The sequence below is a fragment of the Notamacropus eugenii genome, chromosome 4, assembly GCF_028372415.1.
Source record: "Notamacropus eugenii isolate mMacEug1 chromosome 4, mMacEug1.pri_v2, whole genome shotgun sequence".
In the NCBI taxonomy this organism is placed as follows: domain Eukaryota; kingdom Metazoa; phylum Chordata; class Mammalia; order Diprotodontia; family Macropodidae; genus Notamacropus; species Notamacropus eugenii.
In genome coordinates this window covers 409,239,257-409,311,345 of record NC_092875.1, presented here as the reverse complement: position 1 = coordinate 409,311,345, position 72,089 = coordinate 409,239,257, and the positions used below count along the sequence as shown (strand labels likewise).

The 72,089-nt window shown below is 37.9% G+C and overlaps 1 protein-coding gene across 2 annotated transcripts; it reads left to right on the top strand.

Moving 5' to 3' along the window:
- Positions 1-46,191: 46,191 nt before the first annotated feature.
- Positions 46,192-53,344, top strand: FST (follistatin). 2 transcript variants are annotated; one of them, XM_072605654.1, is made up of 6 exons: positions 46,192-46,677; positions 48,687-48,878; positions 49,346-49,564; positions 50,019-50,243; positions 51,064-51,294; positions 52,171-53,344. In XM_072605654.1, the coding sequence occupies exons 1-6, from the start codon at positions 46,596-46,598 to the stop codon at positions 52,251-52,253; spliced, it is 1,032 nt and encodes a 343-aa protein (XP_072461755.1). In that variant the 5' UTR covers positions 46,192-46,595; the 3' UTR covers positions 52,254-53,344. The 2 variants fall into 2 exon arrangements, with proteins under 2 accessions (XP_072461755.1, XP_072461756.1); XM_072605655.1 differs by lacking the exon at positions 52,171-53,344 and adding an exon at positions 51,907-52,002 and having other exon boundaries at positions 46,196-46,677.
- Positions 53,345-72,089: the final 18,745 nt, after the last annotated feature.

Here is a 72,089-nt window from a genome sequence, read left to right as displayed (position 1 = left end):
CACCTCCAGGGGCAGAGTTTTGCCATGAATGAAGTGTAAAACCCTCCAGGCCTAGTCTGCAGAATCAAGAAACAAGTCCTGGAGGCAGCTAGGTTGAGAGGCAGCCTCAGCCTCAGCAACTTTCATCTCCCAGACAGTGCATGGCGGGGGGTGGAGTCTGATGGTTGAATAACAGAAGATTGAAGGACCTTTCATGGTGGAGGGATGCCAAGCACAGCTACGCTAACCAGTCATATCCAGGGCTGTGGCTGTGGGGAGAAGGAGCTGGCACACTCCTGGTAAGTGGAATAACAATGGACAAGGACCCTGTTGGCTGTGGGCACTTGCAGGAGAGCAGAGTTCTTGGTATCAGTCCTGGGGAAGAGGGGAAAGCCATAGTTTGCACCCACCCAAGGCACTGCAGGAAGCAAGATCTTTTGCAGGAAAGTGGGACTGGGAGCCCTAGCTATGGCTTAGGAATAGAGAGAAGAGCCCCAAGTTGGGTCCTGAAACAGACCTGAGAAATAACAGTAAGAAGGACCTGAGTCTTGGGGCATCATTCCCCATATGTAGGAACTTCAACTTGATTACACTAATAACTGCTAAAAATAAAATAAAACAAAACAAACAATAAATAAATAAAAAATGAGTAAGCAAAGGAGAAAGAACCCAACCATAGGTAGTTACTATGGGGATAGAGAATATCTGGGTTCATATTCAGAGGAAGATAATGGAACTTAAAAAGCCACTCCTTTTTCAATGAGAAGCATCAAATGGTCTCAAGCACAAAAAGAGTTCTTGGAAAAACTTTGTAAGGACTTTAAAAATCAAATAAAAGAGACTGAGGAGAAATTAGAAAAAAAATGAGCAATCCAAGAAAATTATGAAAAGAAAGTCAACCAACTGGAAACAGAGAATCAAAAACTTAAGGAAGAAAATAATTCCTTGAAACCTGTAACTGGACAAGGGGAAGCTAATGACATTCTAAGACATTAAGATATCATAAAACAAAGTCAAAATGATGAAAAATTAGAAGAGAGAGTGAAACATCTCATCACAAATGAAGGAGAAATAATAGTTGGAAAGAAAGTCATGGCCTGAGCTAAGTTTGATGGGGGTGAAGCTAAAAAAAGAAAATTGTGTCGGTAGAGCTAATTATAACTTAGAATGTGAACGGGATGAGTTTGCCCATAAAACAGAAACAGATAGCAGATTAAAAAATCTAAATTTAACAATATGTTGCTTTCAGGAAACATTATAAAAATGAGAGACACACACAAAGATAAAATAAAGGGCAGGAGTAGAATTTAGTATGTCAAAAAAACAGGGATAGTAATCGCGATCTCAAAGTTAAAGTTAAAATAGATTTAATCAAAAGTGAAAAATATAGAAATTACTTATGTGACAGCAATATTATTCAATAGTTTTAGACCTTTCAAAGTACCTAGACAGTACAAAATATCTGAGCATATACCTACCAAAACAGACATAGGACATGAACATAAACATAACATACTTTTTATACAAGTAAACTCAGATCTAAATAATTGAAGTAATATTTATTGTTCATGGGTAGACAAAGCCAACACAGTTCTAAAAATGACAATCTTATCTAATTTATTTATCCAATGTGACCCCAATTAAATTACTAAATATTATTTTATTGAATTAGAAAAAAACAATTACAAAGTTCATTTGGAAGAACTAAAGGTGAGGAACTTCAAAGAAACCGGGGGGAAAGTGGTAAAAGAAGTAGAATCAACAGTATTAGACCCTAAGCTATATTATAATGTGAGAGCATCATCGAAGTGTAAAAAGGACAATTTCGATTGTTTTAAATTAAAATATTCATATATAAATAAAACCTATATAGCCAAGAATAGAAGGAAGGCAGAAGATTGAGGGAAGGGGGAACTTTCATAGCTAATCTCTCAGAGAAGATGTGCTTAGGTTGGAATATTGCTGGGGTATAGGAAATGATGAGCTAGTTGCTTTAGAAAGGGGAGGTTGTATTCCTTATGAAGGAAGTTGCTCTCCATCTTCAGAGAAACAGATGATAGGAGGAATTAAGCACAGTGTCGTCTTACATATATGTGTATGTGTATATGTATATGTGTGTATATAAATGTATGTTTATAGATAACTATGTACATATATACATATATTTAGATATGAACATATCTATCTATCTATATATATGGATATATATATATGTGGATATATATATCCATGCTTAATTGTAACCTTTGTTAGGGTGGGGGGGGAAGGGAGAATTTAAACTATTCTTATCTTTGACAGGGTGTACTCAGATCCTCTCATATTCGATAACATGGTGGGCATGGAGATGAGTATCATCAGACCACCAAGGGAGTATCGTAAGATTTCTCTACCTTTCTTGGTAATGCCGTAGTCAATCACTGATATAGCTGCGTTCCCAGTTCCACTGTCCCTTGTGATGCCAGCGTTGATATATTATGGCTGTCTAAATGGACATTAGGGCAGCGAAGGAACCTGTCTCTCCCACACCAATATGGGGATATTCTCTAAAGGGGCACAGGATTGAAGAGATGACTTCTATTATACATATTTCAGTACTCACTTGATTTGAGGCTATGAGAATCATAAGATCACATATTTTAGAACTTAAAATGTCTAAGAAGTTGCCTAGTTCTACCCTCTAAATTGAGATATAAATGAGGTCAAGAGATATCTAAGTGGCATAGTGGATAGAGGGGCCAGACCTAGAGTCAAGAAGACTGATCTTCCTGAGTTCAAATTTGGCCTCAGACAGCTATGACCTTGGGCAAGTCAGATAACAGATAACTCTGTTTGCCTCAGTTTCCTCATCTATCAAATGAGCTGGAGAAGGAAATGGCAAATCACCCCAGTATCTTTGCTAAGAAAACCCCAAATGGAGTCACAGAGAGTTAAGAGAGATATAACCAAACAACAACAAACTGAGATCAAAAGAATTTAAGTGACTGGCCCAAGGTCACACAGGTAATAAGTGATGAACCAATATTTTAATCAATCTTTCTTCACTTCATAGAATCAAATTCCCAAAGTTCTAAACTGACTTCTTCCTGACAGAGCTTTTAATGTAGCTTGATATTGCCTCATCCTCAGACACAAATTTGAGAGATGTCATATGACTGAAAATGTGATCTACTTTGACTGGCACTAGTAGTTTGGACTTCTATATTTTGGCTCATAGTCTTTCCTTCCGTTTTGATCTCCTGCCTGCCATAGCGACCACAAGAACCTTAAGGTTTCCCTCAACTCTGCTCCTTCATTACTGGGGACAAGGGTCAAGGCTTTGTATAAGTACTCCTCTCCTTTGCCTATGGGAAGCTAAGAAAACAAGAGTCTTGTGGTTCTGGTACAATTTTTCTTTTCTCTTCTGAAAGAAGAGAGTAGCTTTTTGGTCTGTACTCAGAAGACTTTTCCTTTCCCTCAGCCATTAGAGAGTAGCAGGGCTGGTCTAACTCACACTTGGTCTTTTACTTTCCAATTGTGGAAGGAGCTGGGGCCTGGGTTAGTCTTGACTCCCCCTTTTTCTCCCTTTCTGGTAGCCCAGAAGAACTGTAGAATTCCACCTGTCCCAACATTTCTTGCTGCCATGGATCTGCCCTTACTTTGAACTGAGCCAAGAAGGGAAACATGCTTTGCAACCTTTTATCTTCTTGTTTTCTGACTCTCTGTCTTTGTCTGTGTGTGTGTGTGTGTGTGTGTGTGTGTGTGTGTGTGTGTTCTGACACTCTCTTTTTCTCCCCTTGCAAAGTCCAAGTGATTACAGATTACCCATAAAAACAATTCAGTAAATTTAGTAAAACTAATGACAGTGATCTCATCAGAAAGTATATGCAATATTACACATCTGTAGCACTCCTCCAACCTCTCTATTTTTTAATATAAAAAGTTATTTTCTCTCCCTCTCACCCTCCCCACTGAAGAAAAAAGAGAAAGAAAAAAAACAAATTGCTTGTAAAAAAAAAATATGTATAATCAAACAAAACAAATTCCTTCATTGGCCACATATAAAAATATGTCTTATTTGATACTTTAAATCTACTACCTATCTGTCTGGAGATGAATTCAAGGTTTTATCTTCTCTTTTGGAATCATGGATGATCATTGCATTGATCAGAGTTCCTACAACTTTCAGAGTTTGTCTTCATCACGTTGCCATCCTTCTTGTTCTGCCTACTTTACTTTGAACCAGTTCATTTAAGTTTCTCTGAAATCATTTGTTTCCTTATTTCTTATATTATAATAGAATTCCATAACATTCATATACCATGATTTATTCAGTCATTCCTCAATTGGTGGAAATCTTTTTGGTTGCTCTTTTTGTCAGTACAAAAAAGCTGTTATAAATATTTTTTTTATATCTAGGATATTTTTTTCCTTTTCTTAAAAAATTTCCTTTAGGGCTGAGCCTGGTAGTGGCATAGTTAGGCTAAAAGGAATGCGTGGTTAGTAACTTTTTTTATAATTCCAAATTGTTTTCCAAAATAGTTGTACCCATTCACAGGTCCACCAATAATGCATCAATGTGCCTATTTCTCCACAGTCCCACCAATATTTGGCATTTTCATTTTTTGGTCATCTTTGCCAATATGATGAGTATGAAGTAAAATGTCAGAATTATTTGAATTTGAAATTTTCTGATTAAAAACAAATCTGAGGTATCACCTCACACCTGTCAGAGTGCTAATATGACAAAAAAGAAAAATGTTGAAGTTTGGAAAACTGGGACACTAATGCACTGTTGGTGGAATTGTGAAGTGATCCAACCATTCGGGAGAACAATTTGGAACTATACCCAAAGGGCTATAAAACTATGCATACCCTAAAGGCTAGATCTATATCTCAAAGATATCCCCCCCAAAAGGAAAAAAGCTTATTCCTGCAAAAGTATTTATAGGAGCTCTTTTTTGTGGTGGCTAAGAATTGGAAATCAAAATGATGCCCATCAAGAGAGGAATGGCTAAACAAGCTGTGGTATATGATTATAATGGAATATTATTGTGCTATGAGAAATAAAAAGGAGGGTGATTTAAAAAAAAACTGGAAAGACTTACATGAACTGATACATAGTGAAGCAAACAGAACCAAGAGAGTATTGAACAGAATACTAGCAATATTGTTCAGCAAAGAACTGTGAATGACTTAGCTGTACAGTGATCCAAGACAGCTCCAAAGGACTAATGATGAAGCATACTATCTGCCTCCAGAGAAAGAACTATTTTTCATGCATTTTTCACTTTATTTCTCTTATTTTTTTCTTTTATTCAAGTCTTCTTATACAAAATTATTAATATGGACATGTTTTACATAATCGCACATGTATAACGTATATCTGTTTACCATCTCACAGAAGGGGGAGGGGTAGAAGGGAAGGAGGCATAGAATTCAGGACTCAATATTTTAAATAAAAAATGTTAAAATTCTCTAATTATTATGATTTGGAACTTTTTTTTTATTTGACTATAGATAGCCTGGGTTTCTTGAGAATTGTTTACTTATATACTTAGACCATTTCTCAATTGGAGAATGATGCTTATTTTTGTAAATTTGAATTATTTCCTTATATAGCTTGGAAATGAGACCTTATCAAAGAAATTTGCTGCAAAGGTTTTTTTTTCTCAGTTGCTTCCTTTGCTGAATTTGTTTATACAAAAAAATTTAAATTTTATGCAATCAAAATTATCTATTTTATTTTCTATGATCCTCTCTAGCCCTTGTCTCATCAGTAATTTTCTCCTAGCTAGAGACATTCCTCTAATTTGCTTATGATGTGACCTTTTATATATGTCTCATTTCCATTTGGAGCTTATCTAGAAATAAGCTGTGAGGTGTTGGTCAAACTCTAATTTCTTTTATACTGATATCCAATTTTCTTAGCAGTTTTTATCAAGTAGTGAGTCCTTATCACAGTAGCTGGGGTAAAATACCTCTCTCTCTCTCTCCCTAGAGCATAACTATATATTTTATATGTTCCCCTTGGTTGTCATACTAAAATCAAGGCCAAAAGGTTTCAGGAATCCTGGCAGCCCAATAGATTTTGGTAGATTGAACTTCAGTTGCTGGGAGTTGGGAAAGTATTCCCTCAATCATCTTCCTACTAGTTCACTTAAGAGATCTAAAATAATCTACGAAGAAAATAAAATAACTTTAAATTGCATCTTGTCTCCTTACTCAGAAGTGGTAACAGGAATTTTGGAGAATAGAATTAGAATCTGTAGGATCACAGATCCAGAGCTCTGTGAAGGTTTCCAAAGCCATTCAGACCACAACCTTTTGTCCCCTTGGTACTTACTTGTCAAAAACTATTTTACGGGGCAGTTAAGTGGCACAGTGATCACTGGCCCTGCAGTCAGCAGGATTTGAGTTCAAATCTGACCTCAGACACTTACTAGCTATGTGACCCTGGGCAAGTCACTCAATCTTGATTACCTCCCCCTTAAAATTAAATTAAATTTTAAAAATTATTTCACTATTCATAACTGGACAACATCTCTCATCAATGGCCAAGGGTATCAATGGGTACACAGAGGGACTCTACATACTGTCCAATTGGTTTGAGAACAAGTTCTTTGCCACCTTAATAGATGGCAGCTCAAATTTTTATAAAATATAATAATCATATTTTATTAAATATAATAAGTTTTCCTTGTCTACACTTTAAAAAAATAATGAAAACTTTGAGGTCGGGAATAAAAGAAAATATCTTTTGGATATGGCCTGACTGCAAGCTGTGCATCTGAGTTAAGGATGCTAATGCAGAGTTCACCCACCAAGATCAAAAATTCTACAAAACTCTTCCAGCTGTAGTATTTATGGCTCCAGCTTTTATTTCAAAAGGAGGGAAATGTGTTCCACTATTGGGATCTTACTTGCATTTCTTGCGTCTTGCAAGTATTGGCATAGTCTGGTCCATGAATCCTATAAGATATGTTCAGTTGGCATTTTTTTCCACAACCATGGAAACACCTGCTTTCAAATTAATTTACAACTTATCCTACACCTATGGCTATAAGCCACATAATAGTTAATTTTTTTCAAAGACATTTTAGTAAAGCACATAAGAAAGGCTTTATGCTGTCTGCTTCTTCTCTTTATGACATAATTTTGGCTTTTCAACATTTGATTTTACGTCCAGCTTTGTAAGATGTTAATAATATCTAAAGATATGTGATATGTTAGATTACATATAAAATTCTTTCTCAGTCATTCAAAGTATTTTCCAACACAGATGCTGTATGCTACACATTTTCCTTGAATCTTGGTCCTCATTTAACTTTTTCTTTGGTCAAACTGAATAATGTAATAATGTCTTTGGGGTTCCATTAACAAAGAGAGAAATTTAAGTATGCCTGAGATTTCACTAAACTCAATTGTGATTGATTCACTTTTATGATATATATATATGTACATATATATACAATTTGTATATGTAAATACATAAATACATTTCTCTTTGGATTTTAATGGTAGGAGTTAGAAAAAAAGGTGTTTAATATATTCCAGATGATCTTCTAGAAAGATTATGAAAATAAAACCACCTACTGTTTTATTGACTTTGTCTTTGTCCCATTCATCAGGTCCAGGGGAACTGAATTTCATGGTTCATACAATGTCCAAACTGATTAAATATTGTTCTGAGATTAGTAGTGCATCTGACAAATATTAGACTATTTTTTCTACACATTTATTACTTTAATAATCATTTAGTAAACACAAAACAGAGCTATTTTCATAACATGGAAATCTCTGGTCTATCAGACAACAAACAGGCAGTTAGAAGCAATGACAACATATGGTTCACAAACTTCCATGCTTACAGAGATATAGATGATTACTGGAGAAATATATGACTGGAGAAATACATATACGTATGTATTCATATACATACGTATATGTGTGTATTAAAGGTTTAAAAAAAAGTGCATTTACCCCATTTGTCCTAGAACTTGAAAGAGAAAAATGGAAAAGTTTCTTATAATGAAACCACAGCCCAAAGTCAGAGTAGTATTTGTGTTACTAATTCCTAAAGGTTCAAAAGGCAAGTGAAATTTGAGGGTGTTAACATTAGGTTTAAGAAAAGTTGCTTAGTTCCTCCCACTACCAAAAGATAGTACTATTCAAAGCGTGAATGGTAGCATTTTGTCTGTTGAATCTAGGAAATATAAGTGCTGTCGTTGTAGATGTACTGGAGTTCAAATCTCAATTCTGCTGATGACTAGCTGAATAATAATGGGCAAGACATTTGATTTTTCCAGATCTGAGTTCCCTCATCTGTATTGTAAGGGGGTTAGACTAGATAATTTCTAAATTGCTTTCAGATCTAAATCCTCAATCCTATGATCCTAGGTAAGAAAGAATTGTAGATCAAATTTAAACTGTCCTCTGCAGTGAGTAGCAGTGAATTCTACCTCACTAAGTACCTGGGCATTTTTAACCAACATTAACTTTTATATGATTCTCCTCTCCTCCATTAAGTTACCCTACACTTGATCTGGTAATGATTGAGCACAAGTTTGCTATTACAGACGTACCTTGTTTTATTATACTTTGTTTTGTTGTACTTCAAACATATTATATTTTTACCAATTGAAAGTTTGTGCAACCCTGTATGAGCAAATCTGTTGATTGGTGCCATTTTTCCAACAATACATGCTCACATTGTGTCTCTGTGTTACATTTTGGTAATTCTCACAATATTTCAGAGTTTTTCATTATTATATCTGTTATGGTAATCTGTTACTATTGTCATTGTTTTAGGGCATCACAAGCTGCACCCATGTAAGATGGCAAAATTAATCTAAAAATGTGTGTGTGTTGTGTCTACTCCACTGCACAAACAGCTGTCTCCGTCTCTCTCTCCCTCTCCTCCTCTCTCTCCCACTCCTCTGGCCTCCCTATTCCCTGAGACACAACAATATTGAAATTAGGCCATTTAATAACCCTACAACGACCTCTAAATGTTAAAGTGAAAGGTAGAGTCAATCAGTGGGGCAAACTTCATTATTGTCTTATTTCAAGAAATTGACTCAGCACCCCAACCTCTAGCAAAAAAAATTACAATTCTCTGAAGGCTCAGATGATGTTTAGTATTTTTTCACAATAAAATACTTTTAAATTAAGGCATGTACATTTTTTCTAGACATAATACTTTCACACATTTAATAGACTACAGCAAACATAACTTTTGGGAAAGCAAAAAATTCATGTGACTTACTTTATTCCAATATTCCCTTTATTGTGGTGGTCTGGAACTGAATCCACAATTTAGTCACCATCTAGTTTAATCTGGGACTCATAATAACTTTACATTGTTTCATGATAACAGCCTAATGAGGATGTCCACAAGTTCTAGAGGATCTTAGGCTTTATTAAAGGAGGCACAAGGTCTAAAAAAAAGAATGATGGTCTCTTTGCACTTCTTTTACCTGTCTAGATCACATCTGGAGTTCTGGGTACCATATTTTAGTAAGGATATTAAAACACTAGATGGTGTGTAAGTGAGGGTCACAAGTATGTGAAAGGGTGTCATTGCCATGGGGACATTTACCCCAGAGAAGAGAAAACTCAGGGGCCATAATAGATGTCTTCAAATATTTCAATGACTGTCCTGTAGAAGACTTAGTCTGATCTTTAAAGGCTCTTGAATAACACACAGAAGAAATTATTTCTAAGTTGCTTGGTCCCAGAGAGCAGAACTAGGATCAGTGGGTAGAAGCTGCCAGCAGAGAGCCAAATTTAGGCTTAATTTAAGGGAAAATTCCCCCATGGAGTCATCTAAAAGTAGAACAGATTGCCTTGGAAAGTGGTAGTTCCTCCCTCAATAAAGGTCTTCAAACAAAGGCTGAATGATCAGTTCTTGGGGATCTGAATAAAGACTTCCCAGTTAGGTGTGGGTTGGACTAATCCTTTCCAACTCTGATATTCTGTGTTTCTATAATAGAGAAACAGAAACCAAGTGGTTTTCCCAAAGGCACACATAATAAGTCATCTGTAGAACAAAGCCTAGAATCCAAATTGTCTGAATTCCAGGCCCAACTGGGAAACGAGTTTATCTGAGAGTACTAACTTTAGAAATTTAAAAGCCTTTCTCCATTAAAAAAGGGAACAACCTGGTAATATCGAGAAGGGGCAACATTAATTACATCTACTCAGATCATCCTAAATCCCATTACAAACAAAATCCTAAATAGCCTAACAATTGTCATGTCTCCATGTATGTCAATAAAAAGTATAATAAATTCAGTAAAAGGCTGCTTTATATGTCAACATCTGCAATAGGGGTCTGGCACATGCACAGACCCCATTAGCTTTTTCCATTGATGCAACCTTTCCACATGAGGAACTCCAGAGAGATGATGATGATGATGACGATGACGATGACAACGATGATGACGACGATGACAACGACGATGATGATGATGATGATGATGATGATGATGATGATGATGATGATGATGATGATGATGATGATGGGATAATCATGATGATCTTAAGGGAAGTGCCTTGTTGTTTTGCTTGTCCTTTGTTCTCCAAGAGGACCATGACATCAGGGAGGGGATGCCATGACATGAAGGTAAATTGGATTTAAGTGAGGGAGGGCTGTGCAAAGTCACCAACCTCACTTTCTTCTCTGGAGCCATCTGAGTCCAGTGGTCAGATATAGATCAGGACAACTGAAGGTGGTTCAGGATGCTTAGACATTCAGTAACTGGTTTTGATTAGTTAACCAGGTAATTGGGGAAAGATTTTTTTTGTTTTGTTGTAGGGTTTGGGGTTTTTGTTTATTGTTGTTTTTTTCAAACTAGCTTTATAGACAAAATGCTACACAAGGGCCTGAGTCAAACACAATGGCCTCTCTCTCTCCTTGATTCAGTGTCTCCTATGCTCACAGTACCTGAGGAGAGATCACATTATTTCTCCAAGAAGGACCTTGACGTCTTCTCTCTAAGGATACACAGCCCCAAGGGTTGCTCCCTGGAACGCTGAGGGTCAGATACAGCAAGCTTGGCTATATTTTCATAATAAGTTTTTAGAAGGTTTGCCTTGAGCTTAGATTACATCTTTTCCCCCTTGATAACATGTAATTATTAAGAGGTAAGCATCATAAGAACATAAGATCATGATTCACATTATTATTGATTTGACTTACATAATAAAAGAGGCACAATATAGAATGTACAAACTATTCTATAGAGAACTATTCCCCAAATAACAAATGGTCAAAGGATATGAAGAAACATTAAAAAAAAAAACAGCAAGCCAAGTTATTAAGAACCATATGAAAAACTTATCTATATTATTAATAATTAGAAAAATGAAAATTAAAACAATTCTGAGATTCCCATCCACCAGACTGGCAAAATTGATCCAAAAAAGGAAAAATGACAAGTGCTAAAGTGGCTGTGGGAAAAAGAAGTACATTAATGCAATGTTGGTGAAACTGTGAACCACTCCTGTCAGTCTGGAAAGCAATTTGAAATATGTCCCCAAAGTTACTAAATTGTACTTATTTTTTCTCAGCGTAGCAGGAGAAGGAAACAAGGAGGATTTTCATTCATTGGGGAAAAGTAAAATGTAATAGAAAAATAAACAAAAAATGTAGAACTTTGTAAGGGTTTTCATTTTAAGGAAATAAAATGGACAAAAAATTCTCTATAAAATTATCTTTTCTTCTTGATATAAACTGAGTCCCAAAACCCATTGCTATGGGGTTTTTTCTTCATTGTTGGAGAGAGGAGACCACCAGTCTCTTCATTTTGGGGGCGAGGTGTTCTGTAGTCTTCTCAAATTTGCTGTTTCCAGAGAAAAGACAAAAAAGTCAGTCCCAATTAAAGCTGCTGAAGGAAGACTCTAGAATGAAGCCTACATGTGAGGAGCAGGCAGTTTCCATCATGACCCAATCCCCAGCTTACTGCATTAGAAACTTCAGAAAATTTCACCTTGGATGAGATCTAGGATTCTCTCTTGGTTGAGCTGAGTTAGGGATGCAGTCCCTTTGAGTATTAAAAATAAGAGACCATATGGAAGGAATAGTACAGTAATATTCAGTACTTCTGAATAGACATAACCCTAGACTCTTTAGGTGATATTTCTCCAGGGATTGCCATTACTAAGACATTTTAAATTTGACTTTGATACCAGAATAGGCCATATGAGTTGGTCAAAGTAGTAACAGGATTATGATAGGGTCTAGGGGAGACAGTAACTTCAGGACCCTATCACATCACTGCTATCTAGAGAGGCTCATCTAGGTTAAGCAGAAGTCACCAGAACCATAGGAGAAGAATCAGAAAGGACCAACCATGATGACACAGTCAACCAATAGCTATTTTCCAGAAGAATCAGAGAAACTTGGAAGCTTCCTTCAGTCTCCTTACCCTAGATCCTGTGATCCCCTTCTCCCACTGGTGAATTCCTCCCAGAACCTCAATGTTGAGGGAAAGCCCAGGATAGCCCTCTCTCAGAACTGCTTTTGGCTCTGGATTTCACCACCATTCTCCTCCAACCTCAGCTGTTTACTCTTGCCTTCTCTATCAGAATAGCAGCTTCTTAAGGCAAGAGTTACCTTTCTTTTTGCTTGAGTTCCAGAACTCAGCACAGTGACTGACTCATAGCAAATACTTTGTAAAGGCTTGTTGATTTTATTTCACCTTTTCAATAGCACTACAAGTCCTATATTGCCAATCTGCCATGAATGACAGAGGTATTTCCTCCCTCACACTACCCTTAGAGATAAGATTTTATAAATGCACCAGATCTCCTAACTTCTACTCCTATGTTTTGAAGCAACAGGAGAGTGATAAGACATGTGGATTTTACAACCCTGGACTCCACCCTATGAGGTGAGAGCAGTAGAGAACTTTGAATATGGGAAGTGTGATGTCTGCTTTAATTTTGGCTATTTATGCTTGCTGAATTTTATGCAACCTATGTCCTATGCTTGACATTACCATGCTTTTCTTAATCCAATTAAATTGTTTTGCTTCTGTTAAACTATTAAATTATTTCAGATATATGCATGTATGCATGTATACAGATACATATATAAACACATATATGTGTATGCATATACATGTATATACAAATATATTTTTGCAATTACATGTAAAAATAATTTAACATTCATTTTTTTTTGAAATTTTGTTTCAAATTCTTTCCCTCAGTCCCTTCTATCCCTCCCTCCCCTCTCTCAGTCAAAAGGCAAGCAATTGTATATGTTATATGTATAGCCTTGCAAAACATATTTCCATATTAGTTATGTTGTGAAAGAAAACACAGACCAAAACAACAAACCCACCAAAAAATTAAGTAAAAATGTATGTCTGGATCTTTATTCAGATTCCATCAGCTCTTTCTCTGGAGATGGATAGCATTTTGCATCATAAGTCCTTCAGAATTGTCTTGGATCTTTGTATTGCTGAGAATGACCTATTCACAGCTGAACATTGTACGCTTTTGATGTTACTTTGCATGCTGTTTTCTTGGCTCTGCTCACTTCACTTTTCAACAGTTCATAGAAGTCTTTTCAGGTTTTCCTGAATGAAAACCTGCTCATCATTTTTTATATCACAATAGTATTCCATCACAATCATTGCTACAACTTGTTCAGTCATTTCCAAATGGATAGGCATCCCCTCAATTTCCAATTCTTGTCCACCACAAAAACTTCTGATATAAATTTTTTGTACATATTTTGTCCTTTTCCCTTTTTTTATCTCTTGAGATACTGACCTAGTAGTGGCATTTCAGCTTTATGGCCCATTAAACAGTTCCAAATTGCTCTCCAGAATGGTTGGATCAATTCACAATTCTAGCAACAATTCATTAGTGTCCCAGTTTTTCCACATTCCCTCCAACATTTGTCATTTTCCTTTTCCATCATACTAGCCAATCTGTGTGGTATTTCAGAGTTGTTTAAATTTGTGTTTCTCTAACCAATAGTGATTTGTTCATATGACTATAAAGAACTTTGTTTTCTTTGTCTGAAAACTGCCTGTTCATATCAATTGGGGAATGACTTGTGTTCTTATAAATTTAATTTCATTCTCCATATAGTTGAGAAATGAAGTCTTTACCTGAGAAACCTGCTGTAAAATTTTTTCCAAATTATATTATAATTCTATGTAATTCTAATTATATTGGCTCTGCAGACTTATGAACAATTAATATTTTTCCAACTGTTTAGGTCTGACTTTATTTGTGTGAAAAATGTTTTGCCGTTGTTTTCATGTAGCTCCTGAGTTTGTCTTGGCAGGTAGACACCCAAGTATTTTATACTGTCTACAGTTATTTTAAATGGAATTTCTCTTTCTATCCCTTGCTGCTGGACTTTGACAGTAATATATAAAAATTCTGATGATTAATGTGGGTTTATTTTACATCTTGCAACTTGGCTAAAGTTGTAAATTATTTTAACTAGCTTTTTTAGTTGATTTGCTAAGTACACCATCATGTCATCTGCACAGAGCAACAGTTTTGTTTCCTCATTACCTGTTCTGATTCCTTCTTCTTCTCTCATTGCTATTGATAGCATTTCTAGTACAATATTGAATAATAGTGGTGAAATAGACATACTTGCTTCACAACTCCTCCCCCCTGCCCCAAGCTTATAGGAAAGGCTTCTAGTTTACCCCCCTTACAGATAATACTTGCTGATGATTTTAGATGGATACTATTTGTCATTTTAAGGAAGACTCCTTTTATTCCTATGCTCTTTGATGTTTTTTAATAGGAATGGGTGTTGTATTTTGTCAAAAGCTTTTTCTGCATCTTTGAAATAATCATATGATTTTCTATTGGTTTTTTTAATAACATGATCAATTATGTTGATAGATTTCCTCACAATTTCTGGTACAAATCCCACTTGGTTATAATGTACCATCCTTGTGATATATTGATGTAATCTCCATGCTAGTATTTTATTTAAAATGTTTACATCAATATACATTAGGAAAATTGGTCTATAGTTTTCTTTCTCTTTTTTGCTATTTCTGCTTTAGTATCAGTGTTATATTTCTGTCATACAAGGAACTTGGTAGGACTCTTTCTTTGCTTATTTTTTTTCAAATAGTTTATATAGTATCAGAATTAACTGTTCTTTAAATGTTTGGTAGAATTCACTTGTTGATCTATCTGGTTTGGGGATTTTTCTTAGAGAGCTCATTGATAGCTTGTTCAATTTCTTTTTCTAAGGTGGGATTTCTCAAGTATTCTATTTCTTTGTTGATCTGGGCCACTTATATTTTTGTAAATATTCATTCATTTCACTTAGATTGTCAGATTTGTTGACTTATAATCAGGAAAAATATCTCCTAATAATTGCTTTAATTTCTTCTTCATTGGTGGTGAATTAAAGCTTTTTATTTTTGGTGTTGGCGATTCTTTCTTTTTTTAAAATCAAATTAACCAATGGTTTATCTATTTTATTGGTTTTTTTCCCATAAAACCAACTCCTAGTTTTACTTATTAGTTCAATGGTTTTCTTACTTTCACTCTTATTAATCTCTCCTTTGATTTTCAGGATTTCCAATTTGGTGTTTGACTGAGGATTTTTAATTTGTTCTTTTTCTATTGTTTTTAGTTGCATGTCCAATTCATTGAGCTGCTCTTCCTCTACTTTATTGATGTAATCATTTAGAGATATAAATTTTACTTTAAATACTACTTCGGCTGCATTCCATCATTTTTTGTTATGTTTTCTCATTGTTGTTATTCTCTTTAATGAAATTATTGATTCTCTCTCTATGATTTGCTCTTTGACCCACTAATTCTTTGGAATTTGATTATTTAGTTTCCAATTAATTTTTAATCTATGTTTCAACTATACTATAATGTTTAGCTGATATGTTAGCAACAGTCAGATCTAAAAAACAGTAGCACCATGATCCTTGAATCTGGGCCATGAGAATATTAAAAGGAAACTAGTACACGAAGAGATTGTGATCTTGTGACCCTGCTACATCCTTGTTACATAAATAAAATACAGAAAGTTACAAATCATGAAGATCTTTTCAATCCATCCACCCTTTCCATGTATACTCACAAAGGTCTAGGACTAGATATCAAGGTCTCCTGACCTCTGACTATCAGACAACTCTGACTTATCTAAATTCTGAGACAGACCTAATCTAACGGAGAAGAGAGGTGCTTTTAAAGACAAAGCTTTTGCTGTATGTAACAGCACTGATTAATTACAGTCAAGCCCTTTCCTTATTTTCCGTGTCTAAGACCACCAGTGAAGGTAAGCACTTAAGACTGACTAGGGAAGTAGTTATGGTATAAGGGAAATATCCACAGACATATAACACTTAGGAATACCCAACCCACCCAATGGTACCCAATGTACCATTTATAAGAACATACTTAAAATATAATGATTCATACAGAGTTAAAATAAAGGGTTAGAATAAAACATTATGCTTCACCAAAACCGCAAAATTTAGATGTAATCATGATGCTCTCAAACAAGGCAATGGCAAAAATAAGTGACATAGTTAAAAGAGAAAAATAGGAAAACTATATTATGCTTAAAGGCACTAAAGATAATACAATCTAAGTACTTCAAGAAAAGCATTCTGGGTTATAAACAGAAGTGTGGTAAATGTTTAACAACCAGATCTCCAAAAAGAAATTTCTATGCATGATACACTTTTAAGTTTAATCTGCATTATTAACATTTTCTCCATCACTTTCCTAAGTCTAGACAGTCGACAAAACAATAAACAAGTCCTGAGTTGTAACGTTTGCCAATTCCCAAGGTATAAATCTCAGACTTCTCTGTTTAGTCAAGGGAATTCATCTCTAAGAGAGACTGGTTTCCTTTCATTCTTGTACTATTAACCAGTCTAGCCCCTAGACAAAATTTTCCTGTATTGTTTTCTCAATGGGGAGGAATGATTTTTTTTATCAGCTAAAGTAAACTTCACTTATGGAATTTCTCATTCTCTGACTCTCATTATAGTTATTTATGGACTTGTCTTTACTCCCAGTACTAGATTGTAAGATCCTTGAGGGTTGGCACCATAGCCCACCTGTCACTTTACTTCCCCTGGTGCCTGGCACATTCCCCTTATACATTTAATGAATGTCTGTGAGAAAGAAATTGTCAGTTGGCCCCATTGTCAAAGTCCTGGGCAACACTGTGAGAAAAAAACACAATTTGTCTTTAGTATCTTCCTTGTCTGGTGTCTTTCTCCCTTCTCGTAATCATACTAATGCATCCCCATAGAGCTACTTAAGAAATACTCTCCTCAGGAGGAAAAATGGTCTAGGTGGGAAATGGAGCAGGTCAAAGTTCTTCTGCTAGCAGCAGTGGGGTCTAGATCTAGTCTCAAAAACAAGCAAAACCCAAACAGTAACAATAATGATGACAAACATTTTCTTAATAACAATCCTTAAAGGATTAAAGGATAAAGTCAGTGAACCATTATTATCTCCATTTTATAGATGAAGAAACTAATGTTCAGAAAGGTCAAATTGACTTAAATTCAGACTTCCTTCCCAGCAATGACAAATCTACTAATCTGTCCACAATACCATGCTGCCTCTTGACTTTCTGCCTTCTCTATCTTCCCCAGGTGAAAGATCTAGATTGTGTTCCAAAGAGCCTTGCTCTCAGTTGGTAGTCAACTAATTCCAAGCTGATAGTTAAGATATTAGGCTGCTAAAAACGCAAGATGTGACGTTCAGCAGCCACATTTTCCTTCCAAGAGGAGACTCCTGATTCCCTTTCAAGTTTTCAAGATCCAAAAGAGTGTATTTGTGTTTGTGGAATGATGATTAGGATTGGGAGGTGGATGGGCAGAGAAAGAGGAGGAAGCCACCTAAGTCACACCTAAGGCCACACCTGCCTTCGGGGCTTTCTTTTCCTAGCCCTAATTTGGACTTGACATCAGATTTTTTAAAGTTAGATTTTTAGTCATGCCCGCACAAGTTTCTGACATTGTTAGAGCAGAATATTGTCTCTGAAAATTTTCCCCCTTCCTCTGGTTGGAAAAGCTACCCATAGATAGGAAAATTAGGCAGGAAACAAAACAACAAAAGATAACAAAAATCTGATTTAAACTTCAGGACTAAAACATTAACATTGCTGTCCCAAGAATAAAATGAAAGTACTGGCAGTAACAATCTCTTGCACAGATAAGTGTACACAGAATTTAGAGCTGGGGAGACTTAGGGACATCTAGTAGAATCCTCTCATTTTATATCTGGGGGGGTCTGAGACCATAAAGGTTAAGTAATTTATTCAAGGTCACACAATGGTCTTACAATTTCACCAAGTTAGGCCCTTTTTTTGGTCAGTCAGTCAACATTCATTTTTTTCGAATTTTTAAACATTTTAATTTAAAGTTTTGAGCTCTAAATTCTATGCCTCCCTCCCGTCTCCCTGCCTTGAGATAGTTAGCAACCAGATATAGATTATACATGTGCAGTTATATAAAACATTTCCATATTAGTCATTTTGTATAAGAAGACTTGAAGAAAAGAAAAAATTGAAAGAATGAAAAATAACATGTTTCAGTCTGTATTTACTCAATATCAGTTCTCTGGATCTGTCTTGGATCATTTGCTGTTACTGTGCACAATGTTCTCCCGGTTCGGTTCACTTCACTACACATTGGTTCATGTAAGTCTTGCTTTGTGTGCTTGACAGTGCTGCTAATACCTTCTTGTTTCATTATTATTATTTATTTTTGGCATCACATTTAGCTTTGATAACAAACTTGATGATTTGATATGGAAAGAGTCCTGGGATCTAAGTCAAAAGATTTGGGCTCGATTCTGTGTAATTTGGGGCAAACCACTTCCTCAGTTTCAGTTTTCTCACCTCCAAAAAAGTGGAGGTAAAGATAGCATGGTTCTGCTGTGGGATCAACTTATTTTTGTAACCATAAACACTATATAAATGGGAGTTGTGACTACTCCTAGAAAACATAGGGTGTCTTTAAAAGGAGGAAGACGAGGAAGGAAGATGAGACAAGACAAACACGTCTTGCACAGGTCGCAAGTGATGGTGACCATTTCATTTGTAAATCTTCATCACGATCCCAGCAGGTTGGTGCTATGAACAGAGCACTGGAGAAAGAGGACCTGTGCTCAAATCATCATTCTATCACCTATGTGAATTTGGTTAGTCATTTCCTCAATTATCTCATTTGCAAAATAAAATGAGGGCGGTTGAATTAGATGACCTCTAGCGTCCATTCTGGCTCCAGATCCATTGTCCTAAGATCCTAACCTGAAATATTTCTCAGTTTCACCTAGAATCACATGTTCTCAATTGCAGGACATTTTCTCACCACTAATAAGAAAAGTTCCTAGAGTCAAACTCCCAAAAGCTCCACTAGAGGGCAGTTTTTCCAGAGTCCTGCTGCATTAAGATTAACTTTCTAGGCCAAATCTATTTGGTCATTCTGTTTTCAGAAACATCCCACCTAGAGTTTAGGGAAATAAAACTCTAACTCTATTGACATATTTTCAATCCAACTTGGCACAAGTATGCGTACCACATTTCAATTTTGAGGATTTGGGATTCATTTTTCCTAAACCTCTAAAAATTAAGTGTGTCCAAAATGCATCAAATTTCTCCCATGAAGCAGCAAGTAGAATATGTCTCTCTGTGTTGGTATCTCCATATAAAACCAAACATCATGAATATAATTTCGCATACCTGGATGAAGTTACACCAATAAGAGTGATTTTAATAATAAAATGTATAGAACCACAAGACAAATGGTATATTTTAAATAATTCCACTTTATAATTAATTTCAGAGAGTAAATCTCAGCTTTCCAATTCATAAAATAGGAATGGTTTCTCTTTCCCTCATAGGAATGATGGGAATAGGATCAGTAAAATGTTTGTGAAACTTTCTCACAGTGCTTCTACATCAAAATAGAGTAGGAAGAAATGGGTGGAGCTAAAAGAAAGAATCCAAACCATTGCTTCTCTCTTCTATGGTTTCTCATTCTGATCAGATTCTGTGTCTCTACACATCCATCCCTGAGTGAGTTAGCAAGTAGATTTGTTCTGGTTTCAAGAGTCATGCGTATGTGTGTGATGTGTGTATTTGCAGTTTTTAAAAAATAATTCTAAGGTATTTAAAGATAGTACAATCAAATCACGTAATTCAGCATATAGTGCAACTGAGAAGCAGCTTCTGCCTCTCTGAATTTCATCAGGGTAAGACTTAGGCACGTCTGAACAAAACAGAACTCACCTCCCACTACCCCCCAACCCCGCCTTCAGAAGGTCAGTAACATTACTTGGCAATGTGACAGGGCAAGCTGTGGTCTGTCCTGGGCATTTTTTAAAAATTTCTGAATGGATTCAGCTCATTGCATAATATTACTCATAAACGTTTTTTTCACTCAGAAATAAAGAGTAATTCTGCATCTTGGCTTTGCCCAGACACTGGCTATTTGTTAAGGCCTACACACTTAAAACCTTTTCTATCTCCCATCATGCACAAAACAAAGTTATTTATCCACGCTTACAACTTATCTGAAAATGAACTGAAATATGCATGACAATTTTCACTGGATTGGTTTCTACACATTTAAATGCAATTTTTGTCAAAGGAACATTTCAGAAGAGACTATCACTCTTAAATAAACTATCGTATAACCTGGATGTTTCTGGATACAGTCATAGTCACAGAATGTGAAATTGGTTCTCCAAGTAATATTAATGTGATAATGTGTCAGGAACCTATAATTTTATGCTATGAAGAGTCTCTCTACCAAGGAGGACTGCAACACTCCCATTACTTAGTACGTAAGCCTAGGTATGTTGTCTAAATTTTTGAGTGGTCAAATGACTTGCCCATGTTCACCTGGCTAGAGTAAGAGGTAGCATATGAAAGTGGGTCTTCTTTACTCCCAATCCAATATTCTATTATGCTGCCACTCTAATGTCTCTGGGTAGATTACACTAAAAAAACTGATTATTATCCAACCAACAGGAGTTTTTCATTAACATTTGTGATGCTCAGATCTCCTTTATATCAACAAATCAAGTTAACAAATATTTATTAAGCACCTACTATGTGCCAGATAGCATGCTATGAGTTGAGGATACATAGAAAGGCAAAAGAAAAAAATTAATACACATCAGTGAATTTTAACCTGAAATAGATGAACAAAGAGAATAAGTTTTAGAGACATTGATCAAAAAGGTTCCTATGCCTCATATGGAATATGGAGCTAGATAGTTTAGTCCATTCCATAAACTCAATATTCCTAACACTGAACTCATCATGTTCCCTCCTCCTCCCTCTAAAGTCCATTGATCTGTTGCTATATCACCCAGGCTCAAAATTTCTGTCATCTTTGATTCATTCCTCCCTCTCTCATTATTCACATCCAAGCCAAGTCCCTGTCATTGATTCTATCCCTATATCTCTTACATCTGCCTTTTCTTTTCTACTTCCTCTGCAATCACTCTAGCTCAGGACCTCAACATGTAGAATTCATTAAGAGCTTGAACTGACTTTAGGAATCATCTAATGCAACCCCATTACTTTGTAGATGAGGAAACTGAGTCCTAATGATGGTAGGTGATTTTCTCATGGTCACATAGATAGTAAAGGAGTCAAGCCAGGATTTAAATTCTAATAGTCTAATCCCAAAAACAATGTTCCTTCTGCTAATGATGATGTTTCCATATATTAAGAATGAATCATGGTGCAGAAGTATCTCCCTATCATGACAGATTTTAATTCCTCCATAACTAAGTACTTCATCATAAATCCCTCTATCATATAGAAAGCAAACGAAAACACCCACCTGACTAGTTTTCTCTCTGCCAGTATCTCCTGTCCTCTTCATCTTTCATATAGCTGCTTAAGACATCCTCCTAACGTATCTGTATGATCACATCACTCTATGTAAATACTTTCAGTGATTCCCCACTGACTATTAAAATAATGTACATAAATTCCTTATGCCAACATTCTAGGCTTTCTATAATTTAGCTCTAATTTCCTTCCAGCATTTTCTCATATTACTTACTATTCTTCACATACTACAGTCAAACTGGATTATTCAGCATTCCCTCACATATCCTTTACTTTTCAGTCTTCTTGCCCTTTTTGAGACATTCCCCCTTCTTCTATTTCTTCTATCTCTTTGTGAATCAACACAGTATAGTACAGAGCTAAATTTGAAGTGAAAAGACCTGAATTCAAATGCTATTCAAGAAATTTAAAAATATTGGAAGGGATCTCAATTACCAACCTGTACATGAAAGGACTCCTTGAGAAGTGGTCACAGCATGTGGCTATAAATACATCTCTTAATTTTTCAGAGCCTTGGTTTCCTTTAAAATAGAAATGATATTAACATGTATGCAACCTACCTTACAGAGTTGTTGTGAGGAAAACAGTTCAGTCTGCACTATGCAGAAGGTATTATCACCTCTGCATGTTGAAATAACTCTTCCTTCAAGACCCAGTTTAGGTGCTATGTTCTCCATGAAATCTTCCCAGATATCCCCCATGAGAAGTGACATCTTCCTCCTCAAATATCTCATTACACTTTGTTTTGCCCTCACCTTTGCACTTCTCATATTCCCCCTTGTCATATTATTGTTGTATGTGTAAATACTTAGTCTCTTCTCCACTCCCCTCACCTATGGTACAATGGAAGGAATATCAACATGGGTCAGAAGTAAATCACTCCACCTGCCCGGACCAAATTTTTTCAATCTGTCAAATGAGGCATTTGGACTAGACAACCTCTGGTGTCCCTTCTAGCCCTGGATCTATAATTCTAATGTCAGGAATATGTTTTTTTTCCCTTTACCTTTCTATTCTCAATGCCTACCATGTGTGTATGAAATTAAACATTAAACATTTTTAATAAAAAGAAATTTAATTCAATGTAAAAAAATTCAGATCAGTATCAGCAGTCAAAGTTGTAAAACTACTAGATCCTTTCAATCATTTCAGCATCTGGACAGTCAACTTACAGTCACCATCAAAATAAATACTAAATTAGAAGGATAATTAGACATACGTAATTCTAGAAATTCTAACCCAATCTGCCAAAACTAGTTGTAGATTCTTTAAAAAAAAAAAAAGTGAGACAGACAGACAGACAGAGAAAAAGCAAAGGTGTTGACTCAACATAAAAGTAATAGGTAAACCCATGAGAATTCACCAAAAGGGAGAATAGAGAAAGAGAGATATAAAAAGAACCACTGAGAAATTCTTTGGGATTTTATACAGCAGGGAAAGGAAAAGGAAAAAGAAATAAAGAACAGTCACTGAACAAGCATTTATTAAGTGCCTACTAGAACAATTAATACCTATATCACAGAAATTATCAAAATTTGAGAAAGAAAACAATAAAGTTCCTTTTATGAGATAAATATATTTTAATACATAAATGAATAAATGATCAATAAAAAGAGAACTATAGACTAATATTGTGCATGAACATAAATTTTAAAAATTAATAAAATATTGGGCAAAAAAACTGTAGCAATTTATTACTTTTTTTAAAAACCCAATAATTCCCAATGATAAAATTCAATTTATGCCAGGTTTAGAAGAGTAGTTTAATATTAATAAGAGAATTAATATAATAAAAATTAACACTTTAAACATCAAAAAAATGAGGAAAAAAGGAGAAAAAAAGCTTTAGCAAAGTGCAAACTATATCTTTACTAAAGTCCCTACAAACTACAAGCAAAGAGGGATCTTTTCTTACTATGGTGTGAAATCATATATCAGGAAAGATCTATATAAATAAGAATCTATCTAAAATCAAGAGTAAGCAGTATGAACTGGAGAAACACTAGAAGGTTTCACAGTCAAAACAGGAATAAAGCAAGAATGCCTCCTTTCCTTACTATTCTTTGATATGGCTCTAGAAGTGCTAGCAATAATAATAAGTCAGGAGAAAGAAATCAAAGGCATTAAAAACAGCACAGAATTCACAAAGCTATCCCTACTTATTGATGACACGATAGTTAATTTAGAAAATCCTTGGTAATCAGAAATCTACTGAGACAATTAAGACCTTCAGCAAAGTGTTACAAAATAAAACCACAAAGCCAACTACATTTCTATATAAAAGAATGACAAAACTCATAAAGCAATAATATAAGGTGAAATCTTAATCAAAATAATTCCAAAATGCATAAAATATCTAGGAGTCAGTCTGACAAAGCACATTCAGTACTTGCACAGATAAAATTGAAAAATATTCCTTAAAGAAATGAGTAACTTAAAGAGCTAAAGGAATATTCAGTGCTCCTAGCAAGGAAATGACAATAAAACCAAAATGATAATGTTATCAAAGTTAATTTACAGGTTTAATGCTATACCAATCAAATTGCCAAAAAAATATTTTACAGAGCTAGCCAAAATCATTTAAAAAACTCATTTGGAGGAATAAAAGCACTAGAAAATCTAGAAGAAAATGAACAAAGGTAAGAAATATGAAAGAATAGCCCTTTAAGACCTTAAACTCTATTATAACTCTATAATCATCAAAATCATTTTGTGCTGGTTTAGGAAAAAAGTCTATAGAACAAATTAAATGAGGAACAATAAAAAATAACTCAATTCAGTAACAAATATATTATACACCTCAAGACATAAATTGCCTAATATATAATTGCTTCTATTTAACAAGAATTTCTAGGAAAACTAGAAAGTGGTCTGGCAGATATTAGGTTTAGACCAACATTTTAAACTTTATTTCACAACAACTTCAAAATTAATATGTGAGGGGGGCGGAGCCAATATGGCAGAGTGGAAAGACTCACATACACATAGCTCCAAACCCACAGCCCATAGAACATCTGCACAAAAGAACTCCCGGCAAATTCTGGAGCAGCAGAGACCACAGAACAACGGAGCGGATGAGATTTCTGTTCCAGAGAGCCCTGCAAACCTCTCGCAAAAGGTCCGTCATGCTGCGGACGCAGAGTCCAGCCCAGCCCTGCCATGGCTGCGCAGCGCTGAGAGGAGCAGATCCGAGCAGGCTTCGGGGACGGAATCTCCAGCAGCCGCACGGGTCCCTCCACCCACAGGTGACAGGGGTTGGTGAGAGGGTCTCTTTGGAGGGTTGAGAGGGGAGTGGGGTGCCCCCATAACTCAAGCCCCCTCGGGAGGCAACAGCAGAGGCAGGAGCAGACCGGGGATCCCCAAGCAGGCAGGAGCCCAGATCCATTGTTGAAGGTCTCTGCATAAACCCCCTGAGGGAACTGAGCCCGAGAGGTGGCCCTGCCCCCACCTGAGCAGCTGAACTTGATCTCACACTGAATAGCAGCCCCGCCCCACCGAAGCCCTGAGGCTGGGAAGCAGCATTTGAATCTCAGACCCCAAGCACTGGCTGGGAGGATCTGGAGGCCAAGTGGGTGTGAAGAGAATATTCAGAAGTCAAGTCACTGGCTGGGAAAATGCCCAGAAAAGGGAAAAGAAATAAGACTATAGAAGGTTACTTTCTTGGTGAACAGGTATTTCCTCCCTTCCTTTCTGATGAGGAAGAACAATGCTTACCATCAGGGAAAGACACAGAAGTCAAGGCTTCTGTATCCCAGCCCACTCAATGGGCTCAGGCCATGGAAGAGCTCAAAAAGGATTTTGAAAATCAAGGTAGAGAGGTGGAGGAAAAGCTGGGAAGAGAAATGAGAGACATGCAGGTAAAGCATGAACAGCAGGTCAGCACCCTGCTAAAGGAGACCCAAAAAAATGCTGAAGAAAATAACACCTTGAAAAATAGGCTAACTCAACTGGCAAAAGAGGTTCAAAAAGCCAATGAGGAGAAGAATGCTTTCAAAAGCAGAATTAGCCAAATGGAAAAGGAGATTCAAAAGCTCACTGAAGAAAATAGTTCTTTCAAAATTAGAATGGAACAGATGGAGGCTAATGACTTTATGAGAAACCAAGAAATCACAAAACAAAATCAATATGTGATCTGAATGTCAAAAATTACAAATAACAAAAAAAATAGATAATTTTGATTACACAGAATTGAAATGCTTTTGCAAAAATAAATTTATGTAACTATGATAAGAAGAGAAGTGGTCCATTGGGTAAAAAAAAAAACAAACAAACAACTTTATATCAATGTCTCTGAAAAGGTTCTGATATCCAATAGAGGATATTTGACAAAAGCCATTCCTCAACAGATACATGGTGGAAGGATATGAACAAGAATTTCTCAAAAGAATTACAAATTGTTAACAATACATGAAAGAATGCTCTTCACTCTATAACCAAATAATTAGAGAAATGCAAATCAAGGCAACTCTACCATTTCACCTTAAACTCAACAAATTGGAAAAGGTGACCAAAAATGGGAAGAGTCAACAATGCCAGGTATTTTGGGGCAGGATATTAGTGGAATTGGGGACTTGGTTAACTCTCTATACTTCCCAGACCCAGTCCTGGACATCAAGAACTACAGTTTGGTTTATCTTTGTCCTAATCAGAGTTATCTAGGATCCAGCTATGGGCCATTCGGGCAAAAAAAGTCTAAAAACAGTTTTTGAAATTTGGTTGAGAACTTCCAGTACCCCAGGGAACTTTGTTCCTTCCCAACTGCTTTTATCACCTTGCTGGTGGGCTTTTATTTGTTTTTATCTTCCTAAAATGCCCTTAACTCCCTTAGGAACTGCTTCTTCTTGGGGCAATACAATGTGTTTTTAGTAAAAGGACTGTTTGTTTAAACCCTTGGGCTCTAAGTGATCCATTGCATCAGCCTCATAACTGCCACTAGGAGAGAGAGATTTTAGAAAGAAAAGCACACTAATGAATTGCTAGTAGAGATGTGACTATGTTCAACCATTCTGGAAAGCAAGTTTGAATTATGCAAAGAAAGTGACTAAAATATCCATTCCCATTGACTTTGAAGTTCCACATCTTCTCATACAATCTAAACAGGTCAATGACCAAAAAGAAAGACCTTATGTACACTAACTTATTTATAGCAGCACTTCTTGTGTGGTAACAAAGTAGTGGAAACAAAGTATATGCCCATAGATTGAAGAATAAGTTTAAAAAAATTGTGAAACATGAAGATAATGGAATATTATTGTGCCTTAAAAACAATGAATGTGATTAATGCAACGAAGCATAGAAGACATGTCAACTGATGCAAAGTGAAGTAAAAAGAGCCAGAAAAACAACATATGCATTGTAACATTGTAATATATGCATAAGTGGAGAATGATTACCCAGTGCCCTGTGCCTATGTGAGGAAGGGTGGAATTATTGAGAGTTTAGGAGAGGAGAGATCCTACTTCTTCTGGCTTCCAACTTTGACAAAGGACACATGAGGTTCTACGTTTTCTTTGGGGGACTGCGCAAGTTTTCAGGTTCTGTCTGGAAAAAGAGAAAGACTTAAGCAAGAAGCCAACATGCAGAGGAGCCCCTATACCTTGACATGTCCCTATTTTCCAGATGGCTTTGCTAGAGATTTTAGGGAGTTTTTGCTTTGGATGACACTGAGGATTCTCCTTCTCTCTTATATTGGAGTTGAGATATCTCGCTCACTCTATAAATTGTCCAGTATATTCTAATCTGTGTAACTTTTCTGATTTCTATTTATTATTAATTTGGATAAACTATTTGCAATTAACCATGAGTCATGATCTTTGTGTAACAGGAATTTGGTAAGAAGGCAGTCAAGTCTTTAGACAAATAGCTTGGGTCACCCTGCCCTTTTAAATAGATAGCTACTAGGAATCTAAAAATTATTCCTCTTATACTAGCAATATTTAAGTGGGGTAGATAGATATTTTGGCCTAGTAGCACCTTCTTGAAGGATAGAAGAGGGGCTAGTCACATAGCCTCAACTTCCTGCTCTCTGACTAGTAGGAATCAAAGTCTGTCTTGGAGAAGGATGGACAAAGAAGAATCTGGAGATATTTATTCATGGGTTCCTGTGAGCCATATCCAGACAAAACCATATGGACACACATAAACAGTACTTATACAATATATACAATATACTCTCACACACACACACACACACAAACACAACTTAGACAATCACTGAAATAATGTAAATGGGGACAACAATAGTAGCAACAAGACAACTGAAACTGAATATTACATAATTGAAATAAGAGAAGACATCACTCTGCATTCCTTTGCATAAGTGGGAGGCAATTGCTGTGGCATACTGCATGTAATATCAGATTTCTTTGGTACAGTGCTTAGTATTGAAGAATTTTTCTTTATTTATTTATATTTCAATACGAGAGATGAATCTCTGAGAAGAGGATGAAGAAGAAGCACAGTGGGAAATACAGATGATGTGAAGACAACATTTTTTCTAATTATTTTTAAGAAAGAAAAGAAAATGCCCCATAAACCGCAAAGTACAGTGGAAAGATCTGTAGTGAGACTTGCCCCTGACACTATGAAGACTTGTGCAAACCCCAGAACCTCTCAGAACCTCAATTGCTTCACCTGTAAAATGAGTTTGAGTCATAACTTATATTTACATAGCACCTGAAAGTTTGCCAAGGATTTTACATATATAATCTCATTTGAACCTCACAGTAACCCAATAAGGAAGGTACTACTATATTACAAGTGAGGAAACTGAGGTTCAGAAGAAATTTGCCCAGTGTCATACAACTAGTAAGTATAGAAGATTTGAAGCTAGGACTTCCTGATTCCTAGTCTAGTGCTCTGTCTACTACACCACATAACACCTGTAGTCCTCAGCCCACAGGGGCTTGGTGAATACTGTTGCAAACCTTTAAGTGCTCTGTAAATATGTATTTATTCTTATTATTGTCACTTAATATTTCTTACATTTTTATGAGGATTAGATAGAAAAGGTCCTGGGCCAAGTCACTATCCAGTTACCATTCCTTGTAGTTAGAATTCTGCAGATTATTTGTTGCACAGGTAGGTGAAATAACTGCCTTTCATAGAGGAAAAAAGTAGGAAGGGGTGAGCTCATCCTCTGTAGGCTCAATGAAACAATCCTCAGTACAACTCCAGAAGAAGAAAGTACAACAGAGATGTTATGAGCTTCATCCTGTTCCCAGGGGAGTTTGATCTCCTCAGCCAGGACTCTCTACTTTGAAAGTTTTTTTTTCATGAAGTTTGGAGATTGTGAGCATTTGGAATGGCAATATCTAGTTTAAAAGAGGAAAAAATTGTTCTTAAGTTTTTATGAATCAATTTTATGTCTAGGCAACGGTAGGCAAAAGTTCAGTCTGTGACAATGGTCTAGTTCCAGTAGTTTATTGGCTGAATTCTCCATGGCATTTGTGTTTGGAGTGTGTGGATTTGTGTTCTGTCAGTTCATGAAAGAGAGCAAGTTTTTGATATATAATTCTAGTTACTCAGTCATGTCTTGCTAAAAGGTACTAAACTTTAGGTTGCATAGTTATTGACATTATCATTTGGTATTATTATGCATCCAACTTGAAGAGCTATAGATATGACCTGGAATGCCCATATATGTCCTCTTCAACTGACAGTTTCATCAGCATCAGGAGCCATACTTAACATCAATAGTAACCCTAGACCACCATAAAGGAAGTCTTAGAGCTCAGTCAGTCTATCAGCATCTAAGCTATGTTCTTTGAACCTCTGCCCCTGGACATGTGCAAGATGCCACCACAGCTGCTACAAGGGAGCTGATTAAAATCAGGGGGTACAAAAGCAAAGCTAGAAGAAAATGCTAAAACCCACGTTGGGCCATCTGCATGGCATAGCTTGCCACTGGCCCACCAAACCCACTCGGCCTCCTTCGGACACCAGAAAGCTTGCTTCCTGAGGATCAGAAAAGGCCAGGCCCCCAGAGTGACAAGGCAAAGCTACAAACAGTGATAGACAGCCTGGCTGCATGTGTCCTCAGGGTGACTTGACCCATGCGTCATTCATTTGCAGCCACACTCGCACACATGAACAGCAGTGTCGTCAGCGGTGGCAGCGGCAGCCTCTTCTAATACCAAGGACAAAAATAAATGCTTCAGCATGTAAAAGAGACCCAGACCAAGAGGGCTCTCTTGAGTTTTGAATTCTCAGCATAGTCTAAGGACGCTTGATGGAAAGGACAAGAGTGATGTCTTTTAACAAGCAACTTTCTCTAGTGTATTTCCCCTCTCTTTTTCATAGTATACTTCAGAGTTCCTTGCTGTTTTCAACCTTCACTAATGTTATTAGGTCTGAATTTCTAACTCTACTTGTTTGGTTTCTCCAAGCAATGACTTGGTTAACTGGTGCACATGTTAATTTCTTTTCCTTCCTTGCAGAGAGCATGTAAGGTTTCATTGTTCATCAAGCTGAGCCTGCTCCTTGTTCACTGACACCCTCCCCAATGCCCCCCAACCCCCACTCCTCCCCTCTAGACAGTACTAGTCTATCAAGGTGAAAATAACACTGTGACACCCGGAACCAAATTCTCCTGTCAGATCCACACAGGAGGCCCCTGTTGCACAATCTGCCCAGCTTCCTTATGCAACAGAGATTCAACTCTCAGATATGAATGAGATCCAGACTGTAGATCAGTGGGGAGACTGACTTCTGCCCTTAATTTGGGCCAAAGAATACTTATCTCCTCATTCCCAGCTTCTTCTCAAGTTGCAGCCAGAGCTGGGAAGATGTAAATATGTAAGCCAAACCCAATACCATATTCACATGAGTTATCCCTTTCAGAAGGCTGGCTCTACTCAGTTCCCTTATCGCTGTAAGTGCTTGATTCAGCTCCTTCCTCTAAAAGGGCCAATAGCAAGAAATAGCAACTCTATGCACTCCCAGGGCATCTAGAGTTATTGCCATATACTGCTTTATTTGTTTGGGCCATTTGGTGTGTGGGATCCACTGTGGGCAAAGGTTCTCTATCTCCCTTTCTTACAGCCACGAGCTGTGTTTAACCCTATTGCCTCCCTCAAAGGATCCTTTAGGCAGCAAACACAACCAGTATAGAAAACAGACAATTGGTATTTAATATTTATCGAGTGCCCACAAGGGCTGGGCACTGTACAAAACTGTCATTTGAATCTTATGAGGTTTTTTAAGGAAAAATACCATGGTTGAAGCTCAAAAAAACTGAACTGCTATGAGTACAACTAGAATATACAATCTTCAGATAACTGGGTGCTTTCTGTCTCCCAAACTTTCTGTTTCCCTGATGGAAAGCAATCATCAAATGTAATCATTGACATCTCAGTGTCTCTGTTTTCAGATCTATAAAATGGAAATTGTGTTAACACCTGCTTCCCTCTCAGGATTGTTATATCAAATGAGATAATGTATGTGAAGTGCTTTGCAAACTTTAAAGTTGTCAGTATAAAATCTTGTATTTGGCATTCAAAGCTCTAATCTTTCCCCCACCCCCTTCCATATATACGCCTCACCACTCTCCTTATATCTCACCCCCTCCACATCCATCAACTCTCTCTCTCTCTCTCTCTCTCTCTCTCTCTCTCTCTCTCTCTCTCTCTCTCTCTCTCTCTCTTCTTGTCTGCCTGTCTCCCTCCCTCCCTCCCCCTCTCTCTTCTGTTTGTCTTTGTCTGTCTCTCTCCTCTTCCTCTCTCTCTCTCCCCCTCTCTGTCTCTCTCTGTCTCTTCTTTCTCTCTCTTCTTGTCTGTCTCCCTCCCCCCCTCCCCCCTCTCTTTCCTGTCTCTATCTCTGTTTCTTTCTTCTCTCTGTTTCTCCCTCTCTCTGTCTCTCCCCCTGTCTCCCTGTATCTCTGTCTCTGTCTCTCTCTCCCACCGTTCTCTCTCTCTCTCTCCTTCCTATTCACTGACCTCCTTGCTGCCCCATGAACAAGCAACTCCACTTCTCAGATTTGAACATCTTCACAGACTCATGTTAGAAAGCCTTCCCTCCTTATCTCCACCTCTTTTTTCCCAACTTAAATCCCAGTTCTATGAGTCCTTTCCCATTCTGCCTTAATTCTAGTGCTTTCCCTTAGTTGATTATCTACAATTTATCCTGTATATAGCTTATGTATACATAGTTCTCTCCATGTTGCTTCCCATTAGACTGTGAGTTCTTTCAAAAGAGACATTTTTTTCTTTGTTGTCGCAATGGTTAACTCAGTTTCTGACACATAGTAGGCATCTAATAAATGTTAATTGACAAAGTGACTGACATTCATGCATAGCTACAACTGTACTGCAATTCAGCAAGCACATTCAGTAAGTGTTATGAAAAATTTACAGCATGTCCAGGCTGGAGATCAAACAAATAACATTGATGCACAGATGTGCAGAAGGATACATAGGTCATCCCTACCTGAATATTCAAAAACTCCAGACCTCATGCCAGTAACTTACCAGTGTCTTCCCATAACTTTGCCCTTGGGGGATGTTTGCATCCAACATGCCTAAGGATACCAGAGGAGTCCCCAGACTTCGTCTGCTATCCCTTGACCCCACTATGTGACCAGTCCATCATTTTCTATCATACATGCCCCTGATTATATCTTTTATTTCTGTTTTTTTCAAAATTCCTCATTTTCTTCCATATATACGGTGATTTATAAAAGGAAGTAAGCATAATTATAATAAATAATAACCATATGATACTTTTCATACATTGTCTCATTTGAGTCTTCCAAAAATCCCATGAGATAGGTGCTATAGGAATGATGTATAATTCCCATTTTACAGAAACTGAGAACTGGACAACTCTCTGTGACTAAAAGTTAGTTGATCTATATCCATGGAAGGGTTTTCCATGCAGAAACTTTCCTAAGATGATGAAATCATGGATCTGTGAAGAAGATGATGATGATGATGATGATGATGATGATGATGATGATGATGATGATGACGATGATGATGATGATGAAGAAGAAGGAGAGGAAGAAAAAGAAGAAGGAGAAGAAGAAAAAGAAGAAGGAGAAGGAGGTGGGGGAAGAGAAGGAGGAGAAGGAGGAGAAGAAGGAGAAGAAGAAGAGCAATATGCTGGAAACTGGTACACATACAATGAACTTCTTCATTGCCCTTTGGGTCTTCTATGTATGTAGTTTACCAACATAAATGATTTTTCATCTATAGATTTGATTCTTGGTTCATATCCACTGTGCCACCAAGCTGCTTCTGGGGCCAAACAGGGCAAACAGTCTAATCCCTCCACCTGACAGCACTTCAAATACCTGAAGACAACTCTTAGGTCCCATCTCTTCTCAACATTCCCAGCCCCTTCAAACTCTTCTAATATAACGGGGAATTAAGGACTGAACTATAACTTAACTAACCTGGTTTCCTCTGAATTCTATCCAGCTTATGTCGTTCTTAAACTGAAATGAACCAGAACTGGAAAAAAAAACCTCAAGGTGAAGTCTGAGGAGGTCAGAACACAGTAGGACTATCGCCTCCACACACCTGGAAACTTATTGTTGCAGCTCAGTAGTTTTCACTCATGTCCAATTCTTCTTGACCCCGTTTGCGGTTTTCTTAGCAAAGATACTGGAGGACTTTGTCATTTCCTTTTCCAGGTCATTTTACAGATGAGGAAACTGAGACAAATAGGGGAGAGTGACGTGCTCAGGGTCACAAAGCTAGTATGTGTCTGAGGCCAGATTTGAATTCAGGAAAAGGATTCTTCCTGACTCCAGGCCCAGCATTCTATGCATGGCACCATCTAGCTATTCATCTCTCTTTTTAAAAAATAATATTTTATTTTTCCCCCAATTATATGTAAAAATAATTTTTAATATTCTTTTTATTTTAACTTTTGAGCTCCAAATTCTATCCTTGGCTCCCTCTCCTCCCCCCACCCTGGGATGGTAAGCAATCTGACATAGGTTATACATGTGCAATCATGTAAAACATTTTTATATTATTCATTTTGTAGAAAACTCAATGGGAAGGAAGGAAGGAAGGAAGGAAGGAAGGAAGGAAGGAAGGAAGGAAGGAAGGAAGGAAGGAAGGAAGGAAGGAAGGAAGGAAGGAAGGAAAAGAAAAATAGCATACTTTGGTCTGTCTTCAGATGCCCTTGGTTCTTTCTCTGGAGGTGGACAGCATTTTTCATCATGAGTCCTTTGGGAAAGTATTGGATCATTGTATTGCTGAAAATAAATAGCTAAGTCATTCACAGTTATCTATTGTATAATATTGCTGTAACTGCATAATATTCTTCTGGTTCTACTCACTTTACTCTGCCTCAGTTCATGTTAAGTCTTACCAGGCTTTTCTGAAATTGTCCTTCTCATTTCTTGTAGCACAATATTCCATGACAATCATATTCCATAACTTCTTCAGCCCTTCCCCAATTGATGGACATTTCCTTATTTTCCAATTCTTAGCCACTACAAAAAGCGATTATTCCTCACTTGATGCAGACTTATGTAATGAGAAGTTTAGGTTGATACAACATGCTAATCACTCAAATTGAGTGCAGGTCAATAAAACCCTTAGATATTTTTTCAAAACAGCTGTTGTCTAACTATGCATTCTCCACTTTTCATGGTTAATTTGGGGTTTTTTGTGTACCTGTGTTTAAAATTTTACATTGATCCCTACTGAGTTGCAACTTAATAGATTCAGCCCAAAGCTCTAACCTGTTAAGATCTTTTTGGATCCTGACTCTGTCATGCAGTGGGTTAACTCTCCTTCCCAGCCTTGTATCATCTGCCAATTTGATGAGCATGGCATCTGTGCCTTTAAAGAAAACATTGATGAAAAGTATTAAACTACGTAGGTCCAAGCAGAGATTGCTTTGATATTTCAGTGGAGGCCTCCTTCCACATTGACAATGAACTTAAAACTACTCCAAAGTAGTAAAAGTAGAGAAGGGAAATGAACTTAGGTTTGTATAATTCTTCTTAAAAAAAAATTTTGAAAGGTTGACCAGTGTTCCCAACACACTCCTTACAATATCAGGAAAGAGAGAGATTTCCTTCACCACAGGCAAAATCATGAAGTACAAAAGGTGGTCTTCTGTACAGAGACTCCCCCTCCCCTGCCCCTGATTCCTGTGTGATGTCACCTGCTTTCCTCGCAAACAGTCCCGGTGCTCTTGCTTTTCTCATTTACATTAAGGGCAAAATAACTGAAAACCCTTAGCATGTTAGCCCTACTAGACATATTTGACTTCCCTCAGGCTTTTAAAGACATGTGCTAAAGGAATGGAGTTTTAATGGTGGCACTAAAGGCAAGTAGGTGGCAAAATGGATAGAGCCCTGGAACTGGAATCAGAAAGACCTGAGTTCAAATCCAGCCTCAGACACTTGCTAGTTGTGTGAACCTGGGCAAGTCACTTCACCCTGTTTGTTACTTCCTCATCTATAAAAAGAGCTGAAGAAGGAAATGGCAAACCACTCCAGTATCTTTGCCTAGAATACCCCAAATGGGGTCACGGAGAGTTGGACACAACTAAAATGACTCTACAACAAGACCTTCAAAATGAACCTGACCACACTATAGACAATTTATTAATTTTAGTTGTATTGAATCTTCAGTATCAGAAAGTATAGTATAATTACCTCCTTGTTCTGGAAGGTGCAACACGCCTCAATATGTATGCGTGTGTGCATAGACAATGGATCATTACTTCTGTAGTGAGTCAGATAACCTCTCCCTGCCCCAGACAACTCTCCAAGACTATAAATTACTTATAAGTAATGATGATCTACATTGATAGAGGGAGGTTCAGAGTTGATGTTCTTTAAATCACAAGTATGATGTCCTCCAAAAATGTTGATTTACCACTAAACACGAAACAAGTACACATTCAGAGCAGGACTTGAACCCAGGTCTTCTTAACCCCACGAATGGCTCTTTGTTCCCTATGCAATAATGCTTCTCACAAAACATTTTGGACACTTTGAACAGCAGGCAATTTCTGCATGCACATCTTTGGACATTTTGGAACTTATCTTGGAGGCAAAGGTTTATGTACATAAATGGTAACATCTTCACTTCAAGTTCTTTCATCATAATTGGTCAATATAATATAACTGGATCATATATCATAAAGTACATAAAATTTTGGCATAAAAGGGGTGTATTATATTTTGGTATTCGTGAATTTTTCATTAAACTTCCTTAATAGAGCATTTATTTTCCAAGTGCACGGCCACACTGGCTCTTTTTATGTCGCATTCCCATTTGCCCAGCATGTGGGCCATTAACACATACTTTTTTATGATGATTTCCACATTCCTATTTGCAAAGAAATCATACTGAAAAAGGTTCAAAAGAGTCATTTCTGGACAACATATTAGAAAACCAAATGAATGTCTTATGTCCACATTAATCTTTAATTTGCTTTCAATTGTGGGGGCAGTTACTGGGACCTAGGGCAGCCTTCAACTCAGAAAAAAAAATTCTTCTAGGCATAAGGAGAGGTTGATTCGACCAATTTTTTTCTGACAAAATATCCAAGGGGAAGTTGAAAACAGTGGGGAACATTCTAGTATATCTGGGCTAAAGAGGCTATTAATATGTTGCTAACCAGGATATTGTGTCCATGAGTCTTATTTTATTGTCCGCTCACTACTAGTCTGCACTTGTTTAGGTCGGAAAGGAGAAATTTGCTTTCTACCTATCAAAACGTGACATTCAATCTTATTCAAAGTATAAAATATGAATGTTTTAAGACCAATGAGAAGACAATTTTTACACGGAGAAGGCAGCTTATGGGTAGAAGTCCAACGTAAGTAGCCCCAGCACTGGAAAGAGAGGGAATTGTGGGGAAAGAGAAAGAAACGTAAAGGAAGAGTTCCCCTCCCCATTTGTAAATTTAGTATTTTGCAATGAACAAAGAGAGGCTCAGATGTGGAAGGGAGCATAAGAGATCATCTAATCCAAACTCTTCATTTTACAGATGAGGAAACTGAGAAGTGAAATGACCAAAGTGTGTGTGTGTGGCAGAGCCAAGATTCAAAACTAAGGTCTCTGATGGTAACATCTCCAAGTCCTGCATTCTTTCCAATGTGCTGTTGTTTAATCATTTCAGTCTCATCTGACTCTGCCACCCCATTTGAGGTTTTCTTGGCAAAGATACTGAAGTAGTTTGCCATTTCCTTCTCCAGCTAATTTTCCAGATGAGGAAACTGAGGCAGACAAGATTAAATGACACGCCCAGCTAATAATGCCTCAGACACAGCTAATAAGTGTCTGAGGTCAGATTTGAACTCAGGAAGATGAGTCTTCCTGACTCCAGGCCCAGCACTCTATCCACTGCACCATCTAGCTGCCCCTCTTTCCAAGGTATCATATTTCAGTATTTTTGTTCAGACTCAGACTTAAACTGGATACGCTGTGTAAGAGAAAAGCTCATCTCACTTCTTTTGTATGGCTTCCCTTGCTATTAGAAATTATCCCCGGATTTAACATTTTTTATGTAATAACCAAAACTTCTCACTGTAATAATTCTTGATGATATCATATCCTACCAGGTTTTTTTGTTTGTTGGTTGGTGTGGTTTGGTTTGGTTTTGTGGACAAAACTTGTTATTTCCTCCCGGTGAGGAAACCCCTTCTACCAATGCAGGTCAGCCCCTGCTCTGAAACTTATAGCCAGGAAGGGAGAGTGTAAGTGATTTGCCCAGGGTTATACAGTCAATGTGTATCAGCAGCAAAACTTGAACCAGGTCTTCCTAACTATGAACTAGCCCCTCTGTCCACTGTGCCAATCTACCTCTCTATCTCCAAATTATGGTGTATTTACTTTAGACCGTATATACAAATAAAACAGCAATATGTTTGTAGAACAAAGTACAACAGACAGAGTTCTAGGCTTTGAATTAGGAAGACCTTTTTAAAATCCTACATGTAATGCTTCCTAACTGTGTGACCCTGAGCAAGTCACAACCTCTATGTAACAGGCAGCTCCCAAGAACAGATTAGTCAAAGACTACTGGCACCTGTTTTAATACAGAAAGTTCCCCCACCAACTCCCTCAAGCTGAATTAAAAACAGATCCTTCCAGTATTTGCACGTTAATGTGTCTATACATTTCAAGGTCATTTAAAAAATATCAAATCCTTCTACATAAGTATTTTATGAACCAGTTAGAAACCCAGGGAGACATAAGTCTTTTCTTTCAGCTCAGAAGGTGGTGTGCCTCTCCCAGAACTTTGAATGTGAGAAGTGTCTATCGTACTTCCTTCAATTCCCTTTGAGATTCTCTGAGGATTTTAGGTTCTCTCTTCCTCACACCCTCTTCCTGTTCATGACTAAATTCCTACAAAAAATGACAGATAATGACCTTAGCCTGGTTTATAACAGGCAGTGTTTCACCTTATGATGGGAAGGATCCCACTTGCAAATGTGTGAGCATCTGTCTCTGTGTGTGTCTGGGTCTGGGCTTCCATCTGTGTTTGTGTCTGCGTCTGGGTGTATCTACACATAGGCATGTATAGAAAATTGTGATTATGGGGTTGAAGAATGATATAAGAGAAACAAGCACACACACATGCAAAGAATGGATCAAAGGACTTTGTCCACTAATTTCCATTTTATCCATTTCTATAATAGCAAAATAAATAATGAAATACAGCTAGAGTTGAAATCTTTTCAGCACTTGCTGCATCTTCTGTCCTCTCTTCCAAAGGCTACATCATCGCCATTTGACCCCAGCTCATCGTTAAATATGTCATAGCATTGTTGGATAAGCCACACAGAGTACAGTTGACTCCTGAATATGACGTTTGCATTAGAAAAGGATGGAGGGCTATATGACACATGGGGTACAAATTTTTGTATTTGAAATCTCAGTTACCAAGCTCTTTGGATGGGAAGGATCGAAGTCCTTCTTCCTGCAGTGACAGATGATATATTAGAGAAAGATGAAAGGGAGATGAAGTCACATAAGAACAAAAGAATGGGCCCCCAACCCTCCCATAAATAAGTAACCACGTACAGCAGCATCCTTATCTTGGCTCCAAAGGAACTCTTAATTTATATGTACTAGTAAGATGTGGTAAGTACATATCTAACCAGTGGAAAGGAAAGAAATCATAGACAATGAAGCATCCTCACTGCGGATTCATATTAGTAGAAAATCTTCTATGTACCAGTAACCAGGCTAAGTCAGTTAAGGCAATGACTCTGCTCTCAAAGAACTCCCACAAGAAAATAATACAAGCTATTAGGCACCTTTCAGCAAGTTAGCATGATGTCTCCAAAACAATATACACTTGTTAACTGACCACAGACTGAGAATCATCCCTTTTTTAAGCTAATATTTTATTTTTTCCAATTACATGTAAAGATGATTTTTAACATTCATTTGATAATCATCCTTAAGGAGAAGCTAAGACACTTGGGTGACTCATTCACTCAGTCAACAAGCATTGATTAAGAACTTCTATGTGCCAGCAGATGTGCCAACCACTGAGAATACAAAGACCAAAAAAAGAGAGATAGACACAGAGGGAGGCAGAGAGACAGAAACACAGAGAGAGAGAGACAGAGATAGAGAGACAGAGCCAGACGGAGAAACCATGTATCAGTCTGCATCGGGAAACCCCAAAAGCCCAAGACCTTTCCAGGACATGTAGAAGCAAGAGCTCTGTGAATGAATCCTCCTGCTTCAACAGTGTGCTTGCATAAATAACAGTAATAGCCAACAGTCACATTCACATTTGAAAGCGTTTTACATATTTCTCATTTGATTCTCACAACAACCTTGGGAGGGAGATGCTGTTACCATCCACATTTTATAGATGAGAAAACTGAGGAAGGGCAAAGAAGGAAAGGAATAAGCATCTATATAGTGCTTAATATATGCACGGAACTGCACTAAGCACTTTACAAATATTATCTCATTTGATCCTCACAACAACCCTGAGAGGTAAGTGCTGTTATGATCTCCCTTTCACAGCTGAGAAAACTGAGGCAAAAAAGCTTAAGTGACTTGCCCAGTGTCATACAACTAGTACATGTCTGAGGTTGAATTTGAACTCAGGTCTTCCTGACTCTAGACACCGTACCACCTAGCTGCCTTACATGGAATGAAAGATGAATTTCAAAGAGTGCACACACAGATCCTTTTGGAGAAAAACTGACTAAAATAATACATCCTCAAACTATAAGCTTAACTAACGAGCCACAGAAGAAATCATTTTCAGCTTACCTGTAATCTCTGGACCTGCCAATGACATCCTCTTCAGCTTCCTGGTTCATTCATAAATAGCTCAAAGAAGTCATACTTCATAGTAAATTAAGATACACAATGATGACAGTAGCAAGGGCAGAAGTATCAGAGACGCACTAGCACTAAAGCTGTGTTCCTTGCATCTCAGCTCCTGTGGATCCAAAGGCAGTCAGTGACTTGACTCAGTCCCTTAGGCCATCAGGTGGGCATCTTGAGTGCCTACCTGGTGTAGACCCCTGCTGCAATGAGGCAAACAAAAAGCATGGAGCTGCAAGCAAAATGTGTAAAAGAAAATATAAGCAAACAGGTACACAGACAGAGAGATGAAGTGGCTGATCAGTATTCAATGGAGGTCAATGGTTGTTTTGAACAAGGACATTCTGTTCATCATAAGAAGAGATAAAGCCACTGACCTGCTTGCTCACAACCCCACCAACTACAGAGTAGGGTAGATGTACTCATTGTCAAAAAGACTGAAGTTTATACACTGGTAAGTTCTGGAGATCAAATGAATTTCTTCAAAGAGAAAGCAAAAAGTGAAGGCCAATGTAAATAGGTAGAAAAATGAACAATGTCAAAATAAAGAATTGTAGGGGCTACTGGCTTTAAAACTTAAAAAATTAAAACAATTAAAGTTGAAACTTTAAAGTGAACTGATTCAAAATTGAAACATTCTATTCTGATTGGTTGTTTTGCTGACACCTCACCAAATATATTTTGCTTGTCTTTGTTTGTTGAGTTGGGTGTCTTGTGTAGAGAGTCTTTTTCCTTTAAGATATTCATGGTGCTCTACAACTGAGAAATTCATTAGCAGACCAGCTAACTTGGAAGTTAGCTCTGTTCCCAAACCCTGGTCCTAACACCATGAGGTTGCACAATGCCCCAAACTATATAGGATATGAGTAAGCAATTGTTTTTATAGAGAAATCTGCTTTTTACATAATAACTTTACTCTATTTACCAACGGGAAAGTTTCCATTTTCCATCATGCCTAATTAGAGAGTTGGAAACTTTAATATTCAGTTTGTAAATTTGTTGTTCAGTCATTTCAGTCATATTTGACTCTTCATGACCCCATTCGGGGTTTTTCCTGGCAAAGATACTGGATTGATTTGCCATTTCCTTCTCCAACTTCTTCCTTCAGATGAGGGAACTGAGGCAAACCAGGTAAAGTGACTTGCCCAAGGGCAGTAAATGTCTGACGTCATATTTGAACTCAGGAAGATGAGACTCCTGACTTCAGACCCGGCACTCTTCTCTATTGCGCCACCTAGCTGCCCCCAGTTTGTAAATTACCTATAGTCTAACATTTCATTTTAAAAGCAAAAGATAAAAAAAGCGACTCAGTCTGATATTCTTATACTTTCTACAGAGAGACAGAGGCAGAAAGAACAAAAACCAAAAAAAAAAAAAAAACCCTCATGTGGGGAGCTAAACTTTAGCCAGGTAAGTCCTAGCCCCAAATAATCACTTATATAAGAGTTCTCCTAGAATCTTCATTAAAGAATTTACTAAACTGCAGCATTTATAATTTATAAACTTTATGACGAAGATATCTTTTGAAGTCAACAGAAAACAATAAAGACCAGCAGAGTTTTTGTGTTGCTCAGAAACTGTTAATTTACATTTACTTTTTGGCCAAGCTGAAGAGGAACAAAGTTGAAAATGGAAGCACACAAATAGATGAAAGAAGGCATTTTCATTTTAAAATGTGACCCTGACATTCTGGCATATGTAAACCCAATATTTAACACTTAAAGGAGATAAAATAATACAAGAAACAGCAGCTGTTCCTCTGTGATGTCACCGAACAGGTGTGATAGAATTCCACCCCACTGCAATTGGATTGATCTTCTGATGATGCACAGAGGACACACATATGGAACAAGTATTGACCTGTGACTCGTTGCTAGGAATATGGCCAGGGAGCAGGGAATACAATGACAGTATTCATTACTGTTTTGCCATGCAGAATAACAATAGACATTTTACCAAACAGATCAATACTAACCAAGGTGCATGTGAAAAACAGGATGAGTCTGTACTACAAAGTAAATACCAGGCTGCTTGTTCACAAGGGCAAAAGCAACATAGAATTTGTGTTTTCCACACTGTGCTTTCCAGTAACCTCAACCCTGACCTGCGCCCTCTCTGAAGAGAGAAGTAATTTTTTGTTGGGTCTCCCACTGGTGCCGAGAATTGCTATAAGCAAAAGTGTTTGAATAAGAAAAGTTATTACGTTCACACCCTGCCCTCCAGGTCCAACAAAGACAATGAGATTGTGCCTCTGTAATGCCAAAACAAATGGTCAGTTTGGTCAACTTGATCAACTGATCAAATTGGACATTTGACTTTGTCTAGACAAAAAGAAATTGAGGAGACTATGATATTTCTTTGCACTCAATTCTATTGGCATTATGAAGAAACTAGCCTAGATTCTTGGAATTTATATATCTCTAGGATACAGGCTTCATCCATATAACCAGAGAGAGACAGATATATGGGTACATCAAATATACAAACGATCATGACAAAAATATCCATGTAATTTTGTATTTAAGTCACCCAGATCAACAACTCTTTTCTGCATTTTCTATAGACTTGAAGAATTAGGAGTATATGCGTGTGCGTGTGTGCAAGAATCTATAAAATATGTATATAGAGATTTTGTATTACTTAGGACAGTATATTGGAGAGTGGAAAGTGGGTAGAGACTAGACCTAAAGTCATTGGGGTAGAAAAGTCGCTGTACAAAAACTATCTCTACTAATGCAAATCAGCAATAGTTCTGCAACTTACAGTCTCAGAAAACTGGCATATGATAATATCCGTGTGTGTGTATGTGTGTATGTAAAGTGTATATCTAGTATGGTATGAAAATTTCCTCTATTTATGCAGATCTATAACTTATAAGTCTGTAACTTATAGTTTCAGAGCATTTATTGCCTGGGGAAGTCAGAAGTTAAGGAATTTGCCTATAGTCATATGATAAGGATTTGTCAGGGGCAAACTTCTATTCACTATGCCCTTCTGCCTCTCATATATTATGTGCACAAATGTAGATTGTTACATCTAGTAAAATCTTGAAAGAGATTGGATCTCATCACTACTATTAAAAATAATTCTTAAGCACTTATCATGTGTTTTTTATCCCAATGAATTTACTAAATAAGGAGAAAGGGTAGAGTTAAGTCTTTAGGGGCTTCCAACCTAAATTAGCTAGAAAATAGAAGTGCATAGATAGTCAAATATACCTATAAATACTTATTGATAACATGTACTTGTAAGTGTGACTAAGTACATATCACTAGCCACAACTAGACATGGATGTCTTACTACTATGGTAGTAAGATGAAGAATGAGGAAAATGCAGCTGGAAGATTGAAATAGACTGGACAAGATACAGGGCTAGGAAGTATATTTAATGATCTTTGACCTATGTAAATTCACACACAGACCTGTATTCCCCACCCCCAAATTCACTAGAGGGGGAAAAAAGAAACCTTTGCTTCTCGGATGCCTTGTATGTACCACCAGGATGTTGTATTTCATTGCTTTACTTGGATTGTTAATCAGAAAACGGAAGCTAAATTTTCTATTACCATTGGGAAATAAAGTCCTGTGGAAAATAGGAAATCTGTCTACAATTTTCATCCTTTACACTCCTTCACCACCTCACCCCCAAACTCCCCCAACTGAGCTTTCTCTGGTCTCTTGGGAAAACAGTTGAAGGGAAAAACAAACTTTTCCCAGCACATTACCACATAAGAACCAAATCTATCTCTTGAATAAAGAAATTCAGCTTTGGAAATGTGCCACTTATCGGCAGGCTCCTGAATAAGGGGCATTTTGTTATTAATTGTTAATGTCATCTGCCATTAGAGGGCACTAAACAACCCTGCATTAATGCTAGCTGGATTGGAGGGAAGGAGGAAAGAAGACGATGGGAAAGGGGAGATGGAAGAGAGGGGGGAGGGAGAGGGGAAGAGACAGAAGAGGGAAGAGCCAGCAGGAAAAGGGGGGGCGGGGAGATGAAGAGGAGGAAGAGAGGAGGGAGGGAGAGGAAGGAAATGGTGGGAAGGAGAGAGGGAGAGACAGACAGAGAGAGAGAGAGAGAGAGAGAGAGAGAGAGAGGAGAGAGAGAGAGAGAGAGAGAGAGAGAGGAGAGAGAGAGAGAGAAATGGAGGCAAAGAGTGGCACCGAATCTGGAAAGATTAAGAAGGATGTGGAGCCTCCAAAGCTGTCTGAAGTAAAAGCCGGTCTGCCCCCACCCCCTCCCCTCAAGTCCTCACGATGATAATTATAAAGCGAAATGCAGCGGCGAGGTCACTCGTTTTTACCAGTCTGTTGCACTGAATGGGCCCGAGTGCAGGTGCGGCGGCCGCGGGTCTTTGTGATTCATGCCCACTTTCAAAGCAGGACTTCGGCCCGTCTGAGAGGCACCCAAACAACTGTCTTCTAATATTAGCACGGCTGTATTTCTGGATCTATTATAGTCTGTCCAGACAGATCCCATTGTAATGGGATCTTTTATTAAAAGATTAGCACTATCTCCTGCAGTTGGTGGAAAAAAATCTGTTATCACTGAGTTATTTGCAGTTGTGGATGGAGTGGGAGGGGGGCATGAGGGAAGGTTGGGGGAGGCAGAGAGAGGAGGAATGGGGAGTACTTGGGAGGGGGAAGAGAAGTGGTAGCGGGGCGGGTTTGAAATCGATAGAACAAATCCCAGTGACCTGCAAATGTCCAAGAATTTTGTCTGCATATTTCGCTGTCTGTTGTCCTTCAGGGGTTCAGAAACGAAAGAAAAGAAAGTAGAAAGGCAGTTTTGGAATAAACAATATAGCATTTTCCGTTAAGTAATCGTTTTATATAAAAGGAAATATCGCCTACTCAGTTTCATTCAGCGGTGCCAAAAAATGTTATAAATGAGAGACCGCCAACTTTCAGCGAAGAATGCCAGGCACTGTGCTTCATAAACTGAGGCTATAGACGGTCATTATCGATGTTGCAATCTTTTTTATTCCGCGAACAAGGGGAGAGAGAGAGAGAGAGAGAGGAGAGAGAGAGAGAGAGAGAGAGAGAGAGAGAGAGAGAGAGAGAGAGAGAGAGAGAGAGAGAGAGAGAGAAAGAAGAGAGACAGACACAGAGAAGAAGGAAGGAAGGAAGGAAGGAAGGAAGGAAGGAAGGAAGGAAGGAAGGAAGGAAGGAAGGAAGGAAGGAAGGAAGGAAGGAAGGAAGGAAGGAAGGAGAGGCAGAGCAGAGAGAGTCAAGGACAGAGAGTGAGAAATAGAGGGGGATCGGGTAAGGAGTGCGAGACCGCCTACATCGTCCGCCTTTCCAGGCTAAGGTTCCAGAAGCTGTAAAGTAGAAAGGAAAAGGTGGGGGGAGATAGATTTTTGACTTGAGTAAAGGCCAAGCCCTAGGTATCAAACTTTTGTGGTGTGTTTGTTTCTGACTGGCAGTACAGAGGGAGATGTGTCTGTGCCACCTCCTTAACTAGTTTTCAAAGGTGCTAGGGATTAGATTTATTATTAGCAGCAACCAGAGTGAGAATGTCATTAAAATGAAAAGACGACACCACGTACACAGCATACAGACAGAAAGACGTACAGACCGACAAACGGAGAGAAAGACAAGCAGACAAATGGACGGACGGATAGACAGACAGACAGACAAATAGACAGACCGGCACGGACCTTTTCTTTCTTTGCAGAGATTACATGAATCTCATGAGCAGCAGAACATACGCAATAAACGCACGTTTAGAGCTGACCCGGAGCTAGATATTTCAGCAGCCTGGTGTTATGTTGGGGTTTAAAAAAAAAGTCTTTCGGAACTGAAAGAAGAACGCCCGGAGAAGACAAACTCACGTTTCCCCTCCATTCCACCCCCCCCCCCCCCACTCCGCCCCGCTCTTCCACGCCTTCGCCTCCCCGCCACCCCCCCACCCCCCAGTCACCGCCGCCCCACCCCCCCCTTCCCCAGCCGAGGGAGCCGGCGGCGGCTGTTGGTTCTTAGGGGTTGCATTCAAAAGTGTGGCCGGTATTCATGACTTTAAGTGGGTGTTCTTCCCCACCCCCTCACCCCCAAAGCTCCTTCCCTCCCCCCTCCCAGTCTAGTTTCACACCCTCCCCCTTGCTACTACGCAAACAAGAACTCCAACGATTCCCCCTCGTCAGATTTGATTTCAGGCAGCGTATGCACCTAAAACAGATAATTGGGAAGGTGGAAAATGTCACCTGATTCACACTGAACTTTTGAAAATCTCCCCACCCCCAAACACACACACACATACACACACACTCACACACATACACACACTCACACACACACACACTAGGAGACCGCCCACCGCAAACAACTAAGACCCCCATATAGATTTAAAGAGAGACTGCACTCCGATTCTGACGTTCATTGAATACAGCAGTCTGTCTTAGTGGTGCTCTCTTCCACTTGATATTGTGGCTCTCTCGCTCGCTCACACACTCACACACATACTCTCTAGCTCGCTCGCTCACTCACTCACTCGCTCACTCACTCGTATCCTGAGGATGTTAAATCAGAGAAACCAGCCGGGCATGCTTTTACTCCTGATCCTGCTGTGCCAGTTCATGGAAGATCGCACAGTCCAGGGTAAGTAGGCTAAGGTTTGTTTGTCGGACTGATTTGTCTCGTACTTTTCTGTCTACCCGTCATGATCTGTTCTGTGCTGTTCTGGTCTGCTTAACGCCTCTCTTTGAAGATGGTTCGTTGTACCAAGTTAACTGCTCCGGAATGTACAGCAATAGGAAAACTTAAGGAAGTGACATTCCGGACTGGAAGCAGTATTTATTGCTAGGGTTATCATTAACACATGAAGAGTGAATGAGCAATAGTTCAGCAGTTAGGACTGGATGCTCAAAGTTCCTGCTGTAATTAGTTTAGAGATGTTATCTCCTCTGGGGGGGGGGGGTAACGGTGGGGAGGAAGCATCAGTATCCTAAAGACTATAGACGACCCATTTATAAACTAATTATGTATATCATATGTGTACTATTTTTTACCTCTTTCCTGGATAACTATATTATATGACTTTTGGGGGACACTGAATTTACTCCTATGTCTGGGAAACGTGGTTCCAGAAACTTGGCACAAAGCTAATATTGGCAGAGGAAGTTTTTAGGTGGAAAATAGTTTTCTGCTCTGTGGATCCTTCCTTTCCTCTTCTCAAATTTATTCAAAACAGTAATCTAGGTGGAATATAAGATACCCTTTAAAAAAAAATCCTTCCAAAGCCACTTAATTTTCAATAGCTAACTATAAGGAGCTCATAAACTGATTACAATTCTGATATAGGTAGACTAAGTGACTAAGACCTTGAAGTTAACTTTTCGGAAGAAGACTGCTTGGTTAACTTATTGTTTGAGGAACTTTTTTTTAATGTAATAGCCTACAGAGCTAGAATCAATTGGTATTGATCGGGTTGCCGGAAAAAAAAATCACATTGATGATTCATGCTAGATTCACCCTACCAAAATCCCCTGCATTATAAACCCAAGAGTTACTTCAACAGAGTTTTTGGCTTGGGCCACTATAGGACCTCGAAACTTTTTTTAACACTAAATTTTTAAAAAATAAAAAAACCACCAAAAAACTCTTTCTGGTTTAAGAAGCACAGCACATATTTCATCATGCTTTCCAGAAGATGACACATTAACCTGTAGCTTTAGCAGCCATATCATTGTTATTTTAAACTTTTTAAATGCCTTTTGGCATTGCCTCCTAGCTTTCTGCAGGAGTTACATACAATTTGTCCGCCGTTCGCGAGATAACTAGCAAATTCGTTTAATACAAGTTGGGGGCACTAGAAGCAGCAGACTTCAGGGATTTCGAAATGACTATTGGGGCAGGCGAGAGAGTTTCTCCCAGTTCTTGAAGATTGCAAAATGGGCCGTTGGACTGCAACTCTGTGCAGCAGCAGCGGCAGCACCCGCAGCCTCACAGCGGCAGTGGCAGCGGCAGCGGCAGCAGCAGCAGCAAGGCAGCGGCAAGGCAGACTGGTCGTGCAGAGGTTGTTTTGTTTTGTGTGTTTTTTTCTTTCATTTTTCAGAGGTGCCTTTTGCTCGACTTTTTGGTGCTCTGTGTGTGTGTGTGTGTGTGTGTGTGTGTGTGTGTGTGTGTGTGTTTAAGTTCCTACTTTCCTAACCTCTGTCACAAATAATACCCACACCGCCTACATGAAACCAACATGTAAAAACATCCGTCGCATCCTGTTTTTGTCAGGTTATTTAAGCTGCCCTTCGAGTTGCTGCAGGTTATGAAATGGGACGAATAAAAGTAAACAGTCTAGTAAAAGTCAATGAAAGCTGCACGTGTTGTGTCTGGGTCACTGGTAACTGACACTGATATGGCTGGAATGCTCTCTCTCCTCTCCCCCTCTCCCTTTTCACTTCTCTTTTCCCAATTCTCTCTCTCTCTCTCTCTCTCTCTCTCTCTCTCTCTCTCTCTCTCTCTCTCTCTCTCTCTCTCTCTCTCTCTCTCTCTCTCTCTCCACCCTCCTCCACCTCCTCCTCTTCACTCCCCTTTCTCTCTGTCTCCCTCCCTCCCGTTGTCTGTCTCCCTCCCTCTATCCCCACCCACTCCACCCCCTTTCTCTGTTACAGCTGGGAATTGCTGGCTCCGGCAAGCAAAGAACGGTCGTTGCCAGGTCTTGTACAAAACTGGTCTCAGCAAAGAAGAGTGTTGCAGCTCCGGGAGGCTTAGCACTTCGTGGACTGCAGAAGATGTGAATGACAGCACGCTTTTCAAGTGGATGATTTTTAACGGGGGCGCCCCGAACTGCATCCCTTGCAAAGGTAGAGCTACTCTTTTAAACTTTCAGGCCGTTCAATAGAGGGCGTTCCACTGGCAGCTTCTTTCCTGACCTAGGAGGCAAAATTAGGCATTCTTGGTGTTGGGAAGAGTGGGGCTGGATTGGGTGTCTTTTGTCTGTGGATTTAGTTTAAAGGGTTTCTTTCGCACCCTTGAGATGATTGCGTGTTTGAAACGCGCCTTTTGGAGACTTCCGACAAAGAACCGATCTACAAAGGTCCTTATGCTTCTTAGTCCCATGTGACTAGAGAAGTCAACCGCAGTACCCTCTGGCGAATATTTTGGATGGATTACTGATCTGGACAGCACCTACGCTCTCCCCTAAAAACCCTTTTCCTCTTGAAGGACTAGTTTCTCTGCCCGCTAGCTCCAGGTTACACAATGGTGTAAGGCACAAATGATCCTCGTGGCTGACCTCGTTCTATAAACGATACCTCTTTCCAACTCCTAGAAACGTGTGATAACGTGGACTGTGGACCTGGAAAGAAATGCAAAATGAACAAAAAGAACAAACCTCGGTGTGTCTGCTCCCCGGATTGCTCCAATATCACTTGGAAGGGCCCAGTCTGTGGACTAGATGGCAAAACCTACAAAAATGAATGCGCTCTCCTCAAAGCCAGATGTAAAGAGCAGCCAGAGTTGGAAGTCCAGTACCAAGGCAAATGTAAAAGTAGGTTTGGAGTTCTTGAAACAAGCATCCTCTTCCTCTAATCATCTGTTAAGTAGAAGTAAAGTTTGTAGTAGTTAGGAGTTGACAACTGTATTGTCATCTTTAAAATGGGGTGATCCTCAAAGGATTGTTATGTGGATCAAATGAGCTAATGTGTGGATGGGGCTTCCCAAAACTCAAATGGCTATATAAATGTGAGCTGCTACCATCCATTTGGGGCCATGTTGCCTTCAACAATAAGGAACCCCAAATAAAACTATTTGGGGCTACTAAATATTCATTTTAAACAGTGGAGTCCAAATAGAGTCAGTGGACTTTGTCCTGAAAAAAATCCCCAAGTATCTTTTGAAAAGATGGAGGCTTGTTTCAGGATTTGAGTGATAATATTAAAAGTTCCCTCCCTAAGGGCCAAGCTATGCCTATTAATGTTTGTGTGTTTCTGTCTTTATTTCAGAGACCTGTAGAGATGTTTTATGTCCAGGCAGTTCCACATGTGTGGTGGATCAAAGCAATAATGCCTACTGTGTGACATGTAATCGGGTTTGTCCAGAGCCTACCTCCTCTGAACAGTATCTCTGTGGGAACGATGGAATAACTTATCCTAGTGCCTGTCACCTGAGAAAGGCTACCTGCCTGCTGGGCAAATCAATTGGATTAGCCTACGAGGGAAAATGTATCAGTAGGTATTCTGATTTGGGGAAGGGGGGATGGGGTGGGTAGAGATTACTAGTGGCTAGTTACAGCTTGATTGCCTGGTTGTCAACAAACAAACAAATCAAAAGCTCTCCTGAGCAAGTCACTTCCACTGGCAGGGAGATGTTTTCCATTTCTGATGTACTGGCTACAGCTTGCCTCATGGAAACAGCTGTCTTCAGGAAGTGTTGGCAAACATATATAAATGCCAGTAAGAGCATGAACCAATTGATTTTCCATCTTTCCCTCACCCCAGCTCAGGACTCACTCAAATTTGTTGACTTAAAGGGAAATTGTACTATAGAGAAGAAATAAAAAGGGTATGGTTCCTAAGCTAATTGGAACTATGAAATATTATTCCTTTGCCCAGAAGTCTTCTTTTTTTAATAATCTTTTTTTCTGTCTTGAACTTTGGGAGCCCATAGAACTTTGCTAAAATAAAATTTCTCCCAAGATTATGAATAAAATCTCCTCTCATGCACTATCTATTATGTAAGAACCTTACATATTTATTTAGCAATCCTTTATTCCAAATATTTTTAAATGTCTTATGAGCAAAATATATAATTTGAAGCTCCGAGTTCATTTCTAATCTTAGGATAAAAGAGACAAGTGCCTAACTTGAGGGAGACAGTGGGAAATAGCTTACGAAAAGTGTGTGTCTGTGTCTGTGTCTGTGTGTGTCTGTGTGTTTTGAAAAGGAAATGCTGGGGAGGGGTGGTAAAGGCAAGAAAGAGGGAAAAGAAGTAAGTAAGGGGAAGAAGCAAAGATATGACTTTACTCATCACAGAAATATTATATTTTAGAGGCAAGGTCCTGTGAAGACATCCATTGTAGTGGTGGAAAGAAATGTTTATGGGACTCCAAAGTTGGCAGAGGCAGGTGTTCACTCTGTGATGAGTTGTGTCCTGAAAGTAAATCTGATGAGGCTGTCTGTGCCAGCGACAATGCCACTTATGCCAGTGAGTGTGCCATGAAGGAGGCTGCCTGCTCCACAGGTGTGGTCTTGGAAGTAAAGCACTCAGGATCTTGCAACTGTAAGTGTTATTTTTAACCTTGTAGCCCTTAAAGGCTTTAAAGGCAATCCTTAGGTAACAAAGTTTTATGGAGGAGAAAAAAAGAAAGAAGGGAGGGAGGAAAAGGGTAAAGATGGAAGCAAGGGAAAGGGAAGGAAGGAAGAATGAAGGAGGAACAGGAGGGAGGGAAGGTAGGAAAGGAGAAATGAAGGAAGGCAGGAAGGAAGACAGAAAGAAGGAAGGAAGAAAGGAAAAAAGGAAGGAAGATCTATGTAAACACTGTGCTGTAGGAAGTAGATGATTAGTAAAAGGCATCAGCTCTTCAGTAATCACCAGGGGAGTTCCTGAAATTGTTATCAAAATATTTGGTTTTTTTTAGAATATCAAGTCATCAGTTGGGGTTGCCTATAAAAACACCTTTCAAGCTATTTTGTTCTAATTTGTTTGTTCTGTGTGCTTTGCTGTTGCTTTATTAACACTTGAATATGACCTAACTCCATAAAAAGAAAAAAAAAAAAGACAGCTATATGCCTATGGGCAGCTGCTTCTCTGCAGATAGCCACTACTAACTTTGAATTAAGGACTCCAAGCATTTAAACCTAGAACACAAGAGCGCTTTTTATCTGATTTCAGGAATCTGCCAGTAAAACCTGAGCCATTGATTCTTCAGAACTTTCTGCAGTTTTTGACTTCATAGATTATGTCTTTAAAAGCAAAACAAAAAAAAACCCCTTATTGCATAACAGCAGATGCAAAAGAGCATCTCACTGCAAGTCACATAAAAATGCACCGCTGTATTATGGCTGTTTCAGAGGGCTTTGAAAGCGTGCACTGAGCTGCTTCTGCGCTGTTGTTGTCCTTATTTAAACAACAGCTCCCCTGTATTCCCCCATCTAGCCATTACTGAAGACACGGAAGAAGAGGAGGAGGACGAAGACCAGGATTACAGCTTTCCTATATCGTCAATTCTAGAGTGGTAAACCCTCCATCAGTGTTGGGATAGCCCTTGGGCAAAAAAAAATCAGTGTCCATACTGTAAATAAGTGTATGCTTATTTATTTTGGGGGGAAAAGTACACGGAAAGGACCTTTGTCCTGCAGTCCTCTCCCAGGCAACCTTTCCACTGACTTGACATGGGAGAGGCTGTCAGTGTGAGGTCTATTGGATTGGGCTCCTAGTTGAGACTTGTAGACATTTATTTATACTGTGTCATGTTTTATAATTTATACATAAAATGTCTGGTTGACTGTACACCTTGTTTTTGAAGAAATTTATTCGTTAAAGGAAGAGCAGTTGTTATTTATTGTGAGGTCTCTTGCTTGTAAAGTAAACAGCTTTTTTTTCCTTGTAAAACATTTTAATCCATTCCTTACCACTCACTTACTGGTCACCTTTCAGTCCACTGCTGTTTAATTCCCTTTCCACTTTAATGAACATGCATGTCAGTTTCTATCATGTTTATTTATTGGATTTTCTGCTGCCAGTTCTGTACATACATGATCCCTGGGGTTTTTGTTTACAAGGAATCTTGACTGACCAAAAGGCATTATAACTTGACTCAAATGCAGAGTACAGTGGTCTCATCTTAAAGGAAACTCCTGCTTCAGTTCTCTTTCATTCTGCCCAAGATAGTCTGGGGATACTAGTATTAGAGTGAGACAGATATGTTATTAGACTTTGAAAATTCACAGATCCAAAGAATTCGGGTGAGAAAGATGACTAAAAGAAACATGGGTGTGTCATGGCAGTGGAGGGGAGATTAAAAGACACATACATATTTTTTAGGTGGTTTTCCTTTCAGCTGGACTGCTGTACCCTTTAAGTTAGTTCTTTTTTCAAACAATATGTCATTAAAAGGTATATTAAAGCTTTATCAGTTCAGGTTTCTTGCTTTTCATAATTCCTTCTGATGCAATTTTATATTTTCAAACATGGCAAGTTAAATATAAATTCATTTAAATATATAGTTTTGTACTTTTCTACCATGTAAATGTGCAATGTATATAAAAAGTTATAATGTGTATTTGTAAATAAATGATGAGTGAAAAATAAAAAAAATGTTTTAAAAAAATACCTGAATTCCTCCTTATGGAAAGAGACTAGATTGGGCTTCGGGTGAGTGATCCTCATTATGTGATATAATAGTTGATGCATAATTTACCAGAAATAAGCACATATGATGGCAGAATCACCAAGGATTGGTTAATTGTAAACATTAGTAAGAGATTTATTTGTACCTAGTGCCAGCCTTTCTCTAATTAAACTCCATTGAAATAGACAAAGAGTCAATGTGATTTCCTATTTGCTAACTTCCTCTCAAGCTGGGCTGGAATTTTTATCCTAAGTAACATGCTTCCTCCTTTGGTCTGTCTGTGTTGGAAACTTTCATCTATGCCCAGTTAAGTTTGAATCTACTCATCCCACTTACCAAATGAGGTTAGTCCTGGAACATCAAAAGGAACCTTATCACAAAGAAGGGGTCCCAAAAGACTGTGTAGTAAAGTACATCACTGAACTGTCTCACACATATCCTATGCAAATAAATGCCCTTTTCCTCAAATTGGCAAGTCTGTGGCCTTAGCCTAAAAGAGGAAATTAGAGGGGATAAAAGTTGGAGCAGCTTGATTTTGACACTCTGAAATGATTCATTTACACTAATAACAGCATTTCAAGAGGGCATGAGCCACTTTTGAGATAATGAAAGGTTGTAAAAGGTTGAGCTCAAATGCAATCCATACCAGAATTATTTCTACACAAGATAAAATGGAAGTACGTTTTATGATAGTTGTATTTGGGCACTGACTTTTTCTAGTGTAGTCATCTATGGATTTGAAATAAACTGAACATTTGCCCTCAAATGTCTGATCTACTTTCTGCTGGGTAGACAAAGTCACAGATAGCTAGAAAGATCCATATGGGCATAGATGGATTAGATATAGTTATAAAGACCTAAGAAATACCAAATCCAAATAAATAATTAGGCATGCAGGATTGAGTGAAGAAAAGTTAATTTTAGCAACAGTATTACATAAATAAAAATGCTTAAAGCAACTGTCCCAACTAAATTCTTTTTAGGTGCTTCTTTTTTGAGGAAACTGTAGTAATGGAAAGGATTTCTCCAAAAATAAAAAAAGGAAAGAAGAAAGAGAAAGAAAGGAAGGTAGAAAAGAAGGGAGGAAAAAAGAAAGAAAAAGATGTGTCAGAGAACTTTGGATCTAAAATGTGGTCGCAACATGAGAAATTTGGTGGGCAGAGAGGGGAGCCACATTTTAGTATGAGCTTGTGTAATAATTAGAAAGCCTGTTGGGTTTTGTTATCCTTCAGCCCTGGATTCCCAGAGGGAGGGGAAAAGGGAGGTGTAGAAAACAGACAGTCTGCCATTAACCACAAGAAGAAGAGGGTCATAACTTCTCCTGTACTGAGAAGCTACTGAGTTGCCACTAGGGAAAGGCTCTACGAAAAGGAAAAGAGAGATGGGCAGATAGAGTTTCACAGCCTTTCCGGGCGTTGATTTGTTACTTTGTCCTGGGATGCTGTAGACATTTTAAAGCTGCCACTAACCTGATCAGAGTAAAAATGTCTAATTTAATGGGAATCGATGTGTGTCTTGGCAATAGGGAGTGATAAAATCAACAGCTTGCCTTTTAAATAGCATCCAGATTATTTATTTTAAATTCTGATTTCACCTCTTTGGGTATCAATCATTCCTTTCAGGACTCAAATAGTATTTCATTTTCTTTCCTGGTGTTTCCCCTTTTGACTTTTGCCAGCAATTTTGTGTTGGACTATTTGGTCCTCATTTCCACCCTTCGTCAAGAATCGAAAGTTTTGTCCCAAATCAAAATTGGACTAATACTCAGTTGACAACTATTCGAACCAAAAATAAGAGCTGGGACTAGACCTGTGATCTCATTGGTATAGGGAATTCCCAGATGAGGAAATACTAATGCAGGTTAGCAAATAACATTCTTTGAGACTTTCCTATAATACGGAAATTAATTGACTTGCCATAAGCCACATAGCCAGTATATATCATAGTCAGAACTTGAATATAGTCCTTCTTAGTACTGAGACTAGCCCTCTTACAACATCATGCTCCCCCAAATTCAAAAGAATGACTCCTCCCCCCCCCAAATACACACACAATCTTAATCATTTACATTTAGAATGTCAGGAAGAGAAATGGCTACTGATGACTAGTATCAGTATGCTTATCATGGATAAGCCAAAAAGCAAAATAAGAATCAAAGAGATCTTTTCTGATTTTCATTTTCATACATTATGCTCCTTTCCAAAGATATTCTGTAATATGTGATAGTCCATCATTCTATAAACCAAAAATGGCAGAGCTGGTGTGATCACAAACATCTTCTTGAATAATAAATATACCTTAAGACACTCTAATTAGAGCCCACCCTATTTTTATGGTACATGTCTGTTTGCATGTCATCTCTTCCATTAGATCATGATAACATTGGATTGTGTCCCCAGAACTTAGCACAGTACCTGTCACTTAGTGTGTGTTCCTTCATCCTTCGTTGCCGAAGAAGACCGTGCCATCAGAGAAATGGTGACATGACTTGAACTTGACTTTGTTTTGAGCGAGGGAGGGCTGTGCAGGTCACCAGCCTCACTTCTCCTCCAGAGTCGTCTGAATCCAGTGACCAGATATTCATCAGGATGACTGGAGATAACCCAGGATGAGGCAGTTGGGGTTAAGTGACTTGCCCAAGGTCACACAGCTAGTGAGTGTCAAGTGTCTGAGGTGAGATTTGAACTCAGGTCCTCCTGACTCCTGCACTGGTGCTCTATCCACTGCACCACCTAGCTGCCCCTCTGTCACTTAGTAGATACTTAATAAAAGCTTGCTGACTAGACTTCAATAAAAGAAACTCTTACTGGAGAATTCTTCCTGTCCTCAGGGAGGTAACAGAAATATAACAAATTATTTCAAAACAAACCACTTTGTGGCACCAAAATACTTGGAAAAATAAGAATATCTCCTCTTCATCCAAGTCCTCTTAATAATAGCTAACATTTAAATATTGCCTACTATTTGCCAGATGCTGTGCTAAGCACTTCATTATCTCATTTGATGCTCACAACCCTGGGAGGTAAGTGCTATTATTATCCCCATTTTTCAGATGAAGAAATTGAGGCACACTGAGATTAAGTGACTTGTCCAGGGTCACATAACTCAAAAGTATCTGATGCTGGATTTGAAGTCAGGTCTTCTTGACTCCAGGCCCAGTGCTCTATGTATTATGTCACTCACCTTTTCTCTATTTTAGATGAAACTGACCAACAAACAGTCAGACTTCCCGACATTTCACATATATTTTACTTGGCAAGTTACATTCTTACTCTGAGTATCATGGTACTGATCAATATGATTGGTACTGACTATAACAAAAATATGAGGCAAGCCCTCTGGTAGGAGGAGTTGCTGACCAGAAAGATGACTGAAGCACTCAGGAGAGAAGGAAAAAGAGGGAGACTAGACATAGCTACAATTTCTGTCTCCGTAATTAGATGCTGGGACGAGATAACAACTGCTCATACTGGGAAATTGCAGATGTCATAATATTTCATATGGAAGCAAAACAAAACCAACAGCTTGACTATTTAGCCAAATTTATTTAGTTTCTACCTCCTATAGCCAAAAGGGCAAAATTGATGACAACAGATACTTTGCTTTCTTTTCAATGGAATTTTAGAATGGCCTCATGGAATGTTCACTTGCCCCTAATGTTTGCTAGTCCCTAAATATGCTTCCCCCTCCCTTATCCCAGGAGATCCCTAGGAGGCAAATACATGAAATCAACATTTTTAATAGAAATTCATTCTCATATAGCACGAATAAAACAACTTTAACATAGACAAGACTTATTTGCAAGTGTGGCTTAAACTGTATATGCATGCTTTACATCAAAACTAGCTTTCCGTAGACAGTAACTAGTATCAGCTTATGATTTCTAAAGGGTAAGTTTTATTCCAGTCAGTGTCAATGATAATTTTAAAAATGACTCGAATAAATTAATGAGACTTTGCAATAATGATGTTCCTTGAAATGAAACCAATGGTAAACAATTGCTTACTCATAAATTATTAGTTCCAGAAGAGACCTCAGAGACTTCATTTAGTCAACCATTTCATTTGACAAAAGTGGGTCAGAGTGGCAAAAATGAGCAAACCAAGATTCACACATCATGAAGAGCAAACTCGGAATTCAAACCCAAGTCTTCTGACTCCAGACGCAGCATGTTTTCTGGTACGTCAGTCTCACCCTCCAGTGAGAGGTAAAGGAGAAGGTCATTTTTCATTGCCTACCCAGGAGGTACGCAAGATGATTTCTTTTAAATGGCATTCTTATGTCCTCAAAAACTATCTTCCAGATTGCTCTCCATTTTTTAAGTTTGAGTTGGGAGAAGCAATCACTGTAAAAATCAAACTTAACTCTAAGAATTTAAAATTCAGAGATAGGTCCGACTAAATTCACAATCTAGTTTTCCCTTAGAAATATGGTAATACTGGAAAGACTTATATGAACTGACGCAAAGTGAAGTGAGCAGAACCAGGAGAACATTGTACATAGTAACAGCAATATTGTATGATGATTACTTATTCTCAGTAATACAATGATCCAAGACACTTCCAAAGGACTCATGATGAAAAATGCTATCCACCTCCAGAGAGAGAACTGCTGAACTCTGAGGAGAGAGTAAAGGTCTGTATCTTTTTTCACAACATGATTAATATTAGCATGATTAAACATTTATAATCTACATCAAATTGCTTACTGTATCAGGCAGGTGGGAGGTTAGAGAGAGGGAGAGAGAAAATTTGGAATTCAAATTTTTTTAAGTGAATATTAAAAATTGTCTTTACATGTAACTGGGGAAAATAAAATATTATTAAAAGAAAAATATGGTAATATTCAGATGAACTGTTACTTAATCTACTTAGCAAATTGATGACAATTGTGACCTTGAACAACAATAAATTATCAGTAAAGAGAAGATGAATATTAGAGTTTTTGTTCTCAGATGAGATGTGAAGCAGGATGAAGAATAAAAATGACTGACGACACATTTTGAGACCTCAAAATGAGAGAACTAAACCATGTCATGGCTGTCATCTCATCAAAGGATTTTTTAAACAAAATTCTAATTTAGCCAATGGAGTTAGGTGATGGTGAGGGACAAAACAACATCTATGTCCAATACAACACCTATTACAAGTAAATTGTGAATGTCCTCAGCAAAAAAATGTGCAGGAAGATACTTATTCCACATCTGAATCCTTAGGTTCTAAGTGTTTCTTTTCATGAAAGATATTGGAAAAATTGTGTAAATGGATCACCAAGAAGGGAAGCCATGATAACACGATCATCAGGGTACTGTGCTATATAAGGATCAATAGAAGGAATCAGGGATGTTTAACCTAAAGAAGAGAAGATTACAGGGGAGAGATGGGGAGATTTTTCATTTTTGTATTATCACTGCCTAACCCAATGCTTTGTACATAAGAGGCATGTAATAAATATATATTGAATTGAATAGTACCTACCTTCAAGTATTTGTGATTCAGTTGTTTTCCAGTTGTGTCCAATTCTTTGTAACCTCATTTGAGGTTTCCTTGATAAAGGTACCAGAGTGGTTTGCCATTTCCCTCTCCAACTCCTTTTACATATGAGGAAACTGAGCCAAACAGTGTTAAATGACTTGCCCAGGGTCATAGAGCTAGTAAAGTGTCTGAGGCTGGATTTGAACTGAGGAAGATGAGTGTTCCTGACTTCAAACCCGGTGCTCTATCCACTATACCACCTAGTCACCTCTTAAGTATTTAACAGATAGTCATATAGAAGGAGAGCCCCCTCTAATGAACAGGCAGTCATATGGAAGAGGAGTTCCCTCTTGGCTCCAGAGGGCAGAATTAAAAGCAATAGGTCAAAGTTGCAGAGGTACATTTGGTTCAAAGTAAAGAAAAGCTTGCTAATAATGAGGCAGCATAGGTTGCCCCAGAGATAATGGGTTTCTGGTCACTGGAGAGGTCCAAGGGCAGGCTGAATGACTAGGGATGTTTCAAAGAATTCCTGTTCTAATAACATTCTAGACTAACTGGCCCCAGAGGTCCCATCCAACTCAGAAATTCTATGATTTTGTTACTAGAACAAATGAATGGTTGAATATCTCATCTCCTTTCCAAGTTTCAGTTTATATATGTCATTATTCCTACTCCTTGAAGATAGAATATCACTACATTCACCTCCTTGAGCATATTCCAGACAAAAGTGCTACTACCAAGCTTGTGTCTCTGAGGTTAAAAAACTCAGGTTTTCCCAGCAAGTGTCAGCTTTAAGTCCCCAGAATTGCTTTCCCCCTTGCAAAGAACTGGAACATCCAAGTTGTTTTGATCAGATTCCAAAGTAGATACTGATCCTGAGGGCTGATTTTTCCTTTGAAAATAAAAAAAAAAAACCTTAAAGTTCTTTTACTTGGTCATTGAGAATAGGAAGTAGAAAAATCCCTGATCAGACTTGCCAAATGTTTACACACACACACTCACACACACACACACATGCACACATATATACATATATCTATACCAATATATATACTCTCCAAATCTTTCTCTATACATGTATATACATATCTATATCTATCTATCTATCTATCTATATATATATATATACACACACACACACACACACACACACACACATATGTGTATATATATGTGTGCATGTGTGTGTGTGTGTGTGTGTGTGTGTGTGTGTGTGTACTCTCCAAACAGGGCAGCTAGGTGACACAATGGATAGAGCACCAGACCTGGAGCCAGAAAGATCTGAGTTTAAATGTGACCTCAGATACTTTACTAGCTATGTCACCCTGGGCAAGTCACTTCACCCTGTTTGCCTTGTTTCCTCATCTATAAAATGAGCTAGGGAAGGAAATGGCCAACCCCTCCAGTATCTTTGCCCAGAAATCCCCAAATGGGGTCACAAACAGTCGGACGCAACTGAACAACAACAACAACAATCCCCTCCAACTAGATACACCATAATAACTCACATTTATATATTACTTTCAATCTTATAAAGTGTTTTCTTTGCAATCACACTGTGAAGTAGAGGGATATGGGCCCCAGTTACTCATCATTGTCATTCCTTTCCAGGCTGTGCCCAATAACTTTTCTGCCATGACCCAACTCTTCATCCTGGAAGGTCACTTCAGCCCTAGAGTTGACATAAGGGAAGTACCCTCAGCCCCTGAGATCTCTTCCTCTGATTGGATGAAGCCTCCCAGATCATCTATTTAAGGAGAGTATGCAGGTCAGTCATGTCTTGTTCCTCCCTAGGCTGTTCTCCCAACTTTCTTTACCATGCCCTGACACCGAGTGCCCTCATCCTTTACCCAGCCTTTTTAGCTTTCTTCTATGTGTTATCTTCCTCCATTGTAAGCTCCTTGAACGCAGGGACTGTCTTTCCATATATATTTGTATTTCTAGCACTGAGCCCAATGCCTGACACATAGTAATCACTTAATACATGCTAAAGTGACTGAGTTATACAGATGGAGAAATTGCATCTCTGAGAGGTTAAATGCTTAGTAAGTGTTAGAATTAGGATTCTAGTACAAAGTCTCTTGAAGCCAAATCAAGTATCCTTTTTTCCCTTTCTTATTACTGTAAACTTGATAAACATCAACAAACACAAACACTTCCCTATACAAAGAAGAACATGAAAAGAAGACTGCATAGGAGGAGTTGGGTATATATATACAAATTTATGATGAACAGATCTCAAATTTAATCTGTCAGTTCCAACATCGCCTCACTTGTCCGTATCATCTTCTGAACTTCCTTCTGCTCACTTCTGTTTATTTTTTAAGGATTCATGGATGCTCTTTTCCTTTTTTTTTTTTTAGTATCACTATCACACTTTCACTCTCTTCATCTGTCCCCCCCCCCACAAAGACAAAATAAAGCCAACCCCTCCCATATAAAAACAAAATCATGCAAAAATTAATCTGCACATCAGCTCTGCCTGAAGATATTTGTCTCCTTCTGAGCCTTTGGTCCATCACCTCTCCATAAAGAGGTGAGCAGCACGTTTTATCATAAATCATCTGGAATCTTGTTTGGTCATTGTCAAGCACTCTTTTTGTTACACTGAGACCTTTTAGCTACTTTCCTATAATACATTTACCTACCCAAAATAGACATATCTACCTAGGTATATACATACCCTTACTTCACTACAGCAAAGATCAATGGCTTTGTCAATTTATGGACTTTTCCCCCTCCCCAAAAACCCCTTTGTGACTTAGCAAATGGTTCTTGAGTGTTGCTAATTAATCATTCTGCACCCTGGTATTTATCCTTGCTTCACTTAGCTAGGCTCTTACTTGGACAACAGACATGTAGCCTAAAACTGGGCATGAACTTAAAGGCTCTCCAACTTGGTAGGACCAATCAGAACTCACATGGCACTATCATAGCTTTCAGGAACCCGAAATTGCCTCCATGCTCCAATGGAGCAAGCACTGGAATAGGATTTGTATGGGCCAACTTGTATGAAACAGTTTCTTTAATAACTTGTTCTTTATGATTACATATCTAATTACTTAGTGTTATGCTGTTATTTTTAAGTCTCCTTTTTGTTCAGCTGTTATTTTTGTTTTTAAACATGATATTGAATAGAAATGAACTCAGGTCCATGGTCTCACCAGGGCAGCTAAGTCAGGAGAGGACATGACAGATCATGTCAGAAATGTGCCTGCTGCTGTGTAACGATAAAAGCTCTGTTGAGGCAGCTTAAAATCCATAGTCATTTTGCTGAGACTCCAAGTGGGCCACCTCCCAATTCTATGCAGACCTCCCTGCTTGAATTCTTTACTGTGGTCCCTACTCACCTGCTTCCATCTCAAATGCCAGTGAATTTTGGCATTCTCAACAATAATCTCCTGGTTCTTGCTCTAGCTGGGCCTCTGACTCATGTTCCTTGAAATTCCGATATGAATCTCATCCTTCTTTCCCAAGGAGGGAGTGATATCCTTCCAGCCCATTAATTGCCCTAGTCACAAGCACATGTATACCCTCCCAGAGTTTAATATGACAAATTTACAATTCTTATCTTGTTCTCAGATTAAAACATGTGATTTGCTTTTTGAACCAAACGTGTCATCGTCAGAGCATAGACTTAGAGCTGGTAGCATCTTTTGAGACCATCTAATACAAATCCTTAATTTAATAGATGAGACAGCTGTGCCTTGGAATGAATAAATGAATGAAAAAGCATGTAGTGTTTTCTATATTTTAGATACTCTCCTAAGTGTGTAAATACAAATAGAAAAAGTAAGACTTCCCTGTCTTCAAAGAATATATATTCTAATGGAAAGGACAGTACACATAGAGATGTTTTAGTTAGATAAGTCACAGGGAAAATGAATGGAAAAATGCAGTAACTGATTGCCAGCTCATTTCCAGGAATGGTAATATGGATTGAAATATTGTTCTCAGAAATTGAGGTAGCTATGTCACGGTGTGGTATAAAGATGGTCATCATGAAGGTCTAGGTCAGGCAGGAAATGATGAAGCCTCAGCCATTAGAAGTCAAAGGCCTAGGGAAATTTAGTTGTGGATAGGAATGATTAATGGAAAAAGTGATACCTGAGTTGAAATTTGAAAGACTGGAGGGGCTCCAAAGAAAACAGAAATATTATATGGGGAAAAGTCAGTTTCAGGTGGAAAGACCAGATAAGCAAAGACATATGGAGATAGGACAGTGCAAGACAAGAATGGGATACAGTGGGTGGCCAGGTTGACCAGAACATAGAATACAGAGAGGAGATAAAAGGTTGGAATTTCATACTATGAATCTCAATTATGGAGGGACTTGAATACAAAAATGAAGAGTTTTTAATTTATCCAAGAGGTATTAGAACACAGAGAAAGTTTTTAATATATAACTAAAATGAGTAGGGCAATATATTAGAAAAACTACTTGCACAACACTGTGAGGAATGGATTGTTGAAAGGAAAGAGTAGCGATGAGATAGAGCTAAGATGGCAGAGTAGTTGGAAAAAAGTACAACTAAATCCTCCCTACACACACACACACACACACACACACACACACACACACACACACACACACATCCCTCAAAGCAGAGCTTAAAAACACATTAGCCTGAATCTTGATTGGGAAATCCAAGAAAATAAATCACAGTAACTCATTTTCCCAGACCATATCAACATAAGAAAACAGTCAGAAGGTTCTTCGGACACTAGAGATAGAATTCTAGCCAGGGACAGCTATTTGGAGGATTCCAGTGCAGGGATAGACTGCAGAGATAAAAGGTACATCACAAAAGAAGTTCCAGATCCAGCAAAAAGGGACCCAACTTTGTGCAGAGTGATGGAGTAGATGTCATCTGGCAGCTCTATTGCTTATTACCCAGATCCAGGGCACAGATCTCCAGGACTGACTGAGAAGGGCAGAGGTCTTAGTTCCATTCTCCAGCCCAATTTGAAGACTTTAGTAGAATAACTATGACAGGAATCTAAGACCAAAGTGGAGTTCTATAGTATTATCACTCTGAACCAGCAGGGCTTTCCAGCTAAATGATTATGACTAATCCAGCAATAGTTTTTTGGAACTTCAATCTGTGTAAGGCCATAGGTGAATTGTTCGGATCTGAATTCAGGTCAAGAACTGCAGAGCTCAGAACAAGATAGAAGAGATTAGACTTTGACCTGTACCTTTGCACTTGATGGGCACTGAAAGTTTTCAGGTCCTAAGCCTGAGATCCTGGAATAAGTCAACACTCAATTCTCTTAGAAAGTATCCTCAGAACCAGCCCAGACATTCCCTAGATAAGAGCTCAAAGCCTGGTCCTGACATAAAGTCTAACATAACATAAATGAGTAAGAAAACAAAAAAACATATCCTACCACAAGCATCTATTATGGTGACAGGGATGATCAAGACATAAACTCAAAATAAAAGAGTAACTTCAAAACATTTACAAGCAATGTCTCAAAAAAAGATGGCTGGAACACGTATATTCAGCTAATATTCCTGGAAGAGATGAAGCAAGAGTTGAAAAAAGTTTTAAATGATCTTTAAAATCAAATAAGAGCACTAAAAGAAATGGGGAAAAAGAAATCAGACAATGGAAAAAAAATTGCCAACAGAATTAACAATTTAGAACAAGAAATACCAAACCTTACTTAAGAAGCCAACTCCTGAAAATTATAATGGACCAAAAATAAGTTAATGACTCCATTAAGCAACAACAAATATTAAAACAAAGTCAAAAGACTAATAAAATAGAATGAAGTGTAAGGTATGTCATAGCAAAAAGAATTTTATCTGGAAAAGAATTTGAGGAAAAATAATTTCGCAATCATTGGACTACTTTAAAGCCGTGACCAAAAAAAAAAAAGTCTAGCCATCACATTTCATGAAATCACATACACACACACACACACACACACAAACACAAACACATACACACACATATTGCCAAGATTTCCTAGAACCAGAGGACAAAGTGAAAATAGAAAGCATCTACCCTGAAACAAACCCCAAATCAAAAACTCCTAGGAACATTAGAACTAAAATCTAGAGCTTCCAGCTCAAAGAAAAAATACTCAGAGCCCCCAGGGGAAAAAAAGAATTAAAGTACCAAGTTATCATAATTAGAATCATACACAATTTAGTAGTCATCTCTATAAAGAAACACAAAGCTTGGAATATGATATTCCAGAAGGCCAAGGATATAGACTTAGAACAAGAATAAATTATTCAATAAAAATGAGCATAATCTATTAGGAGGGGAAAAAAGAATCTTTAATGAAATAGAGGACTTCCAAGCATTCCTGAAAAAAAGACTAGAGCTACATAAAAGCTTTCAAATGCAAACACAGGAGTCAAGAGAAACCTAAAAAGGTAACTATCAATGAGCAATCCTAAAGGAATAAAGAAGGATAAACCGTTTCCATTCTATTCCATAATATAGGAATTTGATATGTGTTTCTTCTCAGAACCCTATCATCATCCTCAGGGGTCAAAGAGGGTGTCTAACTGGACAGAGAGCCTGGTTGTGGTTCTGTTATGTTTTATGATCTTAAAAGAAGAATGGAAAAAGAGGGAAAGAGGAATACACTAGTAGTGAGGAGAGGAGAGGAAGGATAGGAAAAATTATCTCACATAGTGAGGAACAGAGGTAAAGATCTACACAAACAAGGAGAAAGAGGTGGAAGAAGAGGTGGATACTTGAACCTCACTCTCTTCTGAACTGGTAAAATTAGGGGGCAGGGGTGCATACAGTTGGTCATAGAAATATATTTTACTCAACAGGGCAAGAGGAGGGAGACAGAAGAAGGAAGAAAAGTGGAAAAGTGGGAAGGTAGATTAAAAGAATAGTCCTAAGCAAAACAAACTCTAAGGATATACAAAAATATGTACAGTAACTCTTTTTTGCAGTAGCAAAGAATTGGAAACTGAGAAGGTGCCCACCAATTGGGGAATGGATGAACAAGCCATGGTTTATAAATATAATGGGAAACTATTGTGCTATAAGAAATGAAAGGGAAAGAACAATCAGGAAAGACTTGTATGAATAGATACAAAGTGAAGTGAACAAAACCAAGAGAACAACTTATACGATTACAACAATATTGTAAAGAGATATAACTTTAACAAACTTCGAAACTTTGATCAACAGAATGACCAGTCATGATTCCACAGGACTCAGGCTGAAACATGCTATTCATATACAGATAGGCTGGAAGTAAACAAAGCAGGAATAGTGGTAAGTGAAGGATACAAGGAATTCATGATTGAAAAGAGTCCCCCAAGCCCCCAAATCCATTATGCTATTATTACCTATTTTCTGTCAATCTCACAAAGTTCGATAAAATGAAAAGAAATTTTTAGAAAAGTCTAACACATGAAGAAAAGAAGTTTCACATTCTTATATGCTTATAAACCCCTTAAATATGAAAATCAGACTATAGCTCTGTGTGTGAATATGTGCACACACACACAGAGGTGAAAATTATAATAAAATGTGGTTGCATTTTTAAGAAAGAACTCCAAAATTTAAGATCAAAATAATCACTGAGGCAAAATTTAAAAAAAATAATCTGAAGTAATTGGTAACCACACGTTTATTAAAGCTAAAAATGGAAAAGCTAGTAATGAGTGGGGTTTAATTTAGTTATAATAACAAGAAAAATACTACAGAATCTTTGAGGAATAATGGTTAATGCCCACTGCCAGAACTAAAAAGAACCCTGCAGGGATTTTTCACACAATACCTTCCACCATACAGAGGGGTTTAGGCAAGGCAATTCAAAACCCTGTTTAAAGCACTGGATACATAGAAATGGAAGAATACTCATGAAATTGGATGGGGAAGCATGTGCAGGGAAGACAGATTTGCAAAATTTTGCACACAAACTAACAACATTTTCTGCTTACTCTTTTTAGTTGAAGGGCATTTGAAATTTATTACAAGCAAATTTTGGAAAACTCCCACTGCTTTAATTGTCTGATTTAGGATAACTAATTGGCATTGGTACTTACTTTAGTGTAAAAAAATATGGCTGTACTTGACTACCTGTTTTAAATTAATTATTTTTCCCTAAATGACACCATTTATTCAGAGACTTTTCACTGCCTACAGATCAGTATGCATTTATTGCATACTCATGGCAAATTAGCCTGATCGCCTCTCCTTTGGACACATTGCAAATAAAAATTATTCTAAGAAAATAACAAAACAAAACACTTGAGCTTTTCATGACAGATTCTTGTCAACCTACTGCTTTTTTTAAGAGTCACAAGTCTAATTTATTCTTAATATCAAATGATCTCCAGGGGTGTTGTAAAGCTTTTCTTCCTTTCTTTTTTTCCTTCTCTTTTTGGCTCTAAGAACAGTTCTACCTCAGTCAAAGAGAGAATTGCTTTCCTTTCTTTGTCTTTTTAATTTATTTTTAGTTTTCAACATTCACTTGTAAGATTTCCAGTTCCAAATTTTTCTCCTTCCCTACCCTCCTCCTTTTCTCCATGATGGCATGCAATCTGATGTAGGCTATACATGTATAATCACATTAAACATATTGCCACATTAGTCATGTGATATCACCCTATTTCTTTGAGGGACTCATCAGATATTTTTATTCAGTTTGATGGGTGGTAAGTGAAACATTTGCCACCACTGCAAAAAAATTAGCCTCCAGAAAACTCCTTAAGTTCCTTTTATTCCTTCATATAAATGTCTGCTTCTTTGAGATGCATGAAGAAGGTGAGCATGGCAAATGGGAAGAAATCATATCATGTGTACAAAGTACAGTCTTGTTACCAAGATCTTCAAATTATATGTCATATTAAAATAAATTAAACTTTTCTTTGGAAAAGTGAATGTATGAATCCTTTTGGAAACCAACTCACTTGTATTGAGACCAATTAACACTCTTACTCTGCAACTGGTGACTTGGCAAAATAATGCAAATGAACAGAGGCATCCAAGAAGCCAGCAAGCCATGTTTCAGCTACAAGAAGAGATACCTTCTGATATGATGTGAGCTTCGCTTCGCCTGAAGGCCTTTCCCAATCTTGGGTAGTTGGACTCTAGGTGAAGAATCACAGGAAGGGAGAGGAGAAAAAGTAACATTTAAATCAGCCAGAAACTAGAATGATCTCTTCTGGACAATTCTGGGAGGGCCATGAACACTGTCCCTGAAACTAGGGGCAGTCTGCTCTCTGAACCAAAATAAAATGACAGCAGTGAAAAGCACTGCAGTGGGAGGAGGTGTCAATGGGTTAATTGGGGGAAATGCAGGCCCGAATGGAAAGCAGACAATGGTTCACACTTGGATGCCTGGGGTGAGTTCAACACCAGAAAGAAGAGTGAAGAGATGAGAGAGAGAGAGAGAGAGAGAGAGAGAGAGAGAGAGAGAGAGAGAGAGAGAGAGGGAGAGAGGGAGAGAGAGAGAGAGAGAATATGCAAAAAAATTAGCAAACATTTAAGGAACAATATTTTTAAAATTTTTTAAAAAGTTGCTTATCACTCTCCTATGTAAACATTCTATGTTATCATGTAGATAGAAGGAAAATGAGACAAACTGATAATCTATAAAAGAGAGAAAAAGTGAACAAAGGAATTTAGTGGACCAGTAGATAGAAGAAAGAGATGATGTAAGAGTTAAGAGTATGAAAACAGGATAAAAAGAGACAGTGTAGAAAACTGTTGCCAAGGCCTATCAATTTCCCCTTTCCAATGTATCTCAAACGCAGCCCCTTCTCTCTTTTGATACTGCCACTATCCTGGTGCAGGTTCTCATTTCCTCATGCCTGAACTACTGTAATAGTCTTCTGGTTGGTTTCTTTAATGTGGCCCATTCCCCATCCCACCCCACCCCAGCTCCAATTCAGTAAATTCCAGTAGCTTCCTATCATCCTGTTTGATACACAAATCCTTCATAACCCAGTTCCAGTCTTGCTTATACCCTCTCTTCATTCACCTCCCCCATTCTCTCGCATCCTGTAACACTGGCCTCCTTGCTATTCTAGAATAATACACTACATCTCTGGACATTTTTACCAGCTCTTCACCATGTCTGAAATTTTCTCCCTCTTAATAAATATCTCCTCAATTCCTTCAAGTTCCAGCTAAAATTCCATCTTCTACAGAAATCCCACCTTCTATAGGAAACTTTTCCCAATCCCTCTTCATTCTAGTGTTTCCTTTCTCTTGATTATTTGCTATTTATCTTGTATATAAAGGTGCATGGGGTGTTCAGAGAGGACTGGCATCTCTGGTGTGAGGATTTACCAAGTGCTTTTCAGGGTTGCTCATCTCATCTACCTTTGGTGTCCACCTGTCACCGAATTTTCATCCAGTGCTCCTAGAAGCTCCAGTGGCCATACCCCAGTAAAACCTTTTTGGCAGACAGGCTAAATCAGGTCAAGGGTAACTGACAGGCCTCAAACCCATAGGTGAATTAGGTAGATGTCTATCCCAAGCATGTGAAAACTTCCCCTGGTGAAATGGGTGTATGAGAACAATTTGTTCCAAAAGCAATGAAGGTGGCTAAAGCAGGCACTGTGGGACACTTAGAGCTTGGTCAGACATTGAAAATACCAAGATCATCCATTGCATCCCAAGCTATCACCAGTTGTCTCAAGTTTTGTCTTGCCACTGGACTTCAATTACTCTGGAATAGACAGTGCTATAACAATCAAAATCTTAAAGGGATACTTTACAGAGATAGCAAAAAGACAAAATACATCAGGAAGAAGAAAAAAAATCTAAAAATTCAAGGGAAATAGTGAAAAAAAAGTAAAGAAGGAAGAATAGCACTTCCAGATCTCAAATGATATAACAAATCAGTAATCATCCAAACTACTTGGAAATGCTTAAAAATAGAAAAAGTAGAATAGTGGGAGAGATTGAGTAAGGAATTAGAAACAATCACACTTGAAATCCTAAAGTTAAATAAATTCAAGAATATGTATTTCTTGGGATAAGAACTCCCTCTTTAACAAGAACAGTTGGAAAACAGGAAAGCAATTGACAGAAAAGGAATTTAAACCAACGTGTTATATAACATACCATCATAAATTCAAAATGAGTTTGCAACCCAAATAGTAAAAGTCATACCACTAAAAAAAATCCTATAAGATAACCACGTCAAGATGTCTAGTACTTAGAATGGCTAGTAGGGAAATTATTAACCAAAGAATAGATAGAAGAAATACAAAAGCTAAAACTAGACAATTTCAATTACATGAAATTGGAGATCTTTTGTAGAAACAAAATTAAGGCAACTGGGATGTGAATGAATGAAAATAAAACATCTATTAAATGCTCACTATGTAAATGTTGTACTGTGTACAAAGTTCAGTGTTAAGTGCTAAGGATACAAAGAGAAAAGTAAGACAGACCCTGATCTCAAAGATCTCATGTTCTGATGGGAGAAACAATATATACAGTAGAGGTTTCAGTTGCAAGTGAGATAGTAAAGTGAAGTAGTTTTTTGGGTACAGTGGCAAGGCAAATGATAACGCATCTTTTAGTGCAGTTTCCATTATATGAAATGATTCTGTCAGACGGGATGGAATCTTTGCATAAATTATCTCCAATAAAAATTTTATCGTCATAAAGTAAACTAACACAAATATATAAGACCAGGAGTTATTCCCCAATGGAAAAATGGTCAAAGCATATGAACAAACTTCTCAAAAGGATAACAAATTATTAACAAGTATACGAAAAGTCAATCCAAATGGTAATAAAATAAAGGCAGGTCAAAACAACATTTATGTTCTACTTTAAGCCCTGAAAACTGGTAAGGATAAAAAACAAAACTGGAAATATTTAGTGTTGGAGGAGTTATGGAAACATAGTCACACTAATATGTTGTTGCTAGAACTATAATAAAATATCCATAACCATTAAAAGAAAGCTACTACTGAAATGCATATATCCCAAAGGAAGCAAAAGGCAGAAATAAATGCTCTATATAAATACTCAGATGAATTTGTGATCTCAATTCAAGAGTTCCTTCCAAAGATAGATATTACATGCCTATCCATCCTGTTTGACTTTTTTCTAATGTATTACTGCATTATATGATGGTCAAATACCCCTTGAAAAAATGTTTCTTGTCACCTTTAGGCTTACAATTAAACCCAGTCTATCAACTCTTTTATTTGCCTTCCCAAGGAGTATCTGTGTGCCATCCTTCCCTTCAACTATAATGTTCTTTCTTTTAGTTTTGATTATAGTAAGAATGCCAACTTTATTATGATTCAGATCTCGACAATGTGGATTATAGACAAGTGTCTCAATTTAGATTACTAATTATCCAATATGTTTCCAACCAGAAGAGTCTATACACATCAAATGATCCATAGCAGCAGTTTTTGTGGCAGTATAAGGGCAATGAATATGAATATAAAAATTCAGTAAAACAAGGAAAGACATATGAATTGATACAAATGAAATAAACAAAACCAGGAAAACAATACACACAAAGATTTTTAACATTGCAAATGGAAAGAACAACAACAAAAGTTAGTGTTGTATAACTATTATGAGCAAACTTAGGCCTGAAAAAGAGATATGAGAATGTCCTCCCTCATGGGACGCTCCATGTATTATCAGAAAAGTGACGTTATTATTTTTGCTGAGCTGATTCTTCCCCACTCACACCTTTTTCTCTTTTATTCATTATAAGAGATGACTCTCTTGGTGGGAACAGAGGATGGATATGTTAGTAAATGAAGGTGATGAAAAAAAGATATCTTTTTTAAAAAAAAAACCTATTGATGATGAAGAATTCAGAGAAGCATATGATGACTAAAATCAGCTGATGCAGAGTGAAGTAGAACCAGGAAAACAATATACATACAAGGAGTACAGCAACATATCTAAAGAGAACAGCAACAAAAAGAAACTGAATGATAAAATAATTATAATGACCAAGATTAGCCTAAAGACCAGATGGAAAAAATGTGCCTTGTTCCCTTCCTTAAGGAGATAGGGGACTATTGGTATGAATAGACTGCAGATAATATCAGATTCAGATGCTGTGCTATTCAATTTGGGTGAATTGCTTTTTTATTTGTTTCTTTTTAAAATTCTTAGTTGCTAGGGAAATAAAAACAAAAAACCAATAAAAATTTATATAATAATAATTACTGCTGTATAGTGTATTCTAAGATTGAGTAATTCTCTTTGCTTTCTGTTTCATAATGATTCTTAACATTATTGGCTACTTATGTTTTCTATGTTAGT

Coding starts and splice junctions, on each gene's coding strand:
- FST (XM_072605654.1), top strand. CDS start 46,596: ATGTTAAATCAGAGAAACCAGCCGGGCATGCTTTTACTCCTGATCCTG. Junction 48,879..49,345: donor GAACTGCATCCCTTGCAAAG/GTAGAGCTACTC, acceptor TCCAACTCCTAG/AAACGTGTGATAACGTGGAC. Junction 50,244..51,063: donor CTACGAGGGAAAATGTATCA/GTAGGTATTCTG, acceptor ATTATATTTTAG/AGGCAAGGTCCTGTGAAGAC.